The sequence below is a fragment of the Salmo salar genome, chromosome ssa01 (assembly GCF_905237065.1).
Source record: "Salmo salar chromosome ssa01, Ssal_v3.1, whole genome shotgun sequence".
NCBI classification, from domain to species: Eukaryota; Metazoa; Chordata; class Actinopteri; order Salmoniformes; family Salmonidae; genus Salmo; species Salmo salar.
The window spans coordinates 100,031,934-100,104,022 of NC_059442.1; the positions used below are offsets into that span (position 1 = coordinate 100,031,934).

General features: G+C 43.5%; 1 protein-coding gene and 1 pseudogene across 7 annotated transcripts in view; both read right to left on the reverse strand.

The window, feature by feature from the left end:
• Positions 1–919: 919 nt before the first annotated feature.
• LOC106590975 (F-box only protein 11) lies at positions 920–48,198 on the reverse strand. 6 transcript variants are annotated; one of them, XM_045724859.1, is made up of 22 exons: positions 47,887–48,195; positions 31,816–31,927; positions 30,368–30,498; positions 29,548–29,629; positions 29,110–29,251; positions 25,944–26,073; positions 25,481–25,564; positions 24,722–24,854; positions 23,087–23,193; positions 16,947–17,058; positions 16,574–16,680; positions 16,333–16,470; positions 9,429–9,646; positions 9,071–9,251; positions 8,721–8,843; positions 8,247–8,332; positions 7,963–8,039; positions 7,444–7,698; positions 3,874–3,981; positions 3,601–3,709; positions 2,991–3,089; positions 920–2,702 (listed from the first exon to the last, which is right to left on the reverse strand). In XM_045724859.1, the coding sequence occupies exons 3-22, from the start codon at positions 30,476–30,478 to the stop codon at positions 2,573–2,575; spliced, it is 2,532 nt and encodes an 843-aa protein (XP_045580815.1). In that variant the 5' UTR covers positions 30,479–30,498; positions 31,816–31,927; positions 47,887–48,195; the 3' UTR covers positions 920–2,572. The 6 variants fall into 6 exon arrangements, 5 of the variants coding, with proteins under 5 accessions (XP_045580815.1, XP_045580804.1, XP_045580798.1 ...); XM_045724848.1 differs by having other exon boundaries at positions 29,110–29,254; XR_006771243.1 differs by lacking the exon at positions 31,816–31,927 and having other exon boundaries at positions 3,659–3,709; positions 29,110–29,254; positions 47,887–48,198.
• Positions 48,199–54,905: 6,707 nt separating this feature from the next.
• Positions 54,906–72,089, reverse strand: part of LOC106611131 (forkhead box protein N2-like) — a 61,508-nt pseudogene continuing 44,324 nt past the window's right edge. Inside the window, exons 3-5 of the transcript XR_006771246.1 lie at positions 65,010–65,199; positions 62,918–62,989; positions 54,906–59,072 (exon numbers count right to left, since the gene is read on the reverse strand). The product of XR_006771246.1 is annotated as a forkhead box protein N2-like (transcript). The remainder of the gene's footprint in view (positions 59,073–62,917; positions 62,990–65,009; positions 65,200–72,089) is intronic.

The following is a 72,089-nucleotide window of genomic DNA, read 5'->3' on the forward strand; positions in this document are numbered from 1 at the left end:
ATCGGAGGTGCCAAAAATATATATATATTTTTTCAGTTGCTTGTAAATTTCTACTTAGAACTTTTTTTTTTTGGAAGCACATACTGGCCGTAATGACGATAGTTGCTCAGCTAAACTGCACATTTGATGTAACCAACGTACAGAGTATACCGCACATTTAGAACACCTTGCTAATATTGAGTTGCGCGACCCCCCCCCCCAAATCCAACTCAAGGCTTAAAAACCCTTTAACCAGTGTCCTCCCCATCATCTACACTGATTGAAGTGGATTTAACAGGTGACATCAATAAGTTATCATAGCTTTTATCTGGATTCACCTGGTCAGTCTGTCCTTAATGTTTTGTACACTATTGATACTTGCAGAGCTGTTCTACCCATGAGCAAATATTAAGGCAGTCCCCCGAACCTCTGATGGTGGGGTAAATGCAATTTTGTAAAACTGACTAGGTATCCCCCTTTCAAATAGTTAGACGGTATACTTCCAGGGTGTTCAGACTTGTCAGCATCTCTAACACATACTGTGGTGCACTCGCTGTACAGGAATAAAATAATCAATTGAATTGATATGGTGTCATAAACAAAATAGTTGTATTTTTTTTTTTTTTCACAGGAAGCTGTGTTTGTATGCTGAAGACCCTGGCATATAGTTTGCCTTGCTCGTCCAGATGATCGGCAACCTGTGAAGATGCTCCGTTTTGTTGTTGGGGCCTGTTTAGGACATAACTTTAGAAAACGTTTAGATACTGTGTTCTATACAATGCATTTGTCAAAGTATTCATTCTATCTGCAACATTAAACCTTTCCCATCCCTGAATACACCCTTTTCCTTCTCTTTGTAGTTTCTGCTCTTTTCCACAAGTCACTAATGTATTATCATCTAATAAAGTTAATTTTAAAAAAATCACCAGTTTTCTCTATCTAGGAAAGTAAACCCTTTTAATTCACTAGCATCTACATAATGGTTATTGAATACTCAACAATATATTAAGTCTGGGTGTTATGGTACATGCATACAATTCAAGCTGTTTGAGAGCCCACAGTCACCAATAAACATGGATGGGGTGGAGGGGAACGTAATAAACCATTTACTGCTGTGTGGATACTTAGTCTCATTCCGTAGAGCTCTAGTGTTACTAAAAAAAAGCTCCACTCCCCTGGTCGGTCCCAGATCTGTTCGTGTGGCGTTGACAACTCCTGTGGTCATTATGGGAAACGGCACAAACAGATCTGGGACCAGACTAGGAAAGCACTACAGTACACCCTGGAGCCTAAATGAAGAGAGCTGTGATTTCACAAGACTGAGGGCTGGATTCAATCCGTATTACAGAAGATCTGCGTTATAGAATGTCTTTAAATCAATGTTCCTGCTTTCACAGTGAAAGTTGCATGTGTCGGCTCAATCGGAAATTACCCTAAATTTAGGTCAGATTTCCCACAATACGAATTGAATCCAGCGCTTATACTTTGACAATAATACTGAGGTTTACCTGCAGTATGGTCCAAATAGGAAATATGTAGAGAAGCATTCATGGCTCCTTGAACTCCATATTGCAGACAAAAAGAAAAGGTGTTCAGACTCGAAACAGCCACAACCAGTTCTAGATCAATTCTAAAAGTCTCACATTTGAAAGTCAACATTTTTTTTTCTTTTTTTTTTCTCTTTCACAGAAAGAACGTAGATACTGCGACATGAGTACACTTACAGCAAGTCTATGGTTGAATAACCCAAAAAAACTATTATATTTAATAAAATAAGACATTCAAGTACAGTAACATTTTTGCATGAAAATACAAAGCTACAGGGGAAAAAAGCATTTAAAATCAAAAACTTTGTTTTCATCCAAAAAATTAAAAGCGGAAGTGCTAGGTCATTAATATTTCATTTGTTGTATCCATACCAACGCCACGGGGGTTTGCTGCCTGGAGACATAGGCAGTGTGTGGCGAGGAACTGGTTCCTTTTATGGCTCTGAGCGTTGCTGTGCTGTCCTGCCATCATTCATGGCTCTGTACAATAACTACAGTCTGACTTGACCACTTCGCAAAGGCGGCGGGGGGGGGGCATGAAGATGGCTAGCGTCCATCCACCTCTCCCCAGCTCCGTTATAAAACTGCAATGCTTCCCATTCATTCTCCTTCAACCTGAGTCAATATCTCCGAGTCCGAAATGGCATCCTATTCCCTTCATAGGGCACTACTTTCGACCAGGTCCTCTCCTCTCCGCCAATACGTCGCTGGGAAGGAAAACAAGGGGGGGCGGTGTATCCACAGCAGAACATTTTTCAGTATATAAATGTATGTCTCCTTTCAGCTTGTCTTTATCCACCACAACATCCATTTTTACATATTTTCATGTGTGAAACAATTGAAATATTTATAACAGTTTGTATTGTATTTTTCCTCCTTCCCATGCATTAGTGGACAAGTTAGCTGAACAAAGAGGAGTTTCTGTGACGGTCCAAAATGGCACCCTATTCCCTACATAGTGGACCACTTTTGACCTGGCCAGCATAGGGTCCTAGTCAAAAGTAGTGCACTATATAGGGAATAGATCCGGAGGTGGGAGGTCCAGCTCAGTTGTGTTGCAGCGTATTGGACTCTATAGGAGGGGCGGAGTCGTACAGTGTGTCTGTGTCGTGCGTAGGCTCTCCGGCTAGCGTGCAGGGGTTTGACAAGGTTCCGGCTCCACAGTCACAGAAGAATCTACAGAGAAGGTACAGAATATTATATTGAACATGACTGAAGTGGAAGACAGGGAGGAAATATCAACTGATCAAGTAGCCACTGAAATACTTTCACATCTCCAGTCAGCTCTTTAGATTTCTCACATTTCTTAAAGTCAATTACTGTACACAAACAGATTTGAATGTGAGATATAATTTGGCACAGGAGGGAGAGGTTTTGCACAATATAAAACCAGATATAATTAAAAGTAATTTAGCGTGAAATATCGCTGTCATTAAAAAGGCATTAAACAGAACAGTAACGTACCTATCATGCCTAATGAACTCAACGTCGTGCCCCTGGTGGCACTTCTTGATGCAGTTCACACAGATGGCGTTGCGGTCTGTTGTGTTACAGGTGTGACACCTGACCACACGAAGGGACAGAACAAAGAAACAGGTGACGAGCCAAATGAGTTTCATCCATTAAAGTGGACAGATGGATCAATGAGTCCAACATTGCTTAAAATAACTTCATCTTTTTGAGAAATACAGACTTAGCATTCTCAATAAACCAGAAAATCAAGAGTTGTATGTGGCTGTTTATCCAAGTTTGCTGACTAACTTCATAATCCTGCTTTCTGGAATACCCCACTGCATGACGATCTCTATCTATAAATCCAGATGTGTGTGGAGATCTCTCTATCTATATATCCAGATGTGTGTGGAGATCTCTCCATCTATATATCCAGATGTGTGGAGATCTAACTCTCTCTCGCTCGCTCTATATATATATATATATATATATATCCAGATGTGTAAAGATATCTCTAACGCTCTCTATCTATATATCCAGATAGGTGTAGAGATCTCTCTCTCTATCTATATATCCAGATATGTGTAGAGATATCTATACACACAGGGTAAGAAATTATTACCTGTAAAAATCGTGCATTGGATAGCTGGTGTAACTGGAAATCTTGTACAGGCACTGACCTCTGCTCACAGCTTTTTCAATGGCATCTTGATTGTTCATTATTTTGTTATCTGGGGGGGATACAGGAGAACGGGAGGGGGGGTTGGATCAGACCAGGTACAGATAAAAAAAGTAATTTAGAGGCAATTTCAGAGAATTCAAAACCACCATTTTGCCAAAGAGACTGAGCATAAGTAGTTCCTATAGATTCTAGTAACAATACGTTCACTTTTACCTTTCATTGTAACGTTGACACCCGATGCGAGAAACAACCCTCCAAAGCGGTTGTTGAAGATCTGATTGCCCTCTAGGGTTGCCGTGGCATGATTGGTGATCTCAATACCTGGTGGACATAGAAACAGAGACAGGTCAGGATCAGCATGGGGGAAGTGGAGATTCAGGACCCCCTAAGCACCTGTGCAGATCTGAGAGGATTTCATTAGTATAATATAGTTAAACTATAATGACAAAGCAAAAACAGGTTTTTAGAAATTCACATCAGTATTCAGACCCTTTACTCAGTACTTTGTCAAAGCACCTTTGGCAGCAAATACAGCCTCGAGTCTTCTTGGGTATGACGCTACAAGCTTGGCACACCTGTATTTGGGGAGTTTCTCCCTTTCTCTGCAGATCCTCTCAAGCTCTGTCAGGTTGGATGGGAAGTGTTGCTGCACAGTTATTTTCAGGTCTCTCCGGTGATGTTCGATCGGGTTCAAGTCCGGGCTCTGGCTGGGCCACTCAAGGACATTCAGAGACTTGACCCGAAGCCACTCCTGCGTTGTCTTGGCTGTGTGCTTGGGGTCGTTGTCCTGTTGGAAGGTGAACCTTCGCCCCAGTATGAGGTCCTGAGCGCTCTGGAGCAGGTTTTCATCAAGGACCTCTCTGTAATTTGCTCAGTTCATCTTTGCTTCAATCCTGACTAGTCCCTGCAGCTGAGAAAACACCCCCACAGCATGATGCTGCAACTACCATGCTTCACCGTAGGGATGGTGCCAGGTTTCTTCCAGGCGTGATGCTTGGCATTCAGGCCAAAGAGTTCAATCTTGGTTTCATCAGACCAGATAATCTTGTTTCTTAAGGTGCCTTCTGGCAAACTCTCCCATCTCCACAGAGGAACTTCTAGAGCTCTGTCAGAGTGACCATGGTCACCTCCCTGACCAAGGCCCTTCTCCCCCGATTGCTCAGTTTGGCCGGGCAGCCAGCTCTATAAAGAGTCTTGGTGGTTTCAAACTTCTTCCATTTAAGAATGGAGGCCACTGTGTTCTTGGGGACATTCCATTTTGTTGGTACCTACAGACCTGCTCTGACCTTATATAGACAGGTGTGTGCCTTTCTAAATAAATGTAATTTACCACAGGTGAACTCCAATCAAGTTGTAGAAACATCTCAAGGGTGATAAATGGAAACAGGATGTAATGGAGCTCAATTTTCAGTCTCATAGCAAAAATAAAAAATAAACAGTTTTCACTTTGTCATTCTGGGTTATTGTGTGTAGATTGCTGAGGATTCTATTTAAATATAATGCACTTTAGAATAAGGCTGTGATGTAACAAAATGTGGAAAAGGTCAAGGGGTCTGAATACTTTGAAGGCACTGTAGATACAAAAGTATGTGGACACCCCTTCAAATTAGTGGATTCGGCTATTTCCGCCACACCAGTTGCTGACTGGTGTATAAAATTGAGCACACAGCCATGCAATCTCCATAGACAAACTTTGGCAGTAGAATGGTGTTACTGAAGAGCTCAGTGACTTTCAACATGGCACCATCATAGGATGCCACCTTTCCAACAAATCAGTTTGTCAAGTTTCTGCCCTGCTAGAGCTGACTCCGTCTAATATTGTGAAGAGGAAACGTGTAGGAGCAACAACGGGTCAGCCGCGAAACGGAAGGCCACAAGTTCACAGAACGGGACTGCCGAGTGCTAAAGGAGGTAAGAAAATAATAATAATAAAAAAATATATATATATATATAAAAATTAAAAAAAATCGCCTGTCCTCAGTTGAAACACTCACAACCGAGTTCCAAACTGCCTCTGGGATCAACGTCAGCACAATAACCGTTTGTCGGGAGCACCATGAAATGGGTTTCCGAGCAGCCGCACACAAGCCTAAGATTACCATGCACAATTCCAAGCCAATGCCACTCCAGCCGTCACTTGGCATTGCGCATGGTGATCTTAGGCTTGTGTGCTTGCCATCATTGGACTCTGGAGTAGTGGAAACGAGTTCTCTGGAGTGACGAATCACGCTTCACCATCTGGCAGTCCGACGGACGAATCGGGGTTTGGCGGATGTCAGGAGAACGCTACCTGCTGAATGCATAGTGCATTGGAGGAGGATTAATGGTCTGGGGCTGTTTTTCATGGTTCGGGCTAGGCGTGGCAGGTAGCCTAGTGGTTAGAGCGTTGGGCCAGTAACCGGTTGCTGGATCGAATCCCCAAGCTGACAAGGTAAAAATCTGTCTTTCTGTCCCTGGTAGGCCGTCATTGAAAATAAGAATTTGTTCTTAACTGACTTGCCTAGTTAAATAAAGGTCAAATAATTTAAAAAAATGTAGCTCCAGTGAAGGAAAATCGTAATGCTACAACATACAATTACATTCTAAATGATTCCGCTTCCAACTTTGTGGTAACAGTTTGGGCCCTTTCCTGCATGACAATGCACCCTTGCACAAAGCGAGGTCCATACAGAAATGGATTGTCGAGATCGGTGTGGAACGTAACTATCCCTGACTTCAACCCCATTGAACACCTTTGGGATGAATTGGAACGCCGACTGTGAGCCAGGCCTAATCATCAGTGCCCGACCTCACTAATATGTAAGAAAGTCCCCACAGCAATGTTCCACCATCTAGTGGAAAGCCTTTCCAGTAAGGGGAAGCAAAGGGGGGGGAGCAACTCGATATTAATGCCTATGATTTTGGACTGAGATGTTCGATGAGCAGATGTCCACATACGTTTGGTCATGTGTCCATTTGGGATTGGGCCTCACCTCTTCAATTAACCCACTGCAACCCTGGCGCAATTTGGAATTCTAACCCCATTTAAACATTGTGTTTGAGCTGTTTTGTGAGACAAGGGTGGATCCTGGGTCTTTTTACAAAAACGTCTGTAGAGTCAATGGTTTGAGCTACAAGTCATCTATGAAAAGCTGGGACTCGAGAAAAATGCACGTGACATGTATTTGCTCTACGTCGCTAACAAGCTACACAAGAATCGTTAGAAGGTAAGGGTTTCTTCTTGTGTGTATAATACATTGTGTGTATAATACTGTGATAAGCTCACATAGTTGCTGTCACAAACTCCACACAGTTGTTACTGACTAGTTGGATATTCATTTCCCAGGGAGAAAACAATGTCTGTGCTTACAGCATTCATACGAATTCATTTTGATCAGGTTTTTGCTTGAGAGGACCTTATTTATTTTTACAGTCTATAAAACTCATGAATGCAACTGTTAATGTGAAATTGTTTTGTGTTCAGCCCTGGTCATCCTGAAAATAAAATGGTAAAAAATTTAAGTCAGATAAACAAAAAGCCGATTTTAGCTGGAGTCTCGGGACTGATAGGGTTAACGTCTACCTATGACTGTCTATTAATCACATGGAGTCAAAGCTAAATACTGCCCGGTCATGCTTAATACGCACACAAAGTCAAATACATTTTTTGCAACAAAAGAAATTAACATTTCTTATTGGACCAATCCAAGTAGTCCCTCCCCCTTTCAGTCTGCTTTCCTTCATATGGTGCCTAATGAACACAACTCTGGACTGAACCCTGCTTTCTAGCATAGCGTCGCCCACCTGCAGCAAAGCCGTCAAATATCCTGTTCTTCCTCAGGATGGGGTGGCTGTTGGTGCTGATGAGGACCCCTGCCTGGGCGTTCCTGAAGATATCGTTCTCCTCCAGTAAACCTCGTCCTCCGTTGAATATACAGATCCCTCCGTCACGCCCGTCGTGGATCTTATTCCTCCGGAGGGTGGGGTTGCTGTCTGTCTTTATCCACACCCCCGCCATGGCGTTGTCAAATATCTCATTGTCCTCGATGAAGCCCAAACCTGAAACACAGTCAGGATATCAGCCAAGAGGTCATGTAGCATGGTTCCAGAGTTCATGAGGGAGCATCTGAGTGACACAGGAATATGATGGAGCCACTCCACTCAGACCCTGTGAATCCAGGGTGTCTTAACTGTTCTGCATCATGAATTTCATGTAGAAAAGGTACACTTTCTGAAGAAATTATGTGCTTGCTTCACCCCTCCCAAGACAAAATCAAGCTGAGAGGAGAATGGATGGATAGAGACTAACAGTTGGTTTCTCACCTGAGTTGTAAACCAGAATGCCTCCATTTTGACCTCCCCATATCTTGTTCCGTCTGATTTTGGGATTGCTTCCAGTTCTGTTACAGTGGGAAACATTAACCAACAAATCAATCAATGCATATAATTCAAATCAATAGTATGACAAAAGTGCATAGCAATGTGATAATAAAGGCATTTAACGGATGATTTAAAACAGCAACATGCACTATATTATTTACACAGGTTGTCAGTGGGTCCCACCGTGTGGTTGTCTATTCATTTTGAGTTCCAGCCCTTTCACTGACCTGATTTGAACTCCAGAGTACATGTGGTTGTAGATATCATTGTCCTCCAACACTCCATGGCCGTTGTCGTAGAAGTAGACACCAACCTGCATGACCCACAAGACAAGAGGGGAGGTGGGAGTGTTTAGTTTGCAGGTTATTGGCAAATTTCATTCGTTCATTCATCCATCCGTGGTAGATGAGTGGCCCATGGAGCCAACTGCCCCCCCATCTCTCTCTCTCCATCTATCTCTCTCCAGACACATGCATACACACACATTGTGATATTGTTGTATGGTGGTATTGAACATGTTGTATTGTGGATATGTGGTGGTGTAGGGATGTTATATGATGTACCGTTTTATCTTTAGCTCATTCAGTACAAACATAGTTCACTGTTTTACATGTAATGTGGGTGCTTTGGTATGTTTGGACCCCAGGAAGAGGGATCCCTAATAAATACAACTCTCCATCTACCTCCCTCTATGTGCATACCTGTTTCCCACTATGTATCCTGTTCCTCCTGAGGACAGGTGTGCTTCCTGTGGTCACCCAGACTCCTGCCAGCGTGTTGCTGTAGACCTCATTCTCCTCAATCACCCCCTGTCCCTTTTCATGCTACAGGGGAGACACACATGAATTACATTACTAACATCCTTATCCTCTGTCAGTCTGCTGCCTACTGTATGAAGGTTCATTTAACACTAATATGGCAGGCTAATACTGGTTAAATATCCTAAAGGGTTGCAGATAAACCACAGCTATAAGCTTCATAAGTACTAAACATGTGATTATGTGCTTTCTTTAAATACACATTTAAAAAGGTTCTAGAAAGCTCTACTTACCACATAGATGCCCCCGTGCTGTCCGTCGTGGATCTTGTTGTGTCGTACGATAGGGCAGCTGTTTGTCCTGATCTGGATCCCTGCCAAGGCGTTACCGTAGATATCATTCCCCTCAATGAGGCCTCGGCCGTCACCGAATATGTAAACGCCACCCTGGTTACCGTTGAAGATGGCGTTGCCCCTGTGATTGACACAACGTGGAGAAATGGTACCATTGACTATCCATTTACACATCAGCATCAATACAATGCAATATAGATTGCATAATGGACAAAGGGAGAGACAAGACAGCGAAAGAGAGCACGAAAGAGGATTTTTTTTGGAAAAAGAGAATGTATTTGACTGAAACCCCGCTGACCTTATTGTAGGATCGCTATTGGAGGTGACCCACACTCCAGCAAAGTTGTTTGCATAGATCTTGTTCTCGATGAACTGTCCTCTGCCCTTCTCGTGCACGTAGATCCCTCCCGTCTGTCCGTGGTGGATCTCACAGCGCACCACCGTGGGGTTGGCGTACGCCTTCACCTCAAAGCCAGCTATGCGGTTCCTGTGGATGTTGCAGCTCTCAAAGTAGCCCTGCAGGAGGAGACAGTCACGTCAGTAATAAATAAGAATACCATGGCTATTTCTCAATTCATATTTTCTCGATTCATCGGATCATCACTCCTCCTTTAAAAAGCATTGGGTAAGAACTTCACATGAAAGGAACCTTAGACCTTCTCCAAAATACATTTGAGAAGAGCAAGGTGTTAAAAAAAACCTTTTTCTTTCCTATTGAGAAAATGACCTCAATCCGATGTCTTGTGTAACCAAAAGTAGGAATACATTTCCATGTTTTTAGAAGCTGTGGATTAAGGTTTATGTAACTAAAACCAGTGGTGGGTCTTCAAAACCTACAGTCGGATGAAACCGGAAGGCAACACTTCTCTTTAAGAACAAGAACGGCTACAGAGTGAGTATTTACAGCAGAAAGACAGTTTTATACGCCAGCTACAGTAGAAACCAAGGTTCTTCCTCAATTCTTTCCGCATTACCTTGCATACGCACCTCAAAACACATTGAAGAATGTCAGATGAGAGGGACCTTAGACATTCTCCTACAATACGATAGAGAAGGAAGCAAGAAGATGCAAGGGCTGGAGGAAAAATGAGAAAGAGCCTCTAGTCACAACTGTAGTCCAGACCAAAATGGAGCGTCATCTCTCAGGTGTAGCCAGGCCAGACCAATATGGAGCGTCATCTCTCAGGGGTAGCCAGGCCAGACCAATATGGAGCGTCATCTCTCAGGGGTAGCCAGGCCAGACCAATATGGAGCGTCATCTCTCAGGGGTAGCCAGGCCAGACCAATATGGAGCGTCATCTCTCAGGGGTAGCCAGGCCAGACCAATATGGAGCGTCATCTCTCAGGGGTAGCCAGACCAGACCAATATGGAGCGTCATCTCTCAGGGGTAGCCAGACCAGACCAATATGGAGCGTCATCTCTCAGGGGTAGCCAGACCAGACCAATATGGAGCGTCATCTCTCAGGGGTAGCCAGACCAGACCAATATGGAGCGTCATCTCTCAGGGGTAGCCAGACCAGACCAATATGGAGCGTCATCTCTCAGGGGTAGCCAGACCAGACCAATATGGAGCGTCATCTCTCAGGGGTAGCCAGACCAGACCAATATGGAGCGTCATCTCTCAGGGGTAGCCAGACCAGACCAATATGGAGCGTCATCTCTCAGGGGTAGCCAGACCAGACCAATATGGAGCGTCATCTCTCAGGGGTAGCCAGACCAGACCAATATGGAGCGTCATCTCTCAGGGGTAGCCAGACCAGACCAATATGGAGCGTCATATCTCAGGGGTAGCCAGACCAGACCAATATGGAGCGTCATCTCTCAGGGGTAGCCAGACCAGACCAATATGGAGCGTCATCTCTCAGGGGTAGCCAGACCAGACCAATATGGAGCGTCATCTCTCAGGGGTAGCCAGACCAGACCAATATGGAGCGTCATCTCTCAGGGGTAGCCAGACCAGACCAATATGGAGCGTCATCTCTCAGGGGTAGCCAGACCAGACCAATATGGAGCGTCATCTCTCAGGGGTAGCCAGACCAGACCAATATGGAGCGTCATCTCTCAGGGGTAGCCAGACCAGACCAATATGGAGCGTCATCTCTCAGGGGTAGCCAGACCAGACCAATATGGAGCGTCATCTCTCAGGGGTAGCCAGACCAGACCAATATGGAGCGTCATCTCTCAGGGGTAGCCAGACCAGACCAATATGGAGCGTCATCTCTCAGGGGTAGCCAGACCAGACCAATATGGAGCGTCATCTCTCAGGGGTAGCCAGACCAGACCAATATGGAGCGTCATCTCTCAGGGGTAGCCAGACCAGACCAATATGGAGCGTCATCTCTCAGGGGTAGCCAGACCAGACCAATATGGAGCGTCATCTCTCAGGGGTAGCCAGACCAGACCAATATGGAGCGTCATCTCTCAGGGGTAGCCAGACCAGACCAATATGGAGCGTCATCTCTCAGGGGTAGCCAGACCAGACCAATATGGAGCCTCATCTCTCAGGGGTAGCCAGACCAGACCAATATGGAGCGTCATCTCTCAGGGGTAGCCAGACCAGACCAATATGGAGCGTCATCTCTCAGGGGTAGCCAGACCAGACCAATATGGAGCGTCATCTCTCAGGGGTAGCCAGACCAGACCAATATGGAGCGTCATCTCTCAGGGGTAGCCAGACCAGACCAATATGGAGCGTCATCTCTCAGGGGTAGCCAGACCAGACCAATATGGAGCGTCATCTCTCAGGGGTAGCCAGACCAGACCAATATGGAGCGTCATCTCTCAGGGGTAGCCAGACCAGACCAATATGGAGCGTCATCTCTCAGGGGTAGCCAGACCAGACCAATATGGAGCGTCATCTCTCAGGGGTAGCCAGACCAGACCAATATGGAGCGTCATATCTCAGGGGTAGCCAGACCAAACCAATATGGAGCGTAGGGTAGCACATTTTGGGGAATATTCAGAGGTGGAAACCTTCCGTGGGAATTAAAGGGAATATATGGAAATTAACGGAAATATATGCAAATGAATATTAATACCATTTAAATGTAGATTTTTTTTTTTGCATTGGATATATTTACCATATCATATGGAGACAGAAACAGAAACCTTTTAGCTTATCATAAGTAGACAATTGCAAATTACTAAATCCTTCCAATAGAAATAATAATTTTTAAAAAATTGTTACAAATCCAACTTTAATTGAGTTGGCTCTTCTCATGGGATGATTTCAATGAACGATCTCCAATGATCCATCGCATCTCCCAAAGACGTTTTCAACATACATCTGTAAAATGATAGTCTAGAAACTAAAGCTTTGGTTGTCTTCCTCTCAAGCTTCCATGTCGACTCCCTGGACTTCCTCAATGTCCACCTCTTGAACATCAGATTGAGGCCTCATCTTCACTGTAACTTCCCAAGCTTGTTGAGGATGGCTTGTTGTCAGGCTCAAAAAGCCTCAAATTTGCCCGGATGGAGACCAATTTTTCAACCCTTGTATTGGTCAGCCTGTTGCGTGCTTTGATGTGTGTGTGTGCCAAACAAGGACCAGTTGCACTCCGAAGCAGCTGTTGTTGGGATTTGGAGGATAGAGGCATCAGGGGGAAAAAGTCCCTTCCACCAGGTGGCTGATGAGATATGTTGGCTCAACTGCCATATTGCATCTCCATCCCAAAGCCCTTACTTGGAAGTGTACTTCGCCAGACTGCCAAGAACCTTGCCCTCATCCAGGCCAAGGTGGCGAGACACGGTTGTTCTCTGCACCAGACAGTATGCTCTTGCCAGCATATTTGGGGTCCAACATGTACGCTGCGGCGTGTATGGGCTTCAGGCAGAAGTCTTCACGCTTTTTGATGCATTTCAGAACTGCAGTTTCCTCTGCTTGGAGCAACAGTGAAGTGGGCAGGGCAGTACGGATTTCTTCTCTTACATCTGCAAGCAGAGTCTGAACATCAGACAGGATGGCATTGTCTCCCTCAATCCGTGCAATGGCTACTGCTATAGGTTTCAGGAATTTCAGGCTGCTTACTACTCTCTCCCAAAATACATCATCCAGGAGAATCCTTTTAATGGGGCTCTCCATATCAGCAGACTGTGATATGGCCATTTCTTGGAGAGACTCCTTCCCCTCCAGGAGACTGTCAAACATGATGACAACATCACCCCAACAGGTGTTGCTGGGCAGCTTCAATGTGGTGCTCTTATTCTTCTCACTTTGCTTGGTGAGGTATAACTTGATGACCCTTCACATACTGAACCATTTCCTTGGCTCTCTTGTAGAGTATATCCATTGTTTTCAGTGCCATGATGTCCTTGAGGAGCAGATTCAACGCATGAGCAGCACAGCCAATGGGTGTGATGTGAGGGTAGGACTCCTCCACTTTAAACCAAGCAGACTTCATGTTCACAGCATTGTCTGTCACCAGTGCAAATAAATACCTTATAGAGACTGGTGTGTCTGTTGTCCCTTCTGTCTGTGCTCTTGTAGAATACTGGTTGAGGGGTGGAGATGTAGTTAATTATTTCTTGCCCATGAACATTCAACAAACCATCAGAGATGATTGCAGAACAGTCTGCTTTCTCTATGATTTGCTTGACCTTCACTTGAACTTTCTGTTGAACTTTGCATCCAGCAAATTAGTAGATAAAACATGTCTGGTTGGAGGGGTGTATGCTGGGCGAAGAACATTCAGAAATCTCTTCCAATACACATTGCCTGTGAGCATCAGAGGTGAACCAGTTGCATACACAGCTCAAGCAAGACATTCATCAGCATGTCTCTGACTACGTTCTTCCATTGAGTCAAAAAAACGTATAATCGAGGTGAAAATGATGAAGCAGACACCTTATCGATAGCAGCAGCACCTGGAATCAGAAGTAGAGGGACTTTTGTCAGATGTTGCTTGTTGTGAGCGCTGAGGGAACTTTATGCACTTGACCAAATGATTCTGCAGCTTTGTTGCATTCTTCACATATGATTTGGCACAATATTTGCAAATGTACACAGCTTTTCCTTCTACATTAGCTGCAGTGAAATGTCTCCACACATCAGATAGTGCAGTGCCCGTGGCATTTTCCTGGAAAGATCAGAATTTTTTTTTTTAAATAAAAATACAATTCCATGTACAAATAAATAGTTAAGCAGTTAGATTAACCTCTCTGGGCTAGGCGGGACGAATTCGTCCCACCTACGTAACAGCCACTTGCAGCCTGTGGCGCGATTTTCAAAACCTTAAAAATCCTATTACTTCAATTTCTCAAACATATGACTATTTTACAGCTATTTAAAGACAAGACTCTCGTTAATCTAACCACACTGTCCGATTTCAAAAAGGCTTTACAACGAAAGCAAAACATTAGATTATGTCAGCAGAGTACCAAGCCAGAAATAATCAGACACCCATTTTTCAAGCCAGCATATAATGTCACCAAAACCCAGAAGACAGCTAAATGCAGCACTCACCTTTGATGATCTTCATCAGATGACAACCCTAGGACATTATGTTATACAATACATGCATGTTTTGTTCAATCAAGTTCATATTTATATCAAAAACCAGCTTTTTACATTAGCATGTGACGTTCAGAACTAGCATACCCCCGCAAACTTCCGGGGAATTCACTAACATTTTACTAAATTACTCACGATAAACGTTCACAAAAAGCATAACAATTATTTTAAGAATTATAGATACAGACCTCCTCTATGCACTCGATATGTCCGATTTTAAAATAGCTTTTTGGTGAAAGCACATTTTGCAATATTCTAAGTACATAGCCCAGGCATCACGGGCTCGCTATTTAGACACCCGGCAAGTTTAGCACTCACCATAATCATATTTACTATTATAAAAGTTTGATTACCTTTTGTTGTCTTCGTCAGAATGCACACCCAGGACTGCTACTTCAATAACAAATGTTGGTTTGGTCCAAAATAATCCATCGTTATATCCGAATAGCGGCGTTTTGTTCGTATGCGTCCAGACACTATCCGAAAGAGTAAAGAAGTGTCGCGCGCATGGCGCAATTCGTGACAATAAAATTCTAAATATTCCATTACCGTACTTCGAAGCATGTCAACCGCTGTTTAAAATCAATTTTTACGCCATTTTTCTCATAGAAAAGCGCTAATATTCCGACAGGGAATCTCCTTTTCGGCAAACAGAGGAAAAAATCCCAAAGGCGGGGGCGGTCGGGTCACGCGCCTAAGCCCAGTGTCCCTTGATCGGCCACTTGAGAAAGGCGATAATGTGTTTCAGCCTGGGGCTGGAATGACGACATTCTGTTTTTTCCCGGGCTCTGAGCGCCTATGGACGACGTGGGAAGTGTCACGTTAGAGCAGAGATCCTTAGTAAATGATAGAGATGGAAAAGAAGTTCAAGAAATGGTCAGACAGGCCACTTCCTGTAAAGGAATCTCTCAGGTTTTGACCTGCCATTTGAGTTCTGTTATACTCACAGACACCATTCAAACAGTTTTAGAAAATGTAGGGTGTTTTCTATCCATATGTAATAAGTATATACATATTCTAGTTACTGGGTAGGAGTGGTAACCAGATTAAATCGGGTATGTTTTTTATCCAGCCGTGTCAATACTGCCCCCTAGCCCTAACAGGTTAAACAACTCCTTTGTAAGATAAATATTTGAAAATGAATCATGTATGGAAACAGGTGAATTAACACGCCTCAGTTAGCAGGCTCAAGCAAGCTAAAACCCACATGGTAGCAAAAACTAACTAGCAGAAACTGTTAACAAGTTAGAAATGATTTGAACACACTTTGCTGTAGGCTACTATTTGCTAATTAACAACAACAAAAAATTACGTCATATGAAATATATTCACCCCACCCAGTAGTGTAATCAAAACTTACCAGAAAGCATGTAGTCCTTGGCTCAGACAGTGTAGTAGTGTGGGCTCTATAGCATCTCATTAGTGTGCAAGATCTTGAGAATCAGCTGTACATGTGATGGAAGAATGCACTGTGCATGCAGAGAGTTGCAATTCCATTGAATTGGGGATAGTTTAACCAAAATATGCCACAAGACCCAGAATTACCTTGTGTATCACACAAAAAAAGGTTCACTGTTATAAGCTAACTTTTTTGATGAATTTAAGCAAAATTCCTCAAAATCCCAACCCTTTGCAACCCCAATGAAGCATCATCTCAGTGGTAACCAGACCAGAACAATAGTGTCATCTCACCATGCCGTGGTCGAAGGTAAAGACGCCCACGTCTCTGCCATGGTGGATGTGGTTCCGTCTGATGATAGGGTTGCCATGGTTTTTCACCCAGATCCCTGCCAGAGCGTTGTTGGAGATCTCATTGTCCTCGTAGATTCCCTGGGAACGAAGAATGAGTTGCAGAGTTTCACAGCACAGTCTTGGAAATGGGATGATTTGAGTAATCAAGTGCCATATGGAAAGAGTGGTGTGCGTTAGCTACCTGTGCATGGTCGGTGATGTAAAGCCCCACGTTCTCACAGTCGCTGATGTTGCAGTGTTTGATGGTGGGACAAGCGCCTTGGCCGCTCACACAGACCGCTGAGCCCACTGAAACCAACAGGTGTAGAGCCAGCCAGGTGAGCATGGTAGAGCCCGGTGTGTCCACTACACTTCTCAGACAGATACCCACCCACTGTCTCAATTCCATGTGTGGAAGACACTGCCAAAATATCGCCCTATGAGCTATGATCACTATAATACATTTAGGTGTCATGAAAATTAGATTGCACTAGGTAGGTCTGAGATGCTAAAACTATGCTTAGTGAAAGGCAGATAGGTCTGTGGAGAGATGGAGACATTGTGTTGTAAGGTACCTGTGCAAGTGCTGCGTATGATACAGTGGTCAATGATGGGACTGCAGTTGACTGTAATCTCCAGACAGTGGTGGGCATTGTGGTGCTGGGCAGACTTATCATCAGGATTAAACTAAGAGAGGCAGACAAACATAAGGGAGTTAGTTTATTACATAGGACTACGATAGGAATCATTCATAACATATGACTAACATCCACAACTGATATCATGTCAACAGTTCCCTTTGTATGCTGAGGACCACTGTACAGAGTCAATATGACAACACGGTGATGCCGACTACACAGAGTCAATATGACCGCCCCCAGGTGGCATGGGTAGGTAACAACACATCTGCCACGCTGATCCTCAACACAGGGGCCCCTCAGGGGTGGGTGCTCAGTCCCCTCCTGTACTCCCTGTTCACTCATGACTGCACGGCCAGGCACGACTCCAACACCATTAAATTTGCCGATGACAAGAGTGGTAGGCCTGATCACCGACAACAACGAGACAGCCTATAGGGAGGTCAGAGACCTGGTCGTGTGGTGCCAAGACAACAACCTCGCCCTCAACGTGATCAAGACAAAGGAGATGATTGTGGACTACAGGAAAAAGAGGACCGAGCACGCCCCCATTCTCATCGACGGGGCTGCAGTGGAGCAAGTTGAGAGATTCAAGTACCTTGGTCTCCACACCACCACCAAACTACCATGGTCCAAGCATACCAAGTGTCATGACGTTGCCCTCTTTGAGTACAGTAAGGACAGTTGACCCCCTCCCCCTTCCACCATCCCCCAACCTACCTCCCCACACCCAGGCCCTGTGTGAAGGGGTGGTAAAATTCTAGAGGAGAATCTCCTGCCGCATGGCCCAGTTGAGACACAGAGGGGTTTCATAGAGAGACAGAGGAAATTCTTCCAACTCACAGAATTGGGGAACCGAACGACATTTATGTTCTGGAGAAGGTATAAAAGATTGGTGAAGAATCCAGCTACGAACTGGTCCGCTTGGTACAATTTTGTGATACTCAGAAGAGACAATATAGCCATATTACCATAATACTGTTTATATAATAGCCTCAGTTATGGGACTTGCATCTAAATGGTTGTATAAAATGTATTAATAAGGATAAAGCTATTTGGAATACGTTGAGATGCTATGTACTGATGTTAATGTGATAGAATGTATTTCTGTTCAATGTATTTCTGTTCAAAGCTTAAATCAATCATCGGCACACCCCCAGGGACACAGACAGGACCAGGCGTCATGTGACAAGCCTGTTCTATGTTCACGTATAAAACCCCACCCTGATTTACTTTCTTCAGACCAGGCTTCCACTCCATGACGAGTTGGCCAATAGGTTTGACCACCCAATTCCTCTACTGAAAGTTAACTTTTAGACTACCGATACCGACAGAATAAGAACAAGTCTTTGATATTAATTAATAGTCTGCAGCTAGAAATTATATCATTGAACGTGAAGACCGACGAAACATCCATTCTATAACGACATTAATGAATGTCGCTTTGAAAGATCCATTCTAACCGAGAGAGAACAGGACAAAACTCTCCAACAAGGATCCCGACACACACTGAGCGTAAATATACTGCTCAAAAAAATAAAGGGAACACTTAAACAACACATCCTAGACCTGAATGAAAGAAATAATCTTATTAAATACTTTTTTCTTTACATAGTTGAATGTGCTGACAACAAAATCACACAAAAATAATCAATGGAAATCCAATTTATCAACCCATGGAGGTCTGGATTTGGAGTCACACTCAAAATTAAAGTGGAAAACCACACTACAGGCTGATCCAACTTTGATGTAATGTCCTTAAAACAAGTCAAAATGAGGCTCAGTAGTGTGTATGGCCTCCACGTGCCTGTATGACCTCCCTACAATGCCTGGGCATGCTCCTGATGACGTGGCGGATAGTCTCCTGAGGGATCTCCTCACCGACCTGGACTAAAGCATCCGCCAACTCCTGGACAGTCTGTGGTGCAACATGGCGTTGGTGGATGGAGCGAGACATGATGTCCCAGATGTGCTAAATTGGATTCAGGTCTGGGGAACGGGCGGGCCAGTCCATAGCATCAATGCCTTCCTCTTGCAGGAACTGCTGACACACTCCAGCCACATGAGGTCTAGCATTGTCTTGCATTAGGAGGAACCCAGGGCCAACCGCACCAGCATATGGTCTCACAAGGGGTCTGAGGATCTCATCCCGGTACCTAATGGCAGTCAGGCTACCTCTGGCGAGCACATGGAGGGCTGTGCGGCCCCCCAATGAAATGCCACCCCACACCATGACTGACCCACTGCCAAACCGGTCATGCTGAAGGATGTTGCAGGCAGCAGAACGTTCTCCACGGCATCTCCAGACTCTGTCATGTCTGTCACGTGCTCAGTGTGAACCTGCTTTCATCTGTGAAGAGCACGGGGCGCCAGTGGCGAATTTGCCAATCTTGGTGTTCTCTGGCAAATGCCAAACGTCCTGCACGGTGTTGGGCTGTAAGCACAACCCCCACCTGTGGACGTCGGGCCCTCATACCACCCTCATGGAGTCTGTTTCTGACCGTTTGAGCAGACACATGCACATTTGTGGCCTGCTGGAGGTAATTTTGCAGGGCTCTGGCAGTGCTCCTCCTTGCACAAAGGCGGAAGTAGCGGTCCTGCTGCTGGGTTGTTGCCCTCCTACGACCTCCTCCACGTCTCCTGATGTACTGGCCTGTCTCCTGGTAGCGCCTCCATGCTTTAGACACTACGCTGACAGACACAGCAAACCTTCTTGCCACAGCTAGCATTGATGTGCCATCCTGGATGAGCTGCACTACCTGAGCCACTTGTGTGGGTTGTAGACTCCGTCTCATGCTACCACAAGAGTGAAAGCACTGCCAGCATTCAAAAGTAACCAAAACATCAGCCAGGAAGCATAGGAACTGAGAAGTGGTCTGTGGTCCCCACCTACAGAACCACTCCTTTATTGGGGGTGTCTTGCTAATTGCCTATAATTTCCACCTGTTGTCTATTCCATTTGCACAACAGCATGTGAAATGTATTGTCAATCAGTGTTGCTTCCTAAGTGGATTGTTTGATTTCACAGAAGTGTGATTGACTTGGAGCTACACTGTGTTGTTTAAGTGTTCCCTTTATTTTTTTGAGCAGTGTATATACATATTGATTGCAATTGTTCCCGAATGAGTGAGCGTTCATGTGCAAAGGATTAGCATATCAATTGTTAATATTTATCAACTCTGTAGTGTCTTCTCAGCTGCCCTTTATGACCCTTTGTTTAACAGGCCGCCATGCCTGTTTAGCCCACAAGGGCACATTCCTCTACCATTTCTTTGTAACGATAACTACTGTTTGTATGCCTTCTGTGAATTACTTAGTTTAGTAAATAAATGATTTTAAGACAATTGATGTATGGATGACTTTAGTAAAGGCTGGATTTGTGCAGATACAACAATTTACGACGTTTGGAATGAGACTGGACGTGAGGTAAAATACACCATTTAAACCAGAAGATAATTGGCCTATACTACAATATAATATATAGTGTTATAATATAGGAAAGTTATATTAGGAAAATTATAACTTTGTAATCTGAATATTTTCCTTGGTGCCCCGATCTCCTAGTTGATTACAGTTAAACGATTAATCAGTTTAATTGCGTAATAATTATAAAAATAACTCCCTGTTATTATTATTAACAAGTCTTCAGTTTAATGGTGCCCCAAAGACACGACACAAGACAGTGAAGAGCGCTTGACAAAACCTATTCCCCCTCAGGAGACTGAAAGGATTTGGCCTGGGTCATCAGATCCTCAAAGGGTTCTACAGCTGCACCATCGAGAGCATCCTGACCGGTTGAATCACTGCCTGGTATGGCAACTGCTCGGCCTCCGACCGCAAGGCACTACAGAGGGTAGTGTGAATGGCCCAGTACATCACTGGGGCCAAGCTTCCTGCCATCCAGGACCTCTATATCAGGAGGTGTCAGAGGAAGGCCCCAAAAATTGTCAGACTCCAGCCACCCTAGTCATAGACTGTTCTCTCTGCTACCGCACGGCAAGTGCTACCGGAGCGCCAAGTCTAGGTCGAAGAGGCTTCTAAACAGCTTCTACCCCCAAGCCATAAGACTCCTGAACATCTAGTCAAATGGCTACCCGGACTATTTGCATTGCCCCCCCCTCTCCACACCGCTGCTACTCTCTGTTGTTATCATCTATGCATAGTCACTTTAATAACTCTACCTACATGTACATACTACCTCAACTAACCGGTGCCCCCGCACATTGACTGTGTATCAGTACCCCCCTGTATATAGTCTCGCTATTGTTATTTTACTGCTGCTCTTTAATTACTTGTTACTTTCATCTCTAATTCTTATCCATATTTTTTGGAAACCTCATTATTGGTTAAGGGCTCGTAAGTAAGCATTTCACTAAGGTCTACACCTGTTGTATTCAGCGCATGTGACTAATAACATTTGATTACGAGGACCACCGTACAGAGTCAATTTGACGAGAACCACCGTACAGAGTCAATTTGACGAGAACCACCGTGCAGAGTCAATTTGACGAGAACCACCGTGCAGAGTCAATTTGACAATATCATGAGGACTACAGTACAGTGCCAATATGACAATGAGGACCACTGTACAGAGTCAATATGACGAGGTCCACTGTACAGAGTCAATATGACGAGGTCCACTGTACAGAGTGAATATGACGAGGTCCACTGTACAGAGCCAATATGACAACATGATGAGGACCACTGTAGAGTCAATGTGATGAGGACCACGGTACAGAGTCAATGTGATGAGGACCATGGTACAGAGTCAATGTGATGAGGACCACGGTACAGAGTCAATGTGATGAGGACCACGGTACAGAGTCAATGTGATGAGGACCACGGTACAGAGTCAATGTGATGAGGACCACGGTACAGAGTCAATGTGATGAGGACCACGGTACAGAGTCAATGTGATGAGGACCACGGTACAGAGTCAATGTGATGAGGACCACGGTACAGAGTCAATATGATGAGGACCACGGTACAGAGTCAATATGATGAGGACCACGGTACAGAGTCAATATGATGAGGACCACGGTACAGAGTCAACATGATGAGGACCACAGTACAGAGTCAACATGATGAGGACCACAGTACAGAGTCAATATGACAATATGATGAGGACCACTATACAGAGTGAATATGACAATATGATGAGGACCACTGTACAGAGTCAATAAGATGAGGACCACTGTAGAGTCAATGTGACAACATTATGAGGACCACTGTACAGAGTCAATATGACAATATGAGGACCACAGTACAGAGTCAATAAGATGAGGACCACAGTAAAGAGTCAATATGACAACATTATGAGGACCACTGTACAGAGTCAATATGACAATATGAGGACCACAGTACAGAGTCAATATGACAATATGAGGACCACAGTACAGAGTCAATATGACAATATGAGGACCACAGTACAGAGTCAATATGACAATATGAGGACCACAGTACAGAGCCAATAAGACAATATGACGAGGTCCACTGTACAGAGTGAATATGACGAGGTCCACTGTACAGAGCCAATATGACAACATGATGAGGACCACTGTAGAGTCAATGTGATGAGGACCACGGTACAGAGTCAATGTGATGAGGACCATGGTACAGAGTCAATGTGACAATATGATGAGGACCACTATACAGAGTGAATATGACAATATGATGAGGACCACTGTACAGAGTCAATAAGATGAGGACCACAGTAAAGAGTCAATATGACAACATTATGAGGACCACTGTACAGAGTCAATATGACAATATGAGGACCACAGTACAGAGTCAATAAGATGAGGACCACAGTAAAGAGTCAATATGACAACATTATGAGGACCACTGTACAGAGTCAATATGACAATATGAGGACCACAGTACAGAGTCAATATGACAATATGAGGACCACAGTACAGAGCCAATAAGACAATATGATGAGGACCACTGTACAGAGTGAATATGACAACATGATGAGGACCACTGTAGAGTCAATATGATTTGGACCACTGTTGAGTCCAGGCATACACCAACAGTCAGCTAGGCCCATATTATGTAAGTCGTGGATAAGACCTCACCTTGATGGTCATGTAGCCAACGTATGCATCCTCTGAGCCCTCCATAAAGACAAACGTTGAGTCTCTGGTGTTCTCAATGATCACTTTGTCTGCTACTTTACCAGATGCTGTTGAAAAAAATACAGCATTGGGGGTTAAAAGGGCAGGGCAAAAGACAACACTGGGCTAAAAGTGTCCAGCAAAGATAGTCAATGAACCATGCTGCAAGGTCAAGTGGGGTAGATAGTAGAGGTCGACCGATTAATCGGAATGGCCAATTAATTAGGGCTGATTTCAATCGGTAATCGGCATTTTTGGTCACCGATTGTGGCCAATTTTTTTTATACACCTTTATTTAACAAGGCAAGTCGGTTAAGAACACATTCTTATTTTCAATGACGGTCTAGGAACGGTGGGTTAACTGTCTTGTTCAGGGGCAGAACGACAGATTTTTACCTTGTCTGCTCGGGGATTCGATCTTGCAACCTTCCGATTATTAGTCCAACGCTCTAACCACCTGCCTTACATCACACTCCACGAGGAGCCTGCGTGGCAGGCTGACTACGCGAGTGCAGCAAGAAGCCAAGGTAAGTTGCTAGCTAGCATTAAACTTATCTTATAAAAAACAATCATTCTTAACATAATCACTAGTTAACTACACATGGTTGATGATATTACTAGTTTATCTAGCGTGTCCTGCGTTGCATATAATCGATGCGGTGCCTGTTAAATTCTCATCGAATAACAGTCTACTTCGCCAAACGGGTGATGATTTAACAAGCGCATTCGCAAAAAAAGCACTGTCGTTGCACCAATGTGTACCTAAATATAAACATCAATGCCTTTCTTTAAAATCAATACACAAGTATATATTTTTAAACCTGCATATTTAGTTAATATTGCCTGCTAACATGAATTTCTTTTAACTAGGGAAATTGTGTCACTTCTCTTGCGTTCCGTGCAAGCAGTCAAGGTATATGCAGCAGTTTGGGCCGCCTGGCTCGTTGCGAACTGTGTGAAGTAGAGGTCGACCGATAATGATTTTTCAACGCCGCTACCGATTATTGGAGGACAAAAAAAAAAACCAATACCGATTAATCGGCCGATTATTTTTTTCTTTTTTTTTGTGGATGAACTGAATGAACACTTATTTTAACTTAATATAATACATCAATAAAATCAATTTAGCCTCAAATAAATAATGAAACATGTTCAATTTGGTTTAAATAATGCAAAACAAAGTGTTGGAGAAGAAAGTAAAAGTGCAATATGTGCCATGTAAGAAAGCTAATGTTTAAGTGCCTTGCTCAGAACATGGGAACATATGAAAGCTGGTGGTTCCTTTTAACATGAGTCTTCAATATTCCCAGGTAAGAAGTTTTAGGTTGTAGTTATTATAGGAATTATAGGACTATTTCTCTCTATACGATTTGTATTTCATATACCTTTGACTATTGGATGTTCTTATAGGCACTTTAGTATTGCCAGTGTAAGAGTATAGGTTCCGTCCCTCTCCTCGCTCCTACCTGGGCTCAAACCAGGAACACATCGACAAGAGCCACCCTATCGAAAAATCATAGTCGGTCGACTTCTAGTAGATAGACGGGGAACAGACAGTGTACAGTACAGAAAACAATGAACAGAATTAATACGTACCAGCTCCGATCATTGTGATGGGCGATTCGATGTAAATCCACTCATCAGTGTAGACCCCAGAGTGTACGAATATGAGGCCGTCAAAGTGGGCCTCCTGAACACCTCCCAGGGCATCCTCGATGGTGTCATAGTACTGAGGAAGAGGCAGCATAGAGAAGTGTGTTACAGTGAACTCATGATGACCAATCACTCAATAACAACCCACAGATTAAAAAGCCTAGTCCTGAACTAAAACGTTATGCCTATATCAATACAAATAAATTACATTTCTATAGCGCTTTTCATAGAATATGGAAGTGTTTCAAGAGCAAAAAACAAACAATCAATATATTATGACAGGTCAACCAGTAGAGGCCAGGTCAACCAATAGAGGCCAGGTCTTTGAAAGCTGCATCTTCTGAAGATGGAGAGGGTCAGTTAATGTCTTGAGTGGAGAAAGCTGGTCAGAGGATAGCGATGGAGTCTGCTGATGATCTTGTTGAGGGCAAGTCTGGTAACCAGCCTGACTTACAGCCACTGGACTTTCTCTTCCACTCTGTGAAGCACCCACTTGGGTGACACCTCAGCAGCGCTGGGTGCCAGAAAGCTCACCATAATAAGTTCAGAATAGTAGCCAATCGTCCTCTCTACAACCACTTCCATTACTCTAAAGCTTAGGCAATGGAGATTCTTCATTCAGTGTACATTTTAGTACAGGACTAGGCTTAAATCGGTGTCAAGGAAACTGGCCCTTAAACTCTCTCAAACAAACACACTTACAAGCATGTTCTCTCTTCCTTTGTATCTGGCAGGATTACTGTAGAAGTGTTCTGCGAAGCCTGGCTTCACGTGTGCTCCTTTATACTGTAAACAAAAACACATCAATGAATCTGGCCATTATTATAGCACAGTAATGCTAAATGACGTAAATGTAAAACTAATGGTGGGATTGCTTCTAGAATCACAGCAATCAAGTTATGTCACTCCACTGGAACTTCACTTGCCAAGTTAAATAAAGGTTAAATAATAAAATAAATAAATAAACAAATAGAATTACTGGGACTCCACAGTGATCTTGCATTCATGTGTCTGTACAAGCTGTTGACTGTTTTAGCAGCAGTAGTAGTATCTGTATGGTTGAGTAACAGTAACTGTTAGGACAGTGAGGGTTTCCATAGGTCAGAGGTCAGTGAGTAACAGTAAGGACAGTGTGGGAAAAGAGGTCATGGGGTCATAGTCCTACCAGCTGCTGAAAGCTCTCCTTCCACGGGTTGGGCTGCTCGTACTCTTCTGGGTTAATCTGAAAGAACTTCCCCGCCTCAGGATGCATCATGGGACGCGTGTACTCAAACACCTCCATGTACAGCCTCTTCCTGTGAAGCACAGCCAGACAGGACACCATAAGACAGGGTAACTTCAAGCGATAACACACTGTGGGGCGCAGGAGGGGAAAGACAGTGTGTGTTCCAGATTGGATCCATTACATTTGGTTGAAGATACCCAAATTAGGACAACCTAACAATTCCATGCAGAAGCTTTTGAAAATAAACAGAGTCGTGGGTTCAGTGCTAACTAGCATTGCTGGTCCCATCCTAATTTATGTAAAGCATTACGGGACATTAGAAACCTCGTCTTAACCTTTTATCTTCAACCTAACTTTGCACCTATGGGTACACTCGGAATAGCTAACAGTCCACCTATTATGCCATCGACTTAAAAGGTGAAGTCCAATCAATAGATTAGATTTATATGGTCTCACCATCCAGACAGACAGAATGACAGACAGAATGAGACAGTGTCTCACCAGCCAGCCAAGCAGCCAGCCAGACAAGCAACTAGCCAGCCAACTAGCAAGCAGCCAGCCAAGCAGCCAACCAGACTGCCAGCCAACCAAAAGGCCGGCCGGCCAGCCAGCCAGCCAACCAACCAAAAGGCCGGCCAGCCAGCCAGCCAACCAACCAAAAGGCCGGCCAGCCAGCCAACCAAGCAGCCAACCAACCAAATGGCCAGCCAGCCAAGAAGCAAGCCAACCAAATGGCCAGCCAGCCAAGCAGCCAGCCAACCAACCAAATGGCCAGCCAGCCAAGCAGCCAGCCAGCATAGCAAAAGGCCAACCAAAAGGCCGGCCAGCCAGCATAGCAAAAGGCCAACCAAAAGGCCAGCCAGCCAGCATAGCAAAAGGACAACCAAAAGGCCAGCCAGCCAGCATAGCAAAAGGCCGGCCAGCCAACCAAAAGGCCAGCCAACCAAAAGGCCAGCCAACCAAAAGGCCAGCCAGCCTAGCAAGCAACCATACAGCCAAGCTCCCAGCGAGCCAGCCAACTAACCAGGCAACTAGCCAGCCAGCCAGCCAACCAAAAGGCCAGCCAGCCAACTAACTAGCCAGCCAGGAAGCTAACTTGCCTGCCAACTAGCCAGCCAGCCAATCAACTAGCCAAGCAGCCAGCCAACTAGCCAAACAGCCAGCCAAGCAGACAACCAAAAGGCCAGCCAGCCAAATGAGCAGCCAACCCACCAAATGGCCAGCCAGCCAACCAAGCAGCCAACCCACCAAATGGCCAGCCAGCCAAGCAGTCAGCCAGACTAGCAAAAGGCCAGCCAAGTAAGCAGCCAGCCAGCCAAGCAACCAGCCAGCCAAGCAAACCGACAGCCATCCAAGCAGCCATACAACCAAGCACCCAGCGAGCCAGCCAAAAGGCCAGCCAGCCAGCCAAAAGGCCAGCCAAGCAGCCTGCCAGCCAGCCAGCCAGCCTAGCAAGCAGCCAGCCAGCCAAGTAAAAGGACAGCCAGCCAGCCAAGCAAAAGGACAGCCAGCCAAGCAGCCGCCCAGCGAGCCAGCCAACTAGCCAGCCAGCCAACCAACCAACCAAAAGGCCAGCCAACCAAAAGGCCAGCCAGCCAGGCAGCCAACCAAAAGGCCAGCCAGCCAAAAGGCTAGCTAACCAACCAAGCAGCCAGCCAAGCAAAACACCAGCCAGCCAACTAACTAGCCAGCCAGGAAGCTAACTAGCCTGCCAGCCAACCAAAAAGCCAGCCAGCCAACCAAAAAGCCAGCCAGCCAACTAACTAACTAGCCAACCAACTAGCCAAGCAGCCAGCCAACTAGTCAAGCAGCCAGCCAAGCAGACAGCCAACCAGCCAAGCAGACAGCCAGCCAAAAGGCCAGCCAGCCAGCAAAATAACCAACCAACCAAAAAGCCAGCCAGCCAAACAACCAAATGGCCAGCCAGCCAGCCAAGCAGCCAGCCAGCCAGCAAAGCAAAGGGCCAACCAAAAGGCCGGCCAACCAGCCAGCCAGCCAAGCAAAAGGCCAGCCAGCCAGCCAAGCAAAAGGCCAGCCAGCCAGCCAAGCAGCCAGCCAGCCAGCAAAGCAAAAGGCCAGCCAGCCAGCCAAGCAGCCAGCCAGCCAGCAAAGCAAAGGGCCAACCAAAAGGCCGGCCAACCAGCCAGCCAGCCAAGCAAAAGGCCAGCCAAGCAAAAGGCCAGCCAAGCAAAAGGCCAGCCAGCCAGCCAAGCAAAAGGCCAGCCAGCCAGCCAAGCAAAAGGCCAGCCAGCCAAGCAAAAGGCCAGCCAGCCAAGCAGCCATACAGCCAAGCGCCCAGCAAGCAGGTCAGCCAACTAACAAGCCAGCCAGCCAACCAGCCGGCCAGCCAGCCAGACAAGCAACCAACCAACTAGACAGCCAGCCAGCCAAGCAACCAACCAGACAGACAGACAGCCAGCCAGCCAAGCAACCAACCAGACAGAGACAGCCAGCCAAGCAACCAACCCAGCAGAAAGCCAGCCAAGCAACCAACCAACAAACCAACTGGCCAAGCAGACAACCAAGCAGACAGCCAGCCAACCAAGCAGACAGCCAGCCAACCAAGCAGAGAGCCAGCCAACCAAGCAGAGAGCCAGCCAACCAAGCAGACAGCCAGCCGGCCAGACAAGCAACCAACCAGCCGGCCAGACAAGCAACCAACCAACAAACCAACTGGCCAAGCAGACAACCAAGCAGACAGCCAGCCAACCAAGCAGACAGCCAGCCAACCAAGCAGAGAGCCAGCCAACCAAGCAGAGAGCCAGCCAACCAAGCAGAGAGCCAGCCAACCAGCCGGCCAGACAAGCAACCAACCAGACAGCCAGTCAAGCAACCAACCAACCAACCAGACAGCCAGCCAAGCAACCAACCAGAGAGCCAGCCAGCCAGACAACCAACCAACCAGAGAGCAAGCCAACCCAGTCAACCAACCAACCAACCAGAGAGCCAGCCAACCCAGTCAAGCAGCCAGCCAGCCAACCCAGTCAAGCAGCCAGCCAGCCAACCCAGTCAAGCAGCCAGCCAGCCAACCCAGTCAAGCAGCCAGCCAGCCAGCCAGCCAACCAACCAAGCAACCAGACAGACAGCCAACCAACCAGCCACTCACCAGAGGATGGGGTCATTGGCCAGTTCGCTGAAGCGTTTGCAGACACATGCTGCGCGACACAGGTCCTGCTCCAGCAGGTAGGAGAAGATCTTCAGAACCACCTCGTCTGGCAGCTTCTCCTGGAGGTAGTGCTCTGCGGGAGCTGCTAGTGATGAACACAACCAAAGGGACACTTTATTAATGGAGGAGGTATTCACACATCCAAAATAATAACAGGAGATGGACAGAAACAAGGTCCAATACAGAGAGTAGGGGTATTTACAACCTCCAATTCTCATAACATGTTAATCACCAAAACATTTGTCCTTGGTTTTACTATACTGTGTACGTCATTGTTGTCTTTTAAAGACTTTTGGACGATTATCCTGGGATGGGCTAAAAGAGATTCTAATAAATACAAATTAAATAACAACAGACTGTTAGAAAGTTATATCTTACCTGTTAAATCTTGAGACTTTCCTGACACTCTGGCACGCTTTGCCCGATGGCCAAAGTCTTCTGTGGCTGAAGTGGAAGCACCCTGCGTATAGAAAGAAAAATAGATTGTTATAAGCCTTGACAGCTCACACGTTTTGATGGAACAGACCATGGTCATCTGCTTAAAAACAACCGTATTAATATTTCAGCATTGTTTTTAATAAATCAAGTTCTTCAATTAATCACCACCGCTAGCGAAATACTTATCAATTATGCAAAGAGGAAAGATGAATTATCAAATTCAGCCCATGGGTAAAAGGGAGCCTCATGCTTAAGAAGACACCATTGTGGGTGGAATGCTGATATTGCTCACTAGTCTAGGTCAGAGTACAGCTTTTTGCAATATTTATTTATAACCAGCAGCACTCAGTCCAAGTTAGGTGAGCTGATTCATTATGGCAGATCCATTTTCAGCAGGCAAACGGATAGATATGTAATGAGTAGAGCTGACATGATACATTATTTTATGTCAGAGATGCATCATGTTTATTCTACATAACAGATTTCTATCTGAACATTCCACAATGCTGTGTCTAGTTGAAGGTGCAGCAGAAGCCCATCATACACCTTTTACCCAGGACCCTACCGAGGACACAGAATGACCCACCACCTCTCGGTGACTCAGGCATGTAGCCACTTAAATATTATGTAAAGTCTTTCCACATACATCACACATAGGGTCTGTCCAAAACGGCACCCTATACTGTATAGTGCACTACTGGTCAAAAGTTCTTCACTATATAGGGAGCCATTTGGAACACATCCCATGCTTATGACTCACCTCCATGTTAGTCTTTGCTGGACACGCTGCTGTTCTCTTGGGTAGTAGAGACTTTCTTCGAAGTTGGTACGGACTATTCTGAGCTCCTGGACCGGATTCTTCTGCAACCATATCTGCAGGAACGTCCTCATCTGGAGAGGAAGAGAGGACAGTCAAAACAACCATTTTCTGCAGGGACGTCTTCATCTGGACAGGAAGAGAGGACAGTCAAAACAACCATTTTCTGCAGGGACGTCTTCATCTGGACAGGAAGAGAGGACAGTCAAAACAACCATTTTCTGCAGGGACGTCTTCATCTGGACAGGAAGAGAGGACAGTCAAAACAACCATTTTCTGCAGGGACGTCTTCATCTGGACAGGAAGAGAGGACAGTCAAAACAACCATTTTCTGCAGGGACGTCTTCATCTGGACAGGAAGAGAGGACAGTCAAAACAACCATTTTCTGCAGGGACGTCTTCATCTGGACAGGAAGAGAGGACAGTCAAAACAACCATATCTCAGGTTTCGATACTGTGAACAAAACATAGCTTTTGCAACCGTTTGACTTGGCAGTGCAACACACATTTTTAAAAATACAAAAGGCAGGGGAATGCCCGTGTGTGGGGTGCGTGTAGGGCCTATATGTCTACCACTGTGTAGCCGTTAGCGATGCTAATGCCAGCCTCGTGTCTTCGGGTAGATGGTAATGCAATTAAAGTTAACTACAAAGTAGCCTCTGCCTACCTGGCAGAATCAGGATTATTTGTATCAATCCAGTGGCCATTTGTTTTGAAAACTCCATAAGTGCGATACAGACATAGGTGGTAAATTGTATAACAATCACCTAAATTGTATAGCCGTATTTGCCTACTCCTATCTATACAGAAGTAAATAAAATCATTCAAAATAGGCTACGACACCAGAAAGCATGCTTTGGCCACAGATGAGCATTAGCTTATTTTAAAAGAAAAAGCTGTAAATGTGAGATTTATTTCATCACATAGCATGCAGTCGGAATGGCACACAATTTGGGTAGCACGCATGGCAAATACCAAAGATGATTGTTGAGTTGCGACCGTCAACGAAAAGTAGAGACCCAGCCAAGCATTTTGCAATATGACATAGTTTGGAAAGCAAATGGCTATTACTGTAAAGAGAAGACAATGAAAAGACTAATCTGTATTTTATAGTTAGCAAAATTCTCAACTTAATTGAACAGCATAAGCCCCCGCTAACTCAACTCTAGACCTCGAAGCCAGTTCCATTGCATTTTTTTAATTGCTTCCCTCCAATCAGGCACCAATTTAAAACCTGGAAAACCAGGTGTGTGCAAATCATTTTCAGGTAGAAAAGAAAACCAGCAGGCCCCGGACCTCATAGTGTAAGAGTTGAGTACCCATGATATAGCCCATCTTATTGGCTCCAGCTGAGGGCATTGGCCATATCCCCGGTGAGTGCGCATATTCACCATCATTGTTGGGTCAGTTGCACTTGAAAGTTCGCTTTTGGACAATCATTTCCTCCTCCAGGTTAGATGGATGTCAGATTGTAGGCAATTTGTGGCTCACCTTCTTGTAGACCTATTATATTGATCAGACAACATTTTTATTGATCTGTTTGTCAGTAGAGTAGTCTACCCTGTAAAAAGACCCTGCTACTGTCTCCAGTAGAGATCGACCGATTAATCGGAATGGCAGATTAATTAGGGCCGATTTCAAGTTTTCGTAACAATCGGTAATCGGTATTTTTGGCCACCGATTTGCCGATTTTTATTTATTTATTTAAAAAAAAAAAAAACTTGGCAAGTCAGTTAAGAACACATTCTTATTTTCAATGACGGCCTAGGAACGGTGGGTTAACTGCCTTGTTCAGGGGCAGAACGACAGAATTTTACCTTGTCAGCTTGGGGATTCAATCTTGCAACCTTACGGTTAACTAGTCCAACGCTCTAACCACCTGCTTTACATTGCACTCCACGAGGAGCCTGCCTGTTACGCGAATACAGTAAGAAGCCAAGGTAAGTTGCTAGCTAGCATTAAACTTATCTTATAAAAAAACAATCAAAATCACTGGTTAACTACACATGGTTGATGATATTACTCGTTTATCTAGCCTGTCCTGCGTTGCATATAATCGATGCGGTGCACATTCGCGAAAAAGGCCTGTCGTTGCGCCAACGTGTACCTAACCATAAACATCAATGCCTTTCTTAAAATCAATACACAGAAATATATATTTTTAAACCTGCATATTTAGCTAAAAGAAATCCAGGTTAGCAGGCAATATTAACCAGGTGAAATTGTGTCATTTTGCGTTCATTGCACACTGAGTCTGGGTATATGCAACAGTTTGGGCCGCCTGGCTCGTTGCGAACTAATTTGCCCGAATTTTACGTAATTATGATATAACATTGAAGGTTGTGCAATGTAACAGGAATATTTAGACTTAGGGATGCCACCCGTTAGATAAATGCGGAACGGTTCCGTATTTCACCGAAAGGAAAAACGTTTTGTTTTCGAGATGATAGTTTCCGGATTCGACTATATTAATGACTTGTATTTCTGTGTGTTTATTATATTAAGTCTATGATTTGATAGAGCAGTCTGACTGAGCGGTGGTAGGCAGCAGCAGGCTCGTACGCATTCATTCAAACAGCACTTTGTGCGTTTTGCCAGCAGCTCTTCGCTGTGCTTCAAGCATTGCGCCGTTTATGACTTCAAGCCTATCAACTCCCAAGATTAGGCTGTGTAACCGATGTGAAATGGCTAGGTAGTTAGCGGGGTGCGCGCTAATAGCGTTTCAAACGTCACTCGCTCTGAGACTTGGAGTAGTTGTTCCCCTTGCTCTGCATGGGTAACGCTGCTTCGAGGGTGGCTGTTGTCGATGTGTTCCTGGTTCGAGCCCAGGTAGGAGCGAGAAGAGGGACGGAAGCTATACTTTTACAAATCGTATAGAGAGAAATAGTCCTATAATAACTACAACCTAAAACTTCTTACCTGGGAATATTGAAGACTCATGTTAAAAGGAACCACCAGCTTTCATATGTTCCCATGTTCTGAGCAAGGCACTTAAACATTAGCTTTCTTACATGGCACATATTGCACTTTTACTTTCTTCTCCAACACTTTGTTTTGCATTATTTAAACCAAATTGAACATGTTTCATTATTTATTTGAGGCTAAATTGATTTTATTGATGCATTATATTAAGTTAAAATAAGTGTTCATTCAGTATTGTTGTAATTGTCATTATTACAAAAAAACGGCCGATTAAATCGGCGTCGGCTTATTTTTAAATCCTCCAATAATCGGTATCGGTGTTGAAAAATCATAATCGGTCAACCTTGTCTCCAGTAAAATAAAGTAATAGAATTGCATGAAATGTGTTTATCCTCTTGACGTTACCCTACGATAGGGGGCGCCACAGCGCATTTTGAAAAAAATTCGTGCCCATTTTCAACGGCCTACTAATCAGACTCAGAAGCTAGGATATGCATATAATTAATACCTGTGGATAGAAAACACCCTAAAGTTTCTAAAACTGTTTGAATGGTGTCTGTGAGTATAACAGAACTCATATGGCAGTCAAAACCCCGAGACCGATTGAACCAGGAAGTGGAATTCTGAATTGTGGACTCAACTTCACGCCGTTGCCTATTATTCACACCGTGAGATATCGTTCATTGAGCACTTCCTATTGCTTCCACAAGATGTCGCCAGTCTTTAAAGTGTTTTGAGCCTTCTACTGTCGAAACTCAGTGAATGAGACGCGTTGGAAATTGGTCACAGGGGGAGGGCCATCACCATTATGACGCCGGCGGCCCTGTCTACCCCCACCTTTGGAAACGTTTTGAAACACAATGAAATCATCCCCCTCGAATCTTATTGGCTCTCTTGTTGAAACAGGCCCTGAAGATTTATGTTATACAACGTTTGACATGTGTGAACGAACCTAAATGGGAAAAAAAAGTTTTATTTCGAAACTGCTGTGGCGCGCTCGGCAGAGTAGTTGGATACACCCTTCGGACGCGCTAACAACAGCAAGCTAATGGAACATAAAGGATGGACTTTTTCGACCGAAAATACATCTGTTGTGGACCTGGGATTCCTGGAAGTGCTTTCTGATGAAGACAACTAAAGGTAAGGGATTATTGACAATATTATACAACATTAGATGTGATATGCGATTGTTCCAAGATGGCGCCGAGCTGTATTTACTAGCTCATTTTCTGAGTATCGCATCCCCTTTTATCGCTAAGTGTGATTACCCAGTAAAGTTATTTTTAAATCTGGTATGACAGGTGCTTTCAAGAGATATTCATCTATAAATCTTAGAATGACAATATTACATTTTTAAAAAAGGCCAAGAAGCGTATCTGATAGAGCCTATAGGAGGAATGTGCAACTCCAGTCTTCGTGGGCCGGAGTGGTGTCACTTTCCCCCCCCATCCCTAGCAAACACAGCTGACTAAACTAATTGCATTCTAAACTGAAGACCACTATTAGTTGGTCATTGGAGTCAGGTGTGTTAGCTGGAGCAAAAGTGTGACACCAATCAGGCCACCGAGGACTGGAGTTGCCCATCCCAGGCCTATAGCCTAGCCCTACGCTACGCCACTATGCACTCAGCCATGCAGTCTTTTTTTGCGAACAGTGATTGAGTTATATTATTAGTCTAAATTATGAAGATCTGGAATAGTAGGCCATCTTACATAAGTCCGCAAATGCAATGATGCATGGAATGCTTTATCATAAAAAGTACATTTTTATGGTGAAAATTAGCTTCCACAAACATGAAATTCACACCACCCATGGCTACAGAAACACAGCTAGCCAAACAACAGTCAGGCGCCACCTCAATTAAAGATTAACTACACACCAGGAGGCTCCTCAGAGGAGGAAGGGGTGGACCATCCTCCTCAGTGAATTACATAAAAACAAAATACTTAAACATTTGTTTTAAAGTTATCCTTATTAGATAAACTATACTAAAGACATGTCACATATCAAATAATTTATTAAAAGACACACTGTTTTGCAATGAAGGTCTATAGTAATCTCAGCAGCACTCTGTAGGGTAGCATCATGGTGTAGCTGGAGGACAGCTACCTTCTCTCCTCCTCTGGGTACATTGACTTCAATATAAAACCTAGGAGGCTCATGGTTCTCACCCCCTTCCGTAGACATACACAGTAATTATGACAACTTCCAGAGGACGTCTTCCAACCTATCAGAGCTCTTGCAGCACGAACTGACATTGTCCACCTTATCAAAGGAACAGAGAATGAATCTAGAAAATAAAGCATAAGCTACAGCTAGCACTGCAGTGTATAACATGTGGTGAGTAGTTGACTCAAGAGAGAAAGACAATAGTTGAACAGTTCTGAACAAATTCATTTCTTCCAAAATTAAGGGAGAGAGCTATATTTGGTTGTATTATTATAATATTTTTTTTACTTTCACTTTGCTAGCAAATGCAGCTACCTACTTTAGCCTACTAAAACACCCGGCTCAAACAGAGTGGGATGCTATGTTAGCTAGTTGACTATCCAACACTGGACCTCTTCCAAGTCAGTTGGTATTATTCATTTATTGCCACCGGGGCCAGCCGGTGTAACACTGTACTGCATGATTGTAGCAGGTTTACTAACGCGTTAGTTCTAGTAGTTCTAGTTGACTGACGTGACAATGTAGGCTGTGTGTAGCGGTTAACGGTCATGATACAATATGAAGGTTTGGCTTGGAAAGGTTTTTTCGCCTCGTCACAGACAACTGATGTGTTGTGCACTGAGGCCCACAAGCGAAGGGAAAAGGTGAGGAGAGCACGTAGGTAGATGCGAGAAGGAATTATATACACACAAAACGAGCAAAGTGATTTGTGCTGTTTTTATGTGGCTGATATGAAAGTGAACTTTGCGTGCTCAGGGATGTATTCATTCCGCCGATTCTGTTGAAAAAAAAATCTTAAACGGAAGCAAACAGAATGGGGATAAACATACCTGAATTTGTCCAATATAAACTGTTGGACTAACAATTACACCCTAGATCAGCTAGATGCAAGCAAGATTGTGCAAAGCGGTATTGAATGTATCACTGTCAACTTGATTACTAACATTTCTCGACCTTGGCACCTTGTAAACTGTCATTCATAGGCTAGATTGTAGCAACCTAAAGATGGGTACAGGGAAAATGTGTGTATCAAGTCGTAGGCCTAAACCTAGCGAAGTTTTATTGAGCTGGGTGAAGGGAATATGAATGACAGTCAACCAATATGCTGTGACAGAAATAAGGCCATCCTCATGAAGCATTTTTATCATCGTCCCTCATCTTAAAAACGCCACTGACTGCCACACACACAAAAAAACAGCCATAACAATGACATGATGATAGTAAACCATTCACAGTCAATTCAATACAACAAAATGTTTCCTCTGACAATGTGTTAAGTAGCCTTGTTTATAAAAGAGAACAGGTAAATAAGAGGACAAGGCTAGAATAAAATGGAGGCTAGTCCTAAGAACTCTGCATAGGCTATGACTAGTAGAAATGCCAGACTACGGCTGCAATGCAGCGAGCCACATTTCCTTTGCACAGCTCAAAGATCTTTAACAGAGAGGAGTTCTATAAGCCGGCCTGCTTCTCAGATCTCTATGACTGACAGCAGAGTATTTGGCCACATTCCATTCCTCTGCAGTCAAGCTAGGAGTCCCTGCTGTGGATCCATACATGAAGCACCGAGTAATTTGACTTCCCTGTGCCTGATGGCACTCGAGTTCCCATTCACAGCTTCATTAAATAGTACCCGCAAAACACCAGTCTCAACGTCAACAGTGAAGAGGCGACACTGGGATGCTGGCCTTCTAGGCAGAGTTCCTCTGTCCAGTGTGTTCTTTTGCCCATCTTAATCTTTTCTTTTCATTGGCCAGTCTGAGATATGGCTTTTTCTTTGCAACTATGCCTAGAAGGCCAGCATCCCAGAGTCGCCTCTTCACTGTTGACATTGGGACTGGTGTTTTGCGGGTACTATTTAATGAAACTGCCAGTTGAGGACTTGTGGTTAGAGCCAGTTTGCGCTGTTCTGTGAAGGGAGTAGTACACAGCGTTGTACGAGATCTTCAGTTTCTTGGCAATTTCTCGCATGGAATAGCCTTCAATTCTCAGGACAAGAATAGACTGACGAGTTTCAGAAGAAAGGTCTTTGTTTCTGGCCATTTTGAGCCTGTAACAGAACCCAAAAATGCTGATGCGTCAGATACTCAACTAGTCTAAAGAAGGCCAGTTTTATTGCTGCTTTAATGAGCACAACAGTTTTCAGCTGTGCTAACATACTTGCGAAAGGCCTTTCTAATGATCAATTAGCCTTTTAAAATGATAAATGTGGATTAGCTATCACAACGTGCAATTGGAACACAGGAGTGATGGTTGTTGATAATGGGCCTCTGTACGCCTATGTAGATATTCCATTAAAAAAAAGCAATTTCCAGCTACAATAGTCATTTACAACGTCTACACTGTATTCCTGATCAATGTTATTTTAAATTAAGAAAAAAAAAGTTATTTTCTTTCAAAAACAAGGACATTTCTAAGTGACCCGAAACTTTTTAAAAGGTAGTGTACATACAAAAATACAAAATATGCATGTGCAAATATCTGCAAGAAACTGACGTTTTACCATCTGGCTTCATTCACACAGACCAGTGATCACAATGCTTAGCAGCCTACCTACTTAGGCTACCTAACAAAAGTAACCAATAGAAAATATCACTTGCATGGTTTATTACTTGAGATGGTGACTTTCATGAATCTGTCTGGGTGAAACCGTTGACTACCATGACCCCCTCCCACCCCCCTTCGAGTTCTCATAGGACATGTCATGCCAACTGAACGTGACCCAGTCTATTGAGTATCAACAGTTGCGTTGAACAGAGCAGGTGATCGAACCCAGGGGACCAGCAGAGCATGACCAGAGACACATGGATGGTGGTGTGTGCTGATCATAGAATTACTAGAAGGGGGAAAAAAGCCTTCTCAGTAATTCTAATTCTCCAGTCTAATCTCCCCTTTAACATGTGATAGCATTGGCTATCCTCCCCTTTAACTGTAGTCATTTCCCACTAACTTTACCACTGTGGTCTTCAATCTCTTTCTTCAGCACGATATGGGCCAAAAAAATCCAATAGCATTATTATATGTTTAACCAAATATTGCAATTGTGATTTGAATTGCAAAATAGATCAAAACACTGGGGTGAACTGTTGGAATCATGGAAATAAAACGATTTATAGTAAGTGGAAAGAAGCATTGTTCTTGATTGGAACAATCTGTTTTGACCTAACGGAACAGCATGGAAACTTCTCGTGAATATAACAGTGAGGAAGAACCACTGTTCGAGTGACAGGGGGCGGGGCTTGGTGTGTCTGGGAAGCAAACTACACAAATTACACATGGCTGAGAGGCCTTTCAGAATATTATAATTAGATGAGTTACAAAGAGCTCCCTTGAAGGTAGCAACAACAAAACCAGCCTCTATCCTATCATGTCTTTGCAAGCAGCAGCTTCATGACCAGGGCATAAAATTAAACACCCGACAAATGCGGGTAGGTTTTAGGTATTGGCGGGTAAGAAAGTCTACTTCACCAGCCACGTTGGCAGGTGGTCAATTTGCAGGGCTCTACAGTGCAAGCATAACATTCGCATTTGTGAAAAGTCAAGTATGGGCATATGTACGAGTTGCGATTTCTAGCAGAAAAATGCTTAAGTAGCTGTTTTCAAAGTATTTCTGCTGTTTTGTTTCATAGCTGCTTATAGCACAAATAAATACATATCCTACATTCCACCTTGCGCAGCAACAGCTTTGCGTACCAACAGCTTTGCGTACCGAGTGAAGCGCTGATAGATTCATTTTTGGAGGCGCTGGCACAGGCATAAACGTTGGTCTAATTTACTTAAGTCAGCAAAGTGTCATTGTTATGGCTGTTTTTTGTGCATGTTTCTTGGCTATTTACATTGTTTTGTTTAATGTTAGTTTGAATGTGCTGCTTCCACTGATGGCGAAGAGAAGCTGTCTACTACAAGTCACATTTTCTCTCACACACACCTCGTGGCCACATTACCACGGTAACCTCCCGCCCTTAAAGGAGCAGCTGAACATTTTTTCTCATCTGGTATTTTGGTTAAAATAACAAATGAAATGGAGCAATATGCCACATTACTTCTTACTTATACATTTCTTGTTCTGGAAACAATACAAAGCATGGTCATCAGTTTATGTAATTATGGGGGGGAAATTATTTTGGCTGGTAAACAATCTGAGTGGCTGATAGATTTTTTTAATCTACCTGCCACCGTGGTTGAATATAACAAAAAGTTAATTTAGGCCCTGTTCATGACTATTGAACTCTGAGACGAGATCAGATTCCAGGCCTGACGAACAGGAGCAGGCTGAGCAGCAATATAGAGTTGTTTGGGGGCGTAGGCTAATGGCAACAACAACAAAAAAATCAAGAACAGCAATGATTCCAGCCTAGTCCTTCCCACTACTAAACTTCTAATCCGTGACCTTCACTAGGTCCAAAGACCATTACATCATCAAAACCACATCGTAGTTTCAGAGGCAGCAGGTCAGAACATTTCACCGGAAAAAGCCACGTCCTATGCCTGGAAGACATGGTACAAACGATTCACAACATGACAATGATCGAAGCCTGAACGGTCAGTTGTACAAACAAGATATGGCAAATCAGCTGGCTTAGTGAACTAGGCTACCCCTCAGGGTCAGAATGTCTATGTATGTCCCGTGTAGCTCAGTTGGTAGAGCATGGTGTTTGCAACGCCAGGGTTGTGGGTTCGATTCCCACGGGGGACCAGTACGGAGAAAAAAATTAATGACATGTATGCATTCACTACTGTAAGTCGCTCTGGATAAGAGCGTCTGCTAAATGACTAAAATGTAATGTAAATGTACATTGTGTAATTGGGTCACACAGACAGACCCTGTGAAACTTTCCCTGTCGGTTTGTATCAAGCCTAACCATAGACACACATAGGCTACACCACATGATAGGCCTATCAAGAGGCATATAGATAGATATATCTGTGGCTCTGGGCAAATATGCACTGTGGCCAGTTTATTAGGTACATCCATTCAAGGAAATGGTTTGCTCCTACAGACAGTCACGTGGCCGTGGTTTGCAACATAAAGCAAGCAGACAGGCATTCAGTCACTGTTCGATTGAACGTAAGAATGGCCAAAACGAGTGACCTAAGCGACTTTAACCTGTTAGGGCTAGTGGGCAGTATTTACACGTCCGGAAAAAAAACATACCCGATTTAATCTGGTTATTACTACTGCCCAGAAACTAGAATATGCATATAATTATTGGCTTTGGATAGAAAACACCCTAAAGTTTCTAAAACTGTTTGAATGGTGTTTGTGAGTATAACAGAACTCATATGGCAGGCAAAAACCTGAGAAGATTCTGTACAGGAAGTGCCCCCTCTGACCATTCCTTGGGCTTCTTGACTCTCTTTATTGAAAACTTAGGATCTTTGCTGTAACGTGACACTTCCTACGGTTCCCATAGGCTCTCAGAACCCGGGAAAAAGCTGAATGATGTCTTTGCAGCCCCTGGCTGAAAAACATTAGCGCCTTTGGTAAGTGGTCTATCAGAGGACAATGAGACTGAGGTGCGTGCACGAGGCGACCCCATGTTTTTATTTTCTCTGTCTTTGAACTAAAACACAGTTTCCCGGTCGGAATATTATCGCTTTTTTATGAGAAAAATGGCATAAAAATTGATTTTAAACAGCGGTTGACATGCTTCGAAGTACGGTAATGGAATATTTAGATTTTTTTTTGTCACGAAACGCATCGGGCGCGTCACCCTTATTTACCCTTCGGATAGTGTCTTGAACGCACGAACAAAACAGAGGATATTTGAACATAACTATGGATTATTTTGAACCAAACCAACATTTGTTATTGAAGTAGAAGTCCTGGGAGTGCATTCTGACGAAGAACAGCAAAGGTAATAACATTTTTCTTATAGTAAATCTGACTTTGGTGAGGGCTAAACTTGGTGGGTGTCTAAATAGCTAGCCCTGTGATGCCTGGCTATCTACTTAGAATATTGCAAAATGTGCTTTCACCGAAAAGCTATTTTAAAATCGGACATAGCGAGTCCATAAAGGAGTTCTGTATCTATAATTCTTAAAATAATTGTTGTGTTTTTTGTGAACGTTTGTGAACGTTTCTGTCATTTTGTTTCATAGCTGGTAAATGCATCGCGCAAAGTCAAAGAACTATGAATCCTATACAGCCTATCCCACGTCGAGCTGCAACACTGCCAGGTTCGGGACTGTCCACAAGTGAAGAGCAGAGTTAACCTGTTAGGGCTAGGGGGCAGTATTGACACGGCTGGATAAAAAAACGTACCCGATTTAATCTGGTTACTACTCCTGCCCAGTAACTAGAATATGCATATAATTATTGGCTTTGGATAGAAAACACCCTAAAGTTTCTAAAACTGTTTGAATGGTGTCTGTGAGTATAACAGAACTCATATGGCAGGCAAAAACCTGAGAAGATTTCATGCAGGAAGTGGCCTGTCTGACAAGGTGTCGTTCTTCGTGTCTCTGTTTATTGAAGAGTGAGGATCTTAGCTGTCCCGTGACACTTCCTACGGCTGCCATAGGGTCTCAGAAGGCGGCAAAAAGCTGAATCGTGGCTTTGCAGGCTCTGGCTGAAACAAAGTAGCGCGTTTGGGTAGTGGCTGGTTACAGTACTGTGAGACTCAGGTTCGTGCCCGCGTCGACCGAAAGCTTTGTTTTCTTTGCTCTGTTTAGCTAAATGGACATTCCCGGTCGGAATATTATCGCTTTTTTACGAGAAAAATTGCATAAAAATTGATTTTAAACAGCGGTTGACATGCTTCGAAGTACGGTAATGGAATATTTAGAATTTTTTTGTCACGAATTGCGCCATGCGCGCGACCCTTATTTACCCTTTCCGATAGTGTCTTGAACGCACGAACAAAACGCCGCTATTCAGATATAACGATGGATTATTTTGGACCAAACCAACATTTGTTATTGAAGTAGAAGTCCTGGGAGTGCATTCTGACGAAGACAACAAAAGGTAATCAAAATTTTATAATAGTAAATCTGATATTGGTGAGTGCTAAACTTGCCAGGTGTCTAAATAGCTAACCCGTGATGGCTGGGCTATGTACTTAGAATATTGCAAAATGTGCTTTCACCAAAAAGCTATTTTAAAATTGGACATATCGAGTGCATAGAGGAGTTCTGTATCTATAATTCTTAAAATAATTGTTATGCTTTTTGTGAACGTTTATCGTGAGTAATTTAGTAAATTGTTAGCGAATTCGCCGGAAGTTTGCGGGGGGTATGCTAGTTCTGAACGTCACATGCTAATGTAAAAAGCTGGTTTTTGATATAAATATGAACTTGATTGAACAAAACATGCATGTATTGTATAACATAATGTCCTAGGGTTGTCATCTGATGAAGATCATCAAAGGTTAGTGCTGCATTTAGCTGTCTTCTGGGTTTTTGTGACATTATATGCTAGCTTGAAAAATGGGTGTCTGATTATTTCTGGCTTGGTACTCTGCTGACATAATCTAATGTTTTGCTTTCGTTGTAAAGCCTTTTTGAAACCGGACAGTGTGGTCAGATTAACGAGAGTCTTGTCTTTAAATAGCTGTAAAATAGTCATATGTTTGAGAAATTGAAGTAATCGGATGTTTAAGGTATTTGAAAATCGCGCCACTGGATTAGACTGGCTGTTGCGTAGGTGGGACGAATTCATCCCGCCTAGCCCAGAGAGGCTAAAGATTTGTTTTTAGAAGCGCTCTGCACAGGCATAAAAGTTGGTCTAATTTACTTCAAACTAAAGTGAGACTATTTACATAGTTTTGTTCACGAGCTAGGTTGTTTAACGTTTGAGTTTCAACTGCTAGGAAAGAGAAGACAACGCAGCTATTTGGCTCAATCTCACAGGCACATGACTTGAGTCACATTACCATGGTAACCTATCCCTACAGTGAAGCATGATGGTGGCAGCATCATGCTGGGAGACTAGTCAAGATCAAGGGAAAGATGAACAGAGCAAAGTAGAGAGATCCTTGATCAAAACCTGCTCCAGAGCGCTCAGGACCTCCTACTGGGACAAAGGTTCACCTTCCAACAGGACAACGACCCTAAGCACACAGGCAAGACAACGCAGGAGTGGCTTGGGGACAAGTCTCTGAATGTCCTTGAGTGGCCAAGCCAGACCCTAAACTTGAACCCCATCGATCATCTCTGGAGAGACCTGACAATAGCTGTGCAGCGACGCTCCCCATCCAACCTGACAGAGCTTGAGAGGATCTGCAGCAAAGAACGGGAGAAACTCCCCAAATACAGGTGTTCCAAGCTTGTGGCGTCATACCCACAAAGACTCAAGGCTGTAATCGCTGCCAAAGGTGCTTCAACAAAGTACTGAGTAAAGGGTCTGAAAACGTATGAAAATGCACTGCATATGGATGGCATAAAGCCAAGCACATTTAACAGTTAGGCTATTGCTTTATAGATCTAATCGAGTTGGGGTTTGCTCGATCCTCAATTTTCTTATACGACTAGGCTAAGCCCTAGTCGCACAGGACTAGTAATACTAGAGAATGTTGGTTATGGAATTATTACCGCATAATGTCCGTTATTCCAGATGATGACTAGGACGTGATTCGTATTATTTTTTTTTTTCAAACTGCCCCCTGTAATTCCTTTTTTTTTTTTAATATAAATTGAGCCCAGGCGATAACTGGGCTACATTGATAATTAGAGCTTGGTTCCCAAGTTTCTAAACCATACCAAACCATCTTTGGTATAGTGTCACCATAATATTTGAATTGAGAAAGTATAATCATAAGGATATTTTAGCCATCCGGATTAGACGTCCTAAATGCCCCCCAGCCTTCAGATGTGAGCTAAACAGTGCACTTGCACTTAACATTTGTTTTAAGTCTGTGGATGCGAAAGCAAACTTTCCATTTCCAAATGTTTAGGCAGTTGTATGCTGCTTTGTGATACATTTACAGCAAGGGTTACATTAAATATGCGCAATATTTTTTACTGATGCATTTGCCAATATTCAATTAATACACACAAAACATATGAACAAAATGTGCAGCACTTCCACGAGCAACGAGCAACACCTGTCAAACTCAGACATTTATCTCAAAATACAGGGATGTTGATTCGCATGGGACTAGTATTATCAGAGGACCTTGGAGTTTGCCAAAAAACAGTTGGTTATTCTGCCTGGATTTGTAACTCTTCTGCAAAGTACATATGATTGACATGGCAGATTCGGACGGGACAAAAATTACAGTTGTGATGTCTTGTGCCAGTAAAAGAAATCCCGTCAGAATAGGGCTTAAGGCAAGGACTTTTTCCTCGTCTCGTCTCTGCTGCCTCCGCCGCAATGTTCTCAATCCCAATACGCTGGCTAATTTTGCAATTATGCACATAGCAAGATTGGAAAAGGTGCCAATTCTACGCCGCACTGAAGATTACGTTTCAGAACCGTGGACAGCGACCATATCGAACGCGGGAGAAAGCGCATGTTATAAAATTATATTATATTTATTAGTGTTGCACCATCATTATTATATAATATAACCATATAAAATGTCAGTATCACATGTCTTAGAGTGATGGACTGTGCCATCCCTGTGGCCTCCGCAATGGATTAGTCCACTGAGTAAGGGGCGAATCAGATGGGTGTTTTATGCACCATGAAAAAATTGCGACTGCTCAACTAAAGAAATCTCGGTCGACTAACAGCCTATCGACCAAACAACCGATTAGTCGACTAAATGGGGTCAGCCCTACAAAGGACACGTAGTGTGTCGGGTTGTGCTCCACCTTTGTTTTAGCATCAACAATGTATCATTACTGGGGAACAAACCAAGACCAAAAATGGGATCCTGGGGGTGGTGGGGAGTAGACAGAATAAAGACCTCGATAGGAAGAAGCTGGGTTCACTTACTAAAGACAGCCAGGGTCAAGCTGCATTGTTCCTGTCATGGTTCCTGTGCCCCACTAGTTAATCATCCAACAGATCAATGGAAATTGGCAACAGAGGCGCATTTAAGATTTTGCCAACATCAGCTAAATGACATTTCAGGTTTTTAGGGTACAAAATTAAAGGAAGACCTAATATAATAGAATACCAGATACATGGATTGGAAACAGTTTAAGAGGTGGTAGTAACAAAAACAAAACAGTGTTTCAGGCCGATGAAGAATGCAAATGTCTATATGTAGGCCTGTAATCTGTAAATGTAGCCTAGGGCTAATCTCTATTCTAGTGTATGCCCTTCCACATCTGAAGTAGACCGAGCCCAGGTCACAAATGCCAGTCGCAAACATTCTTTTTCAACTTCATATGTTTCCCTAAGACTGCATTTAGACAGCAGTCAAATTCTGATCTTTATTTCACAAATTGTTTTTTTGACCCATCAGATCAGTTTGGAAAAAGATCTGATGTGAAGAGATCTGAGGCGAGTTTAACAAGGCTTCTGTTTGCGGTGAACATTTTGCCAGAGTAACAATTTCAGTTGAACGATTTGAATACACATTCCAAAATGTTAGTGAAACATCAAACTACTTTTTGTAAGGATTACTGACTTTTTAGCGACAATATTCTAACTGAAAATGACTTAGCAATTCCTACTAAATACAGTTGAAAGACCCAAAGCAGACACTTCCATTCGCGACATACTACCTCCTCAGACTGTTCGCAAACGTTTTCAAACTGTCGCGGCTAACACAAAACAAATGGAAAATGTTCGCTAATGTTAGGCAAAGTTCACTAATTATTTCCCTTGTTGAACGGATCTCTGATGTGACAGAGACCAATTAGTGGGAAAAATATAAGAATTGTCTGCATGTTTAAACGCAGCATAACTAATTAGGAGAAAATATTTTCTTACAATTGGAGGTATATTTTGACCAATTCGAGCAGCTAATAATTGCAATAACATATCTGTAGACTGGTTACTACATGCTGTGGCCACTGCTATTGAAGCTACTAGCGCTGTCTCTGCTCCACACTCCAGCACAATAAGTGGCGGTAATGCATCAACGTAGGATGCCAACAGCCCCCCCCCCATGTTGAAGCTGCCTCAGCTAACGTTATTTGTATGGCTTGGTCTATCCTGTACTACTAGTCCTGGCTATTTGTCACTTATCCAAAAAGTTAGCTAGTCACGTTAATTTATAGTCATTACAATAACGTAGCTGGCAAATTGACTGTAGTAAACCTAGTTTTATCAAGCCAACTGAAAATCACCTAACGTTAGCACTCACAAAAAGCTCTGCTGACGTGACGTTCGGTCCCTTCAGGTGAAATTCCCCTGCATTTAGAAATTAGTCATCTTTGTCTAAACATCAGCTGGCAAAGTACCGGTAGTGAGCCTATTTTTGGAGCTTGTCGCACATAGAACGTTTACCTTTGAAATGTTATCTTTCGAAAGATTGCCTGGTTACCACATTGCTAACACACTGTGCGCTTCCGGTGGGTGTCCGACCGTCAGATGTCAATCCCAACACAGCCAGACCTTGATGGTGGTGAAACGCCGCACATAGACAAAATGGAAAGGCTAGCTAGCAAATTTAGATGCGTCAAGCTAATTTAGCTTATGCGAGAGTAACGTTAACCACAGCTAAAACGTCATTTATTCAGCTACTATGTAGTTAATTGAACTATCCATGCTGAATATAATAACCAATATTATTCTCTACAACTGTTGATGTGACTAGATAGGCAACTACCTAATGACAACTGATTTAGCTAGGTGGCTAACGTTAATATTAGCTAGCCAACACAAAACCACAACTCGTCTCCAGACAAACGCAACTTTGGTTAAGTTAATAATAGGGGAAGGCGTAATTAAAATAAACTAAAATGTGCCGCCAATGTGCTAATTTAACAATTGTAAGTAAATATGCACTTTGATAATTTCCTAAGAGCTATTCAAACAAAGGCGTAGTTCCTGGCTAGTTGTCTACTGATAACGTCATCATGGGTTGCCAATTTGCTTCTTACGTTAGCGTACTAGCCAGCTGGCTAACTTTACATTCCAGTAAACACTAGCGAGACTACCAAGAAATAGAAAAAACAACCGCATGACAAACTCGTGGGCTAACCATTATTAGACGTGTATTACTATAGTCGTTGGTGCGTTTGAACAATCTAGCTAGTTAGCTGGCATTCGTCTACGACCTGTAGTCTAGTCAACATCCAAGGATTCGTTTAGGTCTAGGAACAAACCAAGCCAAACAAAGCGCGGCCTAAGAGATTGTCGACAGAACAAGAAGCCTCGGCGTTTCCTACCGTCTTCACCAAAAGGGAAAGACGTTTTCAACCCTAATTCTTTAAAAGCAACATACCTATGTCAACAAGTAACCGAACCAACGTATTTCTGAAAAGGTTTAAAATGCGCCCAGTTAGCTTCGCGGTGACGTTACATGCATTACCTCTTTCCTGGTTGTTCCTTTCCGGCTGTACCGGGCGCGGCCTCGACACTCGCCTGGGTCTTCTGCTGGTTGCTCTGACGGAGTTCATTTGCGGTGTTTAGAATAAAATAAATCAAACCCTTCTCTATCGTTGGAACGACGTCTAAGCACGCAATCTTAAAATGTTTTTTTCTTCAACATTGCGCAATAAGTCACCCCTTTCCTGCGGCTCGAGAAAAATATATATTTTTGCGTTGCCCCTGCAACCCTTGCTCAGCTCCGTATCACTGTTGCAGGAGGAGCCATTAGAACACAGCGACCGTCCGACAACAAGAACATCACATGGGAAGACTATCCACCAATAGCACATCGAAGTAGGCCGTTTTTTCCTGCCACTGCAAATGGGAATGTGTGTCTGTAATGTCTGAAATTGACTGACTGAGAATGAAACAAGAAAGGCTATTATGGACTCACTTTACCTTCTGAACTATTGCTATTATTAGCCTACTGTAGCATAATCATCACGATTACCTGTGTGTTAGTACTGGTCTGGAACCAAACCCTGCACACCCCGTGGGTGTCCTGTGCAGAACAGTCAATTGAAACATAAAAGCCTGTGTCCTGTGTGGGGGGCTAGTAGCCCACAATAGGACTGAAGAACAAAGGCCTATATGGTTAATGAAGCCCAAGCCATGGTCTATAGGATTATATATGATTAATGAATCCCAAGCCATGGTCAATAGGCCTATATTTGGTTAATGAAGCCCAAGTCATGGGCTATAGGCCTATATATTTTTTTTTTTCCCCCCACCTTTATTTAACCAGGTAGGCCAGTTGAGAACAAGTTCTCATTTACAACTCCGACCTAGCCAAGATAAAGCAAAGCATTGCGACAAAAAACAACACAGTTACACATGGGATAAACAAAAGTACAGTCAATAACAATAGAAAAAAATCTATATAGAGTGTGTGCAAATGGAGTAAGGAGGTAAGGCAATATATAGGCCATAGTAGTGAAGTAATTACAATTTAGCAAATTAACACGAGTGATAGATGTGCAGATGATGATGTGCAAGTAGAAATACTAGTGTGAAAAAAAAGTAAATAAAAACAATATGGGGATGAGGTAGGTAGTTGGATTGGCTATTTACAGATGGGCTGTGTACAGCTGCAGCGATCGGTGAGCTGCTCAGATAGCTGATGCTTAAAGTTAGTGAGGGAGATATAAGTCTCCAACTTCAGCGATTTTTGCAATTCGTTCCAGTCATTGGCAGCAGAGAACTGGAAGGAAAGGCGGCCAAAGGACGTGTTGGCTTTGGGGATGACCAGTGAGATATATCTGCTGGAGCGCGTGCTACGGGTGGGTGTTGTTATGGTGAACAGTGAGCTGAGATAAGGCGGAGCTTTACCTAGAAAATACTTATAGATGACCTGGAGCCAGTGGGTCTGGCGAGGAATATGTAGCGAGGGCCAGCCAACGAGAGCATACAGGTCGCAGTGGTGGGTGGTATATGGGGCTTTGCTGACAAAATGGATGGCACTGTGATAAACTGCATTCAATTTGCTGAGTAGAGTGTTGGAGGCTATTTTGTAAATTACATCGCCGAAGTCGAGGATCGGTAGGATAGTCAGTTTTACGAGGGTATGTTTGGCAGCGTGAGTGAAGGAGGTTTTGTTGCGATATAGGAAGCCGATTCTAGATTTAATTTTGGATTGGAGATGCTTTATATGAGTCTGGAAGGAGAGTTCACAGTCTAGCCAGACACCTAGGTATTTGTAGTTGTCCACATATTCTAAGTCAGAACCGTCCAGAGTAGTGATGCTAGTCGGGAGGGCGGGTGTGGGCAGCGATCGGTTGAAGAGCATGCATTTAGTTTTACTTGCATTTAAGAGCAGTTGGAGGCCACGGAAGGAAAGTTGTATGGCATTGAAGCTCGTCTGGAGGTTAGTTAACACAGTGTCCAAAGAGGGGCCAGAAGTATACAGAATGGTGTCGTCTGTGTAGAGGTGGATCAGACAATCACCCGCCGCAAGAGCGACATCATTGATATATACAGAGAAAAGAGTCGGGTCCGAGAATTGAACACTGTGGTACCACCATAGAGACTGCCAGAGGTCCGGACAACAGCCCCTCCGATTTGACACACTGAACTCTATCTGAAAAGTAGTTAGTGAACCAGGCAAGGCAGTCATTAGAGAAACCAAGGCTGTTGAGTCTGTCGATAAGAATACGGTGATTGACAGAATCGAAAGCCTTGGCCAGGTCGATGAAGACTGCTGCACAGTATTGTCTTTTATTGATGGCAGTTATGATATCGTTTAGTACCTTGAGCGTGGCTGAGGTGCACCCGTGGCCAGCTCGGAAACCGGATTGCACAGCGGAGAAGGTACGGTGGGATTCAAAATGGTCGGTGATCTGTTTATTAACTTGACTTTCAAAGACTTTGGAAAGGCAGGACAGGATGGATATAGGTCTTTAACAGTTTGGGTCTAGAGTGTCACCCCCTTTGAAGAGGGGGATGACTGCGGCAGCTTTCCAATCTTTAGGAATCTCGGACGATACGAAAGAGAGGTTGAACAGACTAGTAACAGGAGTCGCAACAATGGCAGCAGATAATTTTAGAAAGAGAGGGTCCAGATTGTCTAGCCCAGCTGATTTGTACGGGTCCAAGTTTTGCAGCTCTTTCAGGACATCTGCTATCAGGATCTGGCTATATGGTTAATTATGGTTAATGAAGCCCAAGCCGTGGGGTATAGACCTATATGGTTAATGAAGCCCAAGCCATGGGGTATAGGCCTATACGGTTAATGAAGCCCAAGCCATGGGCTATAGGCCTATATGGTTCATGCCTATAGGGACAAGGTCAGAGACCTGGCAGTGGTGCGAGGATAACCACCTCTCCCTCAATGTGATGATGACAAAGGAGATTATTGTGGACTACAGAAAAAGGAGGACCGAGCACGCCCCCATTCTCATCGACAGGGCTGTAGTGGAGCAGGTTGAGAGCTTCAAGTTCCTTGGTGTGCACATCACCAACAAACTATCATGGTCCAAACACACCAAAACAGTTGTGAAGAGGACACGACAACACCTATTCCCCCTCAGGAGATGGAATAGATTTGGTATGGGTCCTCAGATCCTCAAGAAGTTCTACAGCTGCACCATCAAGAACATCCTGACTGGTTGCATCACCGCCTGGTATGGCAACTGCTTGGCCTCGATCGAGACAGTACAGAGGGTAGTGCGTACGGCCCAGTACATCACTGGGGCCAAGCTTCCTGCCATCCAAGACCTCTATACCAGGCAGTGTCACAGGAAGGTCCAAAAAATTGCCAAGGACTCCAGCCACCCTAGTCATAGACTGTTCTCTCTGCTACCGCACAGCAAGCGGTACCGGAGCGCCAAGTCTAGGTCAAAAAGGCTTCTTAACAGCTTCTACCCCCAAGCCATAAGACTCTTGAACAGTTTATCAAATGGCTACCCAGACTATTTGCATTGTCCCCACCAACCCATTTTTACCCAACCCATTACCTAAATTACCTTGACTAACCGGTGCCCCCGCACATTGACTCTGTACCGGAACCCCCTGTATATAGCCTCGCTACTGTTATTTTATTGTTGCTCCTTAATTATTAGTTATATTTATTTCATTTTTTTCTTAACTGCATTGTTGGTTAAGGGCTTGTAAGTAAGCATTTCACTGTAAGGTCTACACCTGTTGTATTCAGCGCATGCAACAAAGATTTGATTTGAAGCCCAAGCCATGCGCTATAGGCCTACTCCATTTCGAAGTAGATCTAGGTCATTTGTCAATTCATCTGATATTGGGGAAATATATTTGGTCAATGTGGTTTCTTTGTGTTGTCTGAAGTATTAGATGGCATAGGTTTATTATTACAGTCTTCCTGACATATCTGACAACCGATTGCCTGCTGTAGGATAGACAGGATGACCCTTTTCTTTCCCCCTGACACACATGATTGTGTACAGGGTTCGGATTACGGGGGGGCTAGAGGGGGCATCAAAACAGGGCCCCCATGAGAATTGAAATATCAATACGGCCCCCCTCAACGATATTGACATCTGGCACCCATAAGACACGTCAGGCACCCCAAGAGTCACTGTGATTCGAACCATGAGTTGATCTGCCAATGCCAGTCAAATAATCCTACAGACAGACAGCAGTACTCCTGTACATGGCTTTTATCACAGCTCCGCTGTCTATGTAAATCGGTGTAATAAAAACATACTTCTTTATCAATCACAAGTGCGAACTTATCAGCAGAGGTCTCCTCCTTTGTGTTCAGCTGTCGTGATGCTTAGTTCCTGACTGACAGCTGTATAGAGCACATGTTGTGAGGTTGATGGCAAACTGATTGTGTATGCGCTCAAATGACACCCTATTCCCTATTTAGTGTACTACTTTTGAACAGGGCCCAAAGGTCATTTGGGACACAGTCACTTTGCAATTGTCAGGCAAAAATACTGACAGTCAGATAGTGAGGTTCAATGCCTTCATGTATGGATCATTGATCTGTGAAATTGCTGAGCCCAGCTCATTCATGATTCAACATGTCAGTGAAATAGAGGGAAGAAGCTTTCATGTATGGGACCTTGGATGGCATCATGGGTAATAGACTACCTCCTCTCAGTCAAATGTCTGTCTATTCATGCACTCCAGTCTGGTGAATGTTCACCCACAGATGGACCTATACTCTACTCTGAGGCACCAGGCTCTGCTTTCCTTGAGTCCAGTTGGTGGAAGGATCATTGTGAAGGACTAGTAATGTCACGTAGGAAAGGACACCATCTGTTGTGAGTTGGCCTAATGGTGACGTAAACCTCAAACCAGAGATGGAAGAGAAAGTGAGACTTCTCACAAGCAAATCTTTTTCTGGTTGGGCGAGGGTGGGTGGGTGGGGGGATAAGTATACCAGAGCCAGCTGATATTCGGCAGTTTCCCACTGAAAACATCCTGTCTTTGTATGTGAGAGTTCCATCTCTCGAGTGAGCATGCCAGAGATTATGGAGGAACCGTGAGAGAGGGAACACACACTTGACCATTTTGTCCAATAGTCAGGGGCACAACTTTCACTGGGGACGGGAGGGACATGCCCCCACAGTTTTGTCATTGGAATATGATACAAAACAAGGCAACGGTATGCTTTTAGACCATGCTGATGCCTCTGAGTGTTGGGTAGGCTGTTTGGAGTGTTTATCCAACTGGATAAAAATAATAATTATGTCCCCCCACTTCTAAAACCAAGTTGCTCCCATGCCAATGGTAAATTGCTTTTATGAGACATCTTCATTATCCACCATCTTTGCCTCAAACCAAGGATTGCCCAGGCATGAGGTCGATTGCATTTGAATTCAGAAACTGAAAACAATTCCTCTGATCCCAATTGCTTATGAATGAGGAGAATTTGAAATTCAGTTTACTTCTTAAATTGAAATGGAATTGACCCCAACCCTAATGCACTAGTATAGTTTTTTTTCCCCCTTTCAGCAACTATCTTGGTGTCTCTCTGTCATATCAGATGTCATCTCTAATGAAGAGGGACAAATCAGATGGATGCAAATATTCTACTGATTCATTGTTTGTAACTGTTCAGTCACGCTCAGCTGTAGGAAGAGACTACTAACTGTTCAGTCACGCTCAGCTGTAGGAAGAGACTACTAACTGTTCAGTCACGCTCAGCTGTAGGAAGAGACTACTAACTGTTCAGTCACGCTCAGCTGTAGGAAGAGACTACTAACTGTTCCACTGTCTGTCAGCTCCTTCTTTGACAACATCACCATCAACAGCCCTGTCAACAAACTACTGAAGCAGTGAGATTCCCTTTCATCTCAATCACCCTTACCATCAAATGCACATCACACTATCAACCACCAGTCAGTGTGTATCGCTGCTCTGTGTTTCTTACATCAGCTTAGCTCTGTGCTGTAGTGTAGAACCATGAATGGCTACTGTAAGAGATGGCATCCCATCATTCCTTGCATGTTGTGTGTGTGGCTCAGTTGGTAGAGCATGGTGTGTGCAACGCCAGGGTTGTGGGTTCAATTCCCACGGGGGCCAGTACAATTATTATTATTTTTTTTAAATGTATGCATTCACTACTGTAAGTCGCTCTGGATAAGAGCGTCTGCTAAATGACTAAAATGTAAATGTACAAAGCCAATCAATACACATCCTTTAGAACACAATGTGTCAGTATTGCAATACAATTTTACAAACTCATCCTTAAGGCTTAATACATTTTTACACGAGGGCCTAATGCTGGACATGATAGCATTTTTCTGTTATCTAGTTGCTAATAAAACAGATTGATCTTAGAAGTAAACTCACTGATATAGTGGTTCACCACTAGAGGATGCTGTATTATATAGGACTATAATGGCATACCAAGAGGAACTCTTGGATGTAGGATATGCTTTATTTTATAATTGTAAAGAATTCCTTGCAGAAGTTTATTTTTTGCCTTAAATTGGCAGTCATGAGCAATGCACTGCCTGATGTGTAACTATCACAAGAAAGGGCTGAGTTCCTTATTGTAGAAATTCATTATTTGGACAATTTTAACATAGTTAGCACTGAGTGGTCAAATGGGGTAAAGCTTTGAAGTATGAAATAAAATATGTTACAAAGACATTTGTCCCTTGGGACAATGGGACCTATAATTATTTGCATTACAAGTCACTTCTGACCTCCCTTACATTTAAGGTTAGTCATTACCTGCTCTAAACAGCAGGTGGGGATGTTAATCAACATTTTATTAATAAAGCATGATCCCTTGACTTTTGGGATTTCATAACCAAGGACTTTGTCACACATTTTTGGTTGTTCAAACGTGTAGGTTTTTGAATGCATAATAATTTCCCCAAATGCACCCATGTCATTTAGGATTTTTGGTCAGTGGTAATGCGGAAATTAGATTTATCTTGATACTGTATATCCTTTTATTAGACAGATGTCTTTATAATTTGACCATTTCATCGAAGTAAACGTTAACAATTGAAAAACAAACAGACCCAAAAATGATAAAACAAGATTTTATTTTGTAATACCATATATAATGCAAATTGCATATCTTTGGTGAAAATAAACTTTATAAACATTTTTATTAGAGGTTAGCATACAAAAACCAAAAAGTCTGTCTAACAGACATGGCAGACGACTGACGGTTACTGGGTCGGCAGCTTTAGTTAGTTCAATGTGACAAAACGCTTTATCATAGTCAATAAATTGCAACTGAATGAAAAAATAAAAACGCATTATCAATACTCAACACATTTTCAAACAATGAAGCATCCTATGTTTGTAGCTTTGAGTTTAGCATAATCTGTCACTGTGTCAAGTGAACATTATTGGTGACGATACAGACCCCTAGGGTGCCTCATCGTGTTTATTAGTCTGAGGAGTATTTCTGTCTGTAATAAAGCCCTTTTGTGGAGGAAAACTCATTCGGATTGGCTGGGCCTGGCTCCCAGGCTCACCCATGGCTGTACCCTTGTGAAATCCATAGATAAGCCTAATTTATTTATTTTAATTAACTGATTTCCTTATAAACGAACTCAGTAAAAATGCATATTGCATTATTTTTGTTCAGTATAAAAAAACGAACTTACTGAGAGACTCAGGATCATCTTCATGTTGAGTCTGATAAGAGCTTTCTTCTGGCAACAGCATGAACAAGTTACTGGAAGTTGCCCTCAACTATCTAAGTTTAAACACAAGTCCATGGGGTACCAAGACTAACACCAGGGCAACCCTCAGAAATGTGGGTTTTTAGTTTCAGTAAGTGTAGGTGACATCTATGGTGGCAGGATCCTAACATGGAGAGGGGGTGCCAACTAATATCTATGGTCTGACTACTTAGCGCAGTCAGAATATTATCTAAACATAAACAGTACAAATTCAGATACACTTCAACGCCTTTATGATGATTAAATCAACTTTCCCTATCAAGATAGGGAATGCCATCTGAAATGTCTACCTGTGATTCTCTGTACAACATCACTGTTGGCAAAAAAAATGGTTCAGAATCAATGTTAATCAATAGTCTTTTATCCAACAACAAAACATTGGAAAACTTGTCAGTCATGGTTAAATTGAAAAACACCCGCTCGAAAGACAATATACATTGTCAATATACAGTACTTTCTCAGACACACTATAAAACAGTGAAAATAGTGGACTATGGCAGTAAAATATCATTTAGAAAATAAAACTAAATAAGTCTCAACAGGATTTTCCAGAGGGGAGAGAGGAAGTAACCATTCCACTCACTTCAAATTACCTTTATTTGATAGAAGTTCCTTTCAATAGTCCATTATAAATTAATTATAAATAAATGTAATGGTCACCATTAATTTGTTCTTCGTTTATTCACAGCCAGATAAGACCAGTGTATTCCATGTCCATCTTATTTAGGAGAACTGCAGTTTAGTTCTAAGAACAAAATTCCCATTCAAAGAATACGGTGATTCCCTTTTCAGAACCACCTAAATAAACTGAATATCAGACTAGGTCAGAGTTCTCCTACATTTCCTGTTGGCAGGCTTCTAAAAAACAGGGGCAACAACGTTACTGTCAGTCACAAATGCTGTGAGAAGAGGAAGATGGTTGCAATGGCCTTGGTAGTTCCACTTCTGTGACACAAATTCATGTTTGGCACTGAATACAATCTATACTTACCAACGTGACTTAATTTAACATTATTTCCTGTGATACAACACAAGTGGAAAGCTAACTTGCACTTAAGTTGGCTCATGACAGAGGACAGTACACTGTACTGCAGTGCACCAACTAAAAGCTATTCTAATCATATGGGCATATTGGCATTTTGCTTACTAATGCAGGTTAACACATTCAAGCCCCAAAGAGCACCAGTCTGGCCTCATCACTTCACAAGTTCTGTTTCCACATCCTGTACTTTCCGTCACTGAACTCGATATAATCAAATGGCCCTAAACAAATTACTGTACAGCGGAGAGAAGAGTGGTGCACTTCCTGAATTTGCCCTCCATGTTTCCTTAATGGGGAACAAGACGAAGCAAAGCCTCTTTCTGTCACCACGGTCTGAACTCTGCCACAGGGTCAGCCAACAACATTCAGGAGGGGCAGTAGTACAATAACAGTCTCTCACATTGTCCATCTAACCTCACGACAACATTATTATAACATCTTTGTTTTAACTTCCCTTTGGCCTGAATACAAATATTCGAGTATGTGTGACTAGTATTACATGATTGAAAACTGAGCAGCACATCTGCCAGTGAGTGCCCTCATGCCAAGCGCATTGTCTTGGTATCACTATGGTTACAACATTTGCTTAGTTTCAGCCAGATTAGTCTACACTAAACCTTGCATAGGATAAGATAGAATAGGACAAGACAGGATAGAATATATTAAATGTAATTTCTCAGTTTACACACTAAACACAAATAATTAATGTATGACAGATATAGAGGGGTCAGCAGAGGAAGAGCGATGAAGTGGAGTAGGTTCTAATGCAATGAAGATGTAATTCTGTTTCTCTCAGAGTAGGACTAGAGTGGACTCTTCCAGATCTCGATGTAATTCTGTTTCTCAGAGTAGGACTAGAGTGGACTCTTCCTGATCTCGATGTAATTCTGTTTCTCAGAGTAGGACTAGAGTGGACTCTTCCAGATCTCCATGCAATTCTGTTTCTCTCAGAGTAGGACTAGAGTGGACTCTTCCAGATCTCGATGTAATTCTGTTTCTCAGAGTAGGACTAGAGTGGACTCTTCCTGATCTCGATGTAATTCTGTTTCTCAGAGTAGGACTAGAGTGGACTCTTCCAGATCTCGATGTAATTCTGTTTCTCAGAGTAGGACTAGAGTGGACTCTTCCTGATCGAGCAGTCGGCCACCTTTATGTTATTCCCCGGCCCACCATGGCAGTAGCAGAGTTCCAACATTCCCTTGGTTACGTTTCCACTCTCTGGTATTAAATCCTGACATGGACCCAGTCCAGCATTCTACTCCGTGTAAGGATGTTTACGATCAGCCGCACTACTTTAATCTGTTGTTTTTAGACAGCAGTAGCGTCATCAACCCAGGAAAAATACCAACAGTGAAAAATAATATAAAAAGTGGTTTAAGTTATTGCATCTCTCTTTGGAAGATATTCCAGACCAAGGTTGTCACCTATCAAAAAATAGTGGTATCTTCAGCACGGAGAAAGTGACTTCAACATGAGGAGAGGTTAGTTTGTTAGACATGCACTCATTCTCTTAGAAATAGGTTCACTTGGAAGAGGATACAGGTTGAGGAAGCATGCAATGCTTTGAGTTATAAAAACTTTCAGCCTTTTCCCCGTCTTTCATCCCCCAAAACATTATTTGATAAGTGAAGATCTGCAGCGAAGCCATCAGAAACAAGCAGTTTTGTGATGGTTCTTCTCAGTAGTCCTCAAACACCCCAGTTTTACCCTGACCCACCCACCTGATACACCCCAGTTACAAAAGTCTCAATATGGCTTTGTTCTCCTGTGTCAATGATACTATTGCCATTTGTTGTGTTGGATAGTGAGGGATATCCCATCTCATCATGTGTCAAACCAAAAACAGGCTTAAAAATCAGCAACCAGAAAAGGAGGAGGCACAACCAAGACCAAGGGGCCTCCATCGTCAACCAAGACCACGTGATCAGATCAGGGGTCAGGGGTTACAGGGGCAGAAGTCTGACGACAAGGGCAGGAAAGTATGACAACCTCATTTCCTGTTCAGTTTTTTGCTCTTGGCACTGCGTTTGTTAAGGTCCATGGAGGTACGGATCCCAGCCAGGTGGAGCAGAGACCCGGCCGCCTCCTTCAGCTCCTCATCCAGCTCTGGGTTGACTGTCAGCTCCCTACGGGCCCTCTTACCCGCCGGGTGCTTCACCGAAGAGGAGGAGCGGCGAGGAGCAGGCCGGGGGCGGCCGCCTCTCTCGTCCCGGTCCCCGAGGTCGGAGTCGTCCTCGTCACTATGGAAACCCTCACTGCCGGCGCGGCATGTACGGGGCCTGTGGCGGGCATGGCCGGGGGAGGGGCCTCCATCGTCGAGGGAGGAGGAAGAGGAGGAGGAGGAGCGGGAGGAGCAGCGCTGCAGGGCCATACTGCTGTAGTTGTGGTCCTGGTTAGGATCGCTGCTCACCAGGACCAAGTCTGGCTGGGTCAGGTCCAGGGGACTCTCTGGATCACCTGGGACAGGGAGGGAAAGAAGAGAGGAGAGGGGGAGAGCGAGATTTAGAGGGAGGAGAACATCCTGACACTAAAGAAAGAGCGTTTCAGGATGCAACAGGGCAGTAGGAGTAGGTTGTGATAAAGACAAAAGTTTTTTTAATCAAATAAGCGGCGGGCTAGGCAGTGTCTCTGTTCAGCAGACAACAGTAATTAACATTCATAACAATTGATGGCAACAGCAGTGGCAGAAGTGTCTAGTCGAATGAACACCATGAGAAGACATGGGAGAAAATACAACAAATCAAATTTTATTGGTCACATACACATGGTTAGCAGATGTTAATGCGAGTGTAGCGAAATGCTTGTGCTTCTAGTTCCAACAATGCAGTAATATCTAACAAGTAATCTAACAAATTCACAACAGCTACCTTATACACACACGTAAATGGATGAATAAGAATATGTACATATAAATATATGGATGAGCAATGGCCGTGCAGCATACGCAAGATGCAGTAGATGGTATAGAATACAGTATATACATATGAGATGAGTAATGTAGGATATGTAGACATTATTAAAGTGGCGTTATTTAAAGTGACACCTTTATTAAATACATTTATTGAAGAAGTGGCCAGAGATTTGAGTCTGTTAGTGATGGCTGTTTAACAGGTCTTGAGATAGAAGCTGTTTTTCAGTCTCTTGGTCCCAGCTTTGATGCATCTGTACTGACCTCGCCTTCTGGAAGATTCTGGGGTGAACAGGCAGTGGCGCGGGTGGTTATAGTCCTTTATTATCTTTTTTTGCCTTCCTGTGACATCGGGTGCTGTAGGTGTCCTGGAGGGCAGGTAGTTTGCCCCCGGTGATGCGTTGTGCAGACCGCACCACCCTCTGGTGAGCCTTGTGGTTTAGGGCGGCACAGTTGCCGTACCTGGCAGTGATACGGCCCCGACAGGATGCTCTCAATTGTGCATCTGTTAAAGTTTGAGCGTTAGGTGACAAGCCAAATTTCTTCAGCCTCCAGAGGTTAAAGAGGCACTGTTGCGCCTTCTTCACCACACTGTGTGAGTGGACCATTTCAGTTTGTCCGTGATGTGTACACCGAGGAACTTCACTTTCCACCTTGTCCACTACTGTCCCGTCGATGTGGATGGGGGGGCTGCTCCCTCTGCTGTTTCCTGAAGTCCACGATCATCTCCTTTGTTTTGTTGACGTTGAGTGAGAGGTTTTCCTGACACCACACTGATGGCCCTCACCTCCTTCCCTGTAGGCCGTCTTGTCGTTGTTGGTAATCAAGCCTACTACTGTAGTGTCGTCTGCAAACTTGATGATTGAGTTGGAGGTGTTCATGGCCACGCAGTACAGGAGAAGGCTGAGAACGCTCCCTTGTGGGGCCCCAGAGTTGAGGATTAGCGGGATGGAGATGTTGTTTCCTACCCTCACCACCGGGGGGCGGCCCGCCAGAAAGTCCAGGACCCAGTTGCACAGGGCGGGGTCGAGACCCTGGGTCTCGAGCTTAATGACGAGTTTGGAGGGTACTATGGTGTTGAATGCTGAGCTGTAGTCAATGAACAGCATTCTTACATAGGTATTCCTCTTGTCCAGATGGGATTGTGCAGGGTGATGGCGATTGCGTCGTCAGTGGACCTATTGGGGCGGTAAGCAAATTGAAGTGGGTCTAGGTTGGAGGTGATATGATCCTTGACTAGTCTCTCGAAGCACTTCAAGATGACGGAAGTGAGTGCTACGGGGCAAGTCATTTAGTTAAGTTACCTTAGCTTTCTTGGGAACAGGAACAATGGTGGCCATCTTGAAGAATGTGGGCACAGCAGACTGGGATAGGGATTGATTATGTCCGTAAACACACCAGCCAGCTGGTCTGCGCATGCTCTGAGGACGCGGCTAGGGATGCCGTCTGGGCCGGCAGCCTCGCGAGGGTTAACACGTTTAAATGTTTTTCTCACGTTGGCCACGGTGAAGGAGAGCCCACAGGCTTTGGTAGCGGGCCGTGTCAGTGGCAATGTATTGTCTTCAAAGCGAGCAAATAAGTTGTTTAATTTGTCTGGGAGCAAGACGTCGATGTCCATGACGGGGCTGGTTTTCTTTTTGTAATCCGTGATTGACTGTAGACCCTGCCACATACGTCTCGGGTTTGAGCCGTTGAATTGCGACTCTACTTTGTCTCTATACTGACGCTTTGCTTGTTTGATTGCCTTGCGGAGGGAATAGCTTCACTGTTTGTATTCGGTCATGTTTCCAGTCGCCTTGCCAAGCAGTGGTTTGCGCTTTCAGTTTTGCGCAAATGCTGCCATCAATCCACGGTTTCTGGCTAGGGAAGGCTTTAATAGCCACAGTGGGTACAACATCACCGATGCACTTGCTAATAAACTCGCACACCGAGTCATGTTATACGTCAATGTTGTTGTCGGAGGCTACCTGGAACATATCCCAGTCCACGTGATCGAAGCAATCTTGAAGCGTGGAATCCGATTGGTCAGACCAGTGTTGGATAGACCATACACGGGCGTTTCCTGTTTTAAGTTCTGTCTATAGGCTGGGAGCAACAAAATGGAGTCATTGTTAGATTTGCCTAAGGGAGGGCTTTATATGCGTCGTGGAAGTTAGAGTAGCAATGATCTAGAATGCTACCAGCTCGTGTCACGCATTCGATATGTTGATAGAATTTAGGAAGCGTTGTTCTCAGATTAGCTTTGTTAAAATCCCCAGCTACAATAAATACAGCCTCAGGATGTATGGTTTCCAGTTTACATAGAGTCCAGTGAAGTTATTTCAGGGCCGTCGAGGTATCTGCTTTGGGGGAATATACATGGATGTGACTATAATCGAAGAGAATTCTCTTGGTAGATAATGCGGTCGGCATTTGATTGTAAGGAATTCAAGGTCAGGTGAACAAAAGGACTTGAGTTCCTGTATGTTGTTATGATTACACCATGAGTCGTTAATCATAAGGCATACATCCCTGCCCTTCTTACCAGAGAGATGTTTGTTTCTGTCGGCGCGATGCGTGAAGAAACTGGGTGGCTGTACCGACCCTGACAACATATCCTGAGTGAGCCATGTTTCCGTGAAACAGAGAATGTTACAATCTCTGAAAGGCAATTTGTGCCCTAATTTCATCCACCTTGTTGTCTGGACATTGGCGAGTAATATGCTCGGAAGCGGTGGATGGTGTGCTCTCCTTCTAAGTCTTCCGGTTATTCACAGGAATGGAATTCTATATGCAACCTTGTCTGGCTTAGAATGACAATATGTGAGTGGGACTTCAACTGTGCTTTGAGTGCATATATGAATCAATGGAGAGACAAGGATGTGTGTTACAAGGGTGGATAGATGCTGGGTGAGGGATGCAAAAGCAACAAAAAGAAAGATGAAAGTGTGAAAACGGTTGGGTGACACACAGAGAGACAGAGAAAGATTCCACAGTGTGCCATCACAGCAGTAAGATTTGTGACCTGTTGCCACAAGAAAAGGGCAACCAGTGAAGAACAAACACCATTGTAAATACCACACATATTTATGTTTATTTATTTTCCCTTTTGTCCTATTTGCACATCCTTACACCGTATGTAGACATAATGACATTTGAAATGTCTTTATTCTTTTTGGAACTTCTGTGAGTGTAATGTTTACTCTTAATAAACAAAAGTGAAACAAACAATAACAATTATCTACTTCACTTGCTTTGACAATGTTAACATGTGTTTCCCATGCCGATAAAGCCCTTAAACTGAGAGAGAAGTAGTTAGGTGTAGAGAGAGAGAGAGAAGGGGGTTGAGTAGTAGTTAAAAGGTGTAGACAGAGAGAGAAGTGGAAGAGACATGGTGTGGGGTGGAGTCTCTTACATGGATTGGCGTGGTGATGGCCAGGGGCGGCGTTTAAGAGCATCATGGCAGTGGCAGCATCTATGTCAGACTCTGGAAGAGGAGAGAACATGCATGGAGGTCAGTGAAATAGCCAGTGTGTGTGTGTGTGGCCAGTCAAGGAGGGGCTAGAGGGACGTTTCCTAGCTCTCGCCATACCACACTTCAGGTTCTCTAAATGACTTCTAATCACCGAGAGGATTGGAGAATTATCAGCAGGGCATCTGTAGTCAAGGTTACCAAACAAGAGGCTAGGGGGGAGAAAGAAGAGGATTCAGATCAGAATAATCTACATTGAGGCCTCTGGTTTGAAATCAAACGATGACTAAAATGACAATTAACCCTTTAGACCCCAATAGAATTCTAGAAGGCTGCTGTAGATTACTGAGTTCAAGATAAAGCAACGTAAAACACCAAATAATGCATGCAGAGCAGAATTAGGCCGATACCTGCTAATTATCAAAATTCTACAACTACTTCTCTCTCTAGGTGGTTGTAGAATTTAATGTCTCTTTTCTAGATGTTGATAATTAGCGGGTATTGGCCTAATTCTGCTCTGCATGCATTATTTGGTGTTTTACGTTGTACACAGAGGATATTTTTGCAGAATTCTGCATGCAGAGTCTCAATTTGGTGTTTGTCCCATTTTGTGAATTCTTGGTTGGTGAGCGGACCCCAGACCTCACAACCATAAAGGGCAATGGGTTCTAAAAACTGATTCAAGTATTTTTTAGCCAGATCCTAATTGGTATGTCGAATTTTATGTTCCTTTCGATGGCATAGGCCCTTCTTGCCTTGTCTCTTAGCTCGTTCACCTCTCCGTCTCTTTCTCTAATGTTAGCTGATTAGTTACAAAGCTGGGACAGTTTCCAAATTAATTGCATCAGGGAAACAGGACAAAACAAGCAACTTGTTAGCTGGCTATGTAAACGTATATCCAACTCATCAAATGAGCTCCACTGCGCTGGCATCCACTACCCTAACACGACCGCTAAGCTGTCAAATAATAGGAAAATGAGGCAATGTCAACCTAACAAACCATAACCTAAACCCAACAGATAAACAAAAACTACTCTAGCCAACATTTCAGTGGCTAGTTAGCTGGTTGTCTGTATGGCTAGCTCATGAAAATGACAGCTGAGGTTGACGCTTTGTGAGCGCTGCCAAAATGTACCACTACACAACTTTTCTTGTCTGACAGACTAACTAGTTAGCTAGCTATAGCAAGCAGCTTGGGCTTTCTCCATATGAATTACAACAAAACAACCAACTAGTTAGCAGAATATATACAGCTAAACACTGCAACTATCCATGAGACAGAGCAATCATTCGAGCTTCACCGCTGATGTGCTTGCCTGTACCAACCAAGTTAAAATGATATGACAGGACTTTCACAGCATCAAACATTGACTGCACCAAACATATATCTGTCGTTGACTTATTTCACTCACCTTGACATCTGGTTGATGACAGCCACGCAAATACGACAACAGGTTGTTAGCAAGTACATTTTGCGATATTGACACAGATAATATTGTTAGAAAAACAAGACTATTCACGGCCGCTATAGTAACTTAAAGAAAGGCCTTCGATGGCCGCTATGGATTCAAATTATTAAAGATGAGAGGATGGTTATGTTGAATGTCTTGTCGGCCAAAGTTGCATGACGAAAATGTGCAGAGGCAACAACCATGTGAATTTGAAATGACATGCAGGAAGACAGCTGAAACTGGATCTAATTTAATATTAATCACATTTCTAGAGAATCTGAGGTGTGATCACCAGCAGAGATTATGTGTAACTCTGTGTTTATTTTTGTCGCACTGCTTTGCTTTATCTTGGCCAGGTCGCAGTTGTAAATGAGAACTTGTTCTCAACTGGCCTACCTGGTGAAATAAAGGTGAAATATATATAATTTTTTTGAAAGAGTTGTGTGTTGTGTAAAGGTTCGCTGGTTTTCGCTGCACCTACTCCTTGTCCACTGTCACACTGGAGCCTCTGTTAGAGCCTCACAAGAACAACAGATGAGTGCTAAAAGTGTTCTTGCAAGTTGAGTTGGGGGGGTAGGACTCACCTTTGAGAGAGCAGCCCTGCAGGAAGAGATGTCTATGGGGTGAGGTGGCAGGCGGTGTGGAGGCAGGCGGTGGGGAGGCAGGCGGTGTGCAGAAGGCATGTGCTGCAGGGAAGTGCTGCTTCTTCAGGGCCTGGATCAGGTTAGGCCTGTACTCTGGGTCCACACACCACAGAGAACCCTTACCATTCAGCTGAAATAAACATCACACACTACATTAGAAAATACAGTAAGACTGACCTGGGTGGTGTTCATTTGTGGAACACCGTAGCTAAAAGTTTCAACTGAGCATTTCTTAGTGGATATATTCATATACCGTAATTTCCGGACTATTAAGCGCACCTGAATATAAGCCGCACCAACTGAATTTAAAAAATATTATTATTTTGAACATAAATATGCCGCACATGTCTATAAACCGCAGGTGCCTACCGGTACATTGAAACAAATGAACTTTATACAGGCTTTAACGAAACACAGCTTGTAACAAAAATAAATAGGCTTTAACGAAACACGGCTTGTCATCGACTCATTAAGACCAAGCTCCCGTGCAGCAGCTCTATTTCCTTTTCCAACAGCCAGATCAATCCCCTTCAACTTGAAAGCTGCATCATATGCATTTCTCCGTGTCTTTGCCATGAGGAGGGTGACAAAATGACTACCGTAATCAGAATGATGGGAAGTTTGAGAGCGCTCAATTTAATCTAAACAGTAAACAAAAAAGTTGTTTGACCTTAACCCGTTCGGCAATTTCATTGGTCTAATGAAAGCTTCATGCCGCCAAAAAACTGAGCACGTCACAGAATGTGTTTTATTGGAGAGAAAAAAAAAATTGAAAGCGGGAAAAAAATCCATATATTTGCCACGTCATTGTTTAAGCCGTGAGGTTCAAATTGTGTGAAAAAAGTTGCGGCTTATAGTCCGGAATTTACGGTAGTATCTCATTGTAATACCACAAGACTCTGGCAAAGCTTTCATGACTGAGCGTTCGTTTCCCACGGGGGGCCAGCACAGAAAAAAAAAAAAAAAATGTATGAAATGTATGCATTCACTACTGTAAGTCGCTCTGGATAAGAGCGTCTGCTAAATGACTAAAATGTAAAATGTAAATGTAATGACTAAGCTTAACAATAATAATAAATACCATTTTGCACACGCTTTTAATCAAAGCAACTATTTTCCAAAGTCTTATCCAAAGCGACTTACAGTCATGCATGCACACATGCGTGGCCCGGGAATAAAACCCACAATCCTGACGTTGCTAGTGCCATGCTCTATAAACTAAGCCATACAGGACCTCTTGATAGGCAGCAGCAGACAGCTGTTTTGCCTGCATGGCTGACTCTCACTGTAGCCTCACCAGGGCTTTAGTTTCTCTAGCTGCCATAATGACTCATAATGCAGTCACCAATCCAGGCCCTGCTGGGTGAACTGCATGATGGGAGGAAAACTGTCAATAAACATTCCATGCCGTCCTTAAATGGCTTATTATAGGGTTGGACTGAGTTGAGCTTTTTATACGTACTGGGAAAGTCCTTTTCATGTGACTTGCATTTGTAGAACCTCCCTACTGTAGCCAAGACGTTGTTATATATCCCATATGCAGGTTCATGAACTACCACTGAGACAACACACATCTCCATGATGTAAAACAATATGTTCACATTTGTACATCTGTACGTCTGTGCGTGTGTGTGTGTGTGAGAGAGAGAGAAAGTGTGTAAACGGTTCTTTTTCAGCCCAGGAGGAGGAAGCGAGAGGAGTAGGGATATAACCTTGACTCAGATTACCAGCCGGCACGCAGACAGGAAGGAGGAAATGTCACCATGGCAACGCAAACCACCAGGTAGTGTATCATCTGAAACCAGTGCTGATCGCTCTGCTGTGCTCTCAGCTCAGCAGACAGGTGGGCTCACACTGTGATGCACCGTGCCACAGTACTGTTGGTGCCATTGATACACCGTGCCGTTGATTGCAAATACAGAGTGAGCACATTATCAATGTTACACTACTGCCTCTGCCACTATACAATATCAGTATAGCACTCCAATGATTCTTCATGACACTTTCACACAGCCAAGAATCTCAGAGGCAGGATACTATCAGCTAATTTGAACACAATTTTAATGTTTATTTTTTTGTCATTTAGCAGATCCTCTTATCCAGAGCGACTTACAGTACTGGCCACGTGGGAATCACACCCACAACCCTGGCGTTGCCAGCGCCATGCTCAACCAACTGAGCCACAAGGGACAACTTTAAACCCACTGGATGACGTCCATCGTCTCAATCTCACCCTGCAGTATCAGCATTAGAGATTGGCATTTTACTTTTTTTGACAGTTCGAGTACCTCACATGATTTATTTGAGTAAACAAATTTTAAAAAGTATATACAGTACTTTGCAAAAGTATTCACCCCCTTGGCGTTTTGTAGGTGTGTAATTTAAATGGATTTTTATTTGGATTTCATGTAATGGACATACACAAAAAAATAGTCCAAATTGGTGAAGTGAAATGAAAAATATAACTTCTTTCAAAAAATGTGAAAGAATTTAAAACAGAAAAGTGATGCGTGCATATGTATTCACCCCTTTACTATGAAGCTCCTAAATAAGATCTGGTGCAACCAATTACCTTCAGAAGTCACATTATTAGTTAAATAAAGTCCACCTGTGTGCAATCTAAGTGTCACATGATCTCAGTATATATAATAAATAAATAATTAATACATACACACCATACATACATACATACATACACACACCACACACACACACTAGTGGGGGGGACGGAAAGTATTTGATCCCCTGCTGATTTTGTACGTTTGCCCACTGATAAAGAAAGGATAAGTCTATAATTTTAAATGGTAGGTTTATTTGAACAGTGAGAGACAGAATAACAAAAATATCCAGAAAAACGCATGTCAAAAATGTTATAAATTGATTTGCATTTTAATGAGGGAATTAAGTATTTGACCCCTCTCAATCAGAAAGATTTCTAGCTCCCAGGTGTCTTTTATACATGTAACAAGCTGAGATTAGGAGCACACTCTTAAAGGGAGTGCTCCTAATCTCAGCTTGTTACCTGTATAAAAGACACCTGTCCACAAAAGCAATCAATCAGATTCCAAACTCTCCACCATGGCCAAGACCAAAGAGCACTCCAAGGATGTCAGGGACAAGATTGTAGACCTACACAAGGCTGGAATGGGCTACAAGACCATCGCCAAGCAGCTTGGTGAGAAGGTGACAACATTTGGTGCGATTATTCGCAAATGGAAGAAACACAAAAGAACTGTCAATATCCCTCGGCCTGGGGCTCCATGCAAGATCTCACCTCGTGGGGTTGCAATGATCATGAGAACGGTGAGGAATCAGCCCAGAACTGCACGGGAGGATCTTGTCAATGATCTCAAGGCAGCTGGGACCATAGTCACCAAGAAAACAATTGGTAACACACTACGCCGTGAAGGACTGAAATCCTGCAGCGCCCGCAAGGTCCCCCTGCTCAAGAATACATATACATGCCCGTCTGAAGTTTGCCAATAAACATCTGAATGATTCAGAGGACAACTGGTGAAAGTGTCCTAGTCAGATGAGACCAAAATGGAGCTCTTTGGCATCAACTCAACTCAGTGGGTTTGGAGGAGGAGGAATGCTGCCTATGACCCCAAAAACACCATCTCCACCGTCAAACATGGAGGTGGAAACATTATGCTTTGGGGGTGTTTTTCTGCTAAGGGGACAGGACAACTTCACCGCATCAAAGGGACGATGGACGGGGCCATGTACCGTCAAATCTTGGGTGTAAACATCCTTCCCTCAGCCAGGGCATTGAAAATGGGTCGTGGATGGGTATTCCAGCATGACAATGACCCAAAACACACGGCCAAGGCAACAAAGGAGCGGCTCAAGAAGAAGCACATTAAGGTCCTGGAGTGGCCTAGCCAGTCTCCAGACCTTAATCCCATAGAGAATCTGTGGAGGGAGCTGAAGGTTCGAGTTGCCAAACGTCAGCCTCGAAACCTTAATGACTTGGAGAAGATCTGCAAAGAGGAGTGGGACAAAATCCCTCCTGAGATGTGTGCAAACCTGGTGGCCAACGACAAGAAACGTCTGACCTCTGTGATTGCCAACAAGGGTTTTGCCACCAAGTACTAAGTCATGTTTTGCAGAGGGGTCAAATACTTACTTCCCTCATTAAAATGCAAATCATTTTATACAATTTTTGACATGCGTTTTTCTGGATTTTTTTGTTGCTATTCTGTCTCTCACTGTTCAAATAAACCTACCATTAAAATTATAGACTTATCATTTCTTTGTAAGTGGGCAAACATACAAAATCAGCAGGGGATCAAATACTTTTTCCCCCCACTGCGTGTGTGTGTGTGTACACACACACACGTTTTGAAAAGCCCCAGAGTCTGCAACACCACTAAGCAAGAGGCACCACCAAGCAAGCAGCACCATGAAGACCAAGGAGCTCGCCAAACAGGTCAGGGACAAAATTGTGGAGAAGTACAGATCAGGATTGGGTTATACAAAAATATCAAACTTTGAACATTCCACGGCGCACCATTAAATCCATTATAGAGGTCGACAGATTATGATTTTTCAACGCAGATGCCGATTATTGGACGACCAAATAATTAATAAATCACTCAATCTATCTATCTATCATATATATATATATACATATACACACACACACACACACACACACACACACACACACACAATAAATGACAATTACAACAATACTGAATAAACAATGAACACTTAACTTAATACAAAAATAAAATCCATTTAGTCTCATAATGAAACATGTTCAACTTGGTTTAAATAATGCAAAGACACAGTATTGGAGAAGAAAGTAAAAGTGCAATATGTGCCATGTAAAAAAAGCTAACGTTTAAGTTCCTTGCTCAGAACATATGAAAGCTGGTGGTTCCTTTTCATATGAGTCTTCAATATTCCCAGTTAATAACTACAACCTAAAACTTCTTATAGGACTATTTCTCTCTATACCATTTGTATTTCATATACCTTTGACTATTGGATGTTCTTATAGGCACTTTAGTATTGCCAGCCTAATCTCGAGAGTTGATCGGCTTGAAGTCATAAACAGCGCTGTGCTGCAAGCATTGCTAAGAACTGCTGTTTGAATGAATGCTTACGAGCCTGCTGCTGCCTACCACCGCTCAGTCAGACTGCTCTATCAAATCCTATACTTAATTCTAATATGATAAACACACAAATACAAGCCTTTGGTCATTAATATGGTCAAATCCGGAAACTATCATTTCAAAAAGAAAATGTTTATTCTTTCAGTGAAATACGGAATCTTTCCGTATTTTATCCAACGGGTGGCAATCCTAAGTCGAAATATTGCTGTTACATTGTACAACCTTCAATGTTGTCATAGTTATGTAAAATTCTGGCTAATTAATTATGGTCTTCGTTAGGGATAAATGGCCATTCAACAGTTCGCCAAGAGCCAGGCGGCCCAAACTGCTGCATATAATCTGACTCTGCTTGCACTGAACGCAGGAGAAGTGACAATTTCCCTAGTTAATATTGCCTGCTAACATGAATTTCTTTTAACTATATATGCAGGTTTAAAAAATATATAGTCGTGTATTGATTTTAAGAAAGGCATTGATGTTTATGGTTAGGTACATTATTGCAACGATTGTGCTTTTTTCGCAAATGCGCTTTTGTTAAATCAACCGTTTGGCAAAGTTGAAGTAGGCTGTGATTCGATGATAAATTAAGAGGCACCACATTGATTATATGCAATGCAGAACAAGCTAGTTAACCTATATAAAAAAAACATGTGTGGTTAACTAGTGATTATGTGAAGATTGATAGTTTTTTTTTATTAGATAAGTTTAATGCTAGCTAGCAACTTACCTTGGCTCCTTGCAGCCACAAGGTCCTTTTGATGCTGCACATGCGTAACAGGTGTTCAGCCTGCCACTCAGTCTCCTCGTGGAGTGCAATGAAATCGGCATCCAAAAAGGCAGATTACCGATTGTTATGAAAACTTGAAATCGGCCCTAATTAAACGGCCATGCCGATTAAATCGGTCGACCACTAATCCATTATTAAAAAAATTGAAAGAATATGGCACCACAACAAACCTGCCAAGAGAGGGCGGCCCACCAAAACTCACAGACAAGGCAAGGAGGGCATTAATCAGAGAGGCAACAAAGAGACAAAAAATAACCCTGAAGGAGCTGCAAAGCTCCACAGCAGAGATTGGAGTATCTGTCCATAGGACCACTAAGACGTACACTCCACAGAGCTGGGCTTTACAGAAGAGTAGACAGAAAAAAGCCATTGCTTAAAGAAAAAAAATAAGCAAATACGTTTGGTGTTCGCCAAAAGGCATATGGGAGACTGCCCAAACATATGGAAGAAGGTACTCTGGTCAGATGAGACTAATATTGAGCTTTTTGTCCATCAAGGAAAACGCTATGTATGGCACAAACCCAAAACCCTGAGAACATCATCCCTACAGTGAAGCATGGTGGTGGCAGCATCATGCTTTGGGGATGTTTTTCCCCATCGGCAGGGACTGGGGAACTGGTCAGAATTGAAGGAATGATGGATGGTGCTAAATACAGGGAAATTCTTTAGGGAAACCTGTTTCAGTCTTCCAGAGATTTCAGACTGGGACAGAGGTCCACCTTCCAGCAGGACAATGACCCTAAGCATACTGCTAAAGCAACACTCGAGTGGTTTAAGGGGAAACATTTACATGTCTTGGAATGGCCTAGTCAAAGCCCAGACCTCAATCCAATTGAGAATCTGTGGTATGACTTAAAGATTGTTGTACACCAGCGGAACCCATCCAACTTGAAGGATCTGGAGCAGTTTTGGCTTGAAGAATGGGCAAAAACCCCAGTGGCTAGATGTGCCAAGCTTATAGAGACTTGCAGCTATAATTGCTGCAAAAGGTGGCTCTACAAAGTATTGACTTGGGGGGGGGGGTGAATAGTTATGCACGCTCAAGTTTTCAATTTGTCTTTTTCTTGTTTGTTTCACAAGAAAAAATATTTAGCATCCTCAAAGTGGTAG

Coding starts and splice junctions, on each gene's coding strand:
- LOC106590975 (XM_045724836.1), bottom strand. CDS start 47,974: ATGAACTCCGTCAGAGCAACCAGCAGAAGACCCAGGCGAGTGTCGAGG. Junction 9,252..9,428: donor AATAGCGATCCTACAATAAG/GTCAGCGGGGTT, acceptor TGTCAATCACAG/GGGCAACGCCATCTTCAACG. Junction 8,844..9,070: donor AGCACGGGGGCATCTATGTG/GTAAGTAGAGCT, acceptor TCTCCCCTGTAG/CATGAAAAGGGACAGGGGGT.